We start from the raw sequence: 72,089 nt of genomic DNA, 5'->3' as shown, positions 1-72,089 counted from the left end.
AGGTTTTAGCAATTCTAGGTGTTTGGATTTTATGATTTTTCTTTAATTGCTTTTGTAACACACAGCCTTCTACTATTCATTAGAATAGCTCTACAAATGACTTAAGGTCTGTTGCTTTGACAAATAAAAACCAGGCTTATTATTCAGTCCATAACTGAACAATAGTTACAATGTTGATTATCGTTTGTTGGGCTTGCTTAAGAAAGCCCTAAGTAATTTAGTAGGATTTATAGCTTCCAGGATTTGAACAAGAGGTCACACAGGTCTTTACTTTTGCCAGCTGACCTTTAGTTTGAGTTTAAATTAACCCAATTTGTGCTGCTTTTATATCTACTCTCAAAAGTCAGGATGCATAGTATGTTACATAGATCTCTATAGCTGTCTAATCAAGTTATTTTCATTTTTTCATTAAAATTTAGTAAGGTAGCTAATTAGTTTAAGGAGAAGACTAAAGTTAATCACTTAAAACACAGCTATGTCAAAGAACAGTGAAATCAGTCACAGGCTTTAATGAATATTGGATGGCTTTCTACAAACTCTTCAGAATATTAGTTGGTAATGAATATTGAATTGCTTTCTACAAACATCTAAGAATATTTTTTCTATACACATTTCTGATGCTCTTAAATAAAGCTGTATTTGAGTCTGTTTTTTTACAACAAGAGAAAATTCATAATAATCATTTAATCTGATAATTGCAGTCCAAGATTAAATGTTTGAAAAAAAATCTTGTCCTCCTCAGATGTCCTTACTGCCTAGCCTGTGAAAAAGGAAGAGAACATAGGAAATTTGGTTATTATTTTTTTGTTGTCTTTATAATTAGATACAAGTTTCATCTCCCTACATATTGAGCATCTGTCATATATCTGGTTTCATAGAGATAAAGGAAACTCGGTCAGAGTCAAGACTGGAATACTGTTTATCCTTTCAGCACTATACATTTCCTTCAACATTGATCTTTTATTATGTAGCTCAGTTCTCCTGGCACAGCATGAGACTTTATCAATGTCTATGTCTTTTTTTGTAAAGGGAAAAGCAATGTTTCATTTTGTTGATATTTTAATAACTCCGTGGCTCTTCCAAGACTGAATAGTACCACCTCCCAGAGAGGGGCAATACTTATTTTGTTCTAGTATGTCTGTTCAAAAATTAGCTCCTAACATTGTTATCATCTTCAATAGCTACCTCCTGCTAAGATGGTCAAAACTTTGTATTCATTGTAACAAACACAATGTTAGGATCAATGACATGATGTTTGCTCAAACAGCTTCAAATACAAGTACTTTTAACAGAAGGTGTGAGAGAGGAAGCAGTGTAACATAAAGGGTTCTGGAATTTGAATCAAGTATTTTAGCATCTGTTTTACTAATTGCGGGTACTGAAAATTACCATCTCTACATCTGCATCCTTATCTGTGAAATAAGAATGATACTTATCTCAAAAGGTTTTTTGGGGATTTTTTGTTCATGGTTTTGTTTCTTTCTCTTTTGGTGGGAATTAAATGAGATTAATATAGAGGAAAGTCAAGGTGCAGGGCATGACAGGTAGAAAAAAATCATTAAATGACAATTGGATCAGAAGCAGAAGGAAAACCTCCACCATTCCTTTCAGCAACAAGTGTCATGCACTTAGCTGTTTGCTAGAAAATCAAACCCAGCAAAACACAATTCCTTTTCTTGAAGAGTTCAGTCATATTTACTAGAATCTAGGAACTATATATTTCCTGCATCATTTTATTATTATGAGAATCATCTACCATATCTTCCTCAGTCCAACTGGCTCAGATCAACGTAGAGAACTACCATTGTCAATCAGGATCAAGAATTATCTGCTGACAACTATTTGCATTTGTTCTGTCTCAATCAAGAGATCAGGTCCCAGCATGCTTAGTTCGTTCTCACACTGCTATGAGGAACTTCCTGAGGCTGGGTAATTTATGAAGAAAAGAAGTTTAATTGACTCATATTTCCATAGGCTGTACAGGAAGCATGACTAGGAAGCCTCAGGAAACTTACAGTCATGGTGGAAGGCAAAGGGGAAGCACGCACGTCTTACTGTAGTACAGCAGAAGGAAGCAGGGAAGTGTCATGCATTTTTAAATGATCAGATCTTGTGAGAACACCCTCACTATCACAAGAACAGCAAGGGGGAAATCCACCCCCATGATCCAATCACCTCCCACTAGGTCCTTCCCCCAACATGTGGGGATGACAATTTGAGATGAGATTTGGGAGCTAACAGACTATCAAAAATAAACTGTAGTGATTTCCTAAGAATAAAATGGTTTTATTATTTTATATTATTTTATTATATGGAAAAGCAGTACTGGTTCTAATATTTTTGGGTAGTATGTACTTGAGCAAATCTCGTTCTATGTGTATATCTCTCATTTGATAATGCATAGGTTAGGCCAAGTAATTTTTTAAATCTCTTCTAATTCCAACATTCTTTTTTTATGACTCTGGCAGCTAGGTTTTTGAAAGAATAAATTAATCCTTTCAAGATAGGTAATTGTAGAAGAAGAAGTGTTATATTTAAAAAATTGAGAATAGCTACATCACTGTTGTCGACACTCAGAATAATGAGTCTTTATTAGTATTCACATTTATCTGAGGATGGAGACTTACAACACCTGTATTTAAATCCTCTTCATGATACTATTTGCTGTGCTCTGGATGACTTACCCTCCTTATTAGGAATTATTTTATCTTTTCAGTTATACTTTCCACACAATTATTAATGCCTATTATTGGTGTTTTTAATATTAAAGTCCACACCCACTTTGCAACTTATGTGTGAGTTGGCCAAAAACCTTTTCAAGTCTCAGGATTTTTTTTGCCCCCATAAAATAGAGCCAATAATACCAAACTTGTAAGTTTTTTAAGACTTTATCACAGTGCCTACCAAGAACGCAATAGATAGCTATTATTATAACATTTTAATTAAGAAATTAAGTATATACTGATGTCTTGGTATAGAGTTACTGACTTTAAACATATTCACCCAAATAGTCAAAAACCTACCTTGCACATATATACTTCACAGAAGAAGACTAAGAAAAATGTCTATGTAATCCTTTCACTAAAAAAGTTTGTAATCTAGATTGGGAAACAAGACATAATATTCAAGAAAAGTTGAGCAATAAAAATGTAATAATTATAACAGATGTCATAAAATAGTGTTTTTTAAGTAGCACATTAATGGTATAGAAAATATATGGAAATGAATTTCAGAGCTAGGAGACATCACTGTTATAGAAGTCTGTGTGGAGCAGTTGACAATTAAGCCAAGCTAATAGGAATTGCTCAAATTGATGCAAATGAGAAAGAATCATTACTTAAGCCAAAGGAAAAGTTTTCAAGGATATACATAGTTACATCCTACACACAAGAACACACACAAACACACTGAAAATAACTTTTTCGGGATAAATGCTCTAATGCACTGAGCACACTGTCTAATCTATCATCAAACAGATAATAAATGTCACTTCTTATTACAGAGGGCACATATTTGTGTCCCATTGGGCAAATCAAGGCCACAAACGTTTTCTTTGGCCCATGTCAGAGTTTTACATAACATATAGGACAACTTTTTAAAAGTAGAAGATTTTATATTTGAAAAAGAAATCTAGCATCCTGGTTTCTCTGGAAAAAATCTTAAATATTTGCTATAACTGACCCTGCATTACCTTAACACAAATCTGCTGGAACTGAACAGTTGCTGCTGTTTCCTTTAAACCTGACCTCAATCATGAAGGTCTCCATCAACTCACTCAGTGCTTTCAGATGTACTTATACCCAGCACATGCATTGGCTATGACCTTGCAGAATTTGGCATTAGCAACCTCAAAAACTCTGGAAAAGGCTTCATTTTCTCCCGTGTCCTGGGAGAGGAGAGATGCTATGAAGGCAGACCCATCCAGAGAACACCTGCAACAGGCTGAGAAGTAATCAATGAGAGAAAGATTTGCAGAAAAAAAAAAAATAGTAAAAGGCATCTTGCCTTCCTTTTTCCCTGTCTTCTAATCCCTTTTTAGAATAGATAAATGAGGCTACTTAGGATTTTCTAAGCACTTCATGTTCTAAAGGGTTAAATATGTGAACCAGTGAAAACATTAGTTAGTTCTAATCTATGCTTTGACAGTTCAAAGTTCAAAGTCTGTTGCCTTTGTATGACCATTTAGCCCAGCTCACTGAAAGCAGCTAGGAATTTAAGACTGAAGTCCTAGTGAGGAAGAAAGAATGGACATTTAGTAGGAATATACTTAGGTATACTTTTAAAATCTAACTGGAGCAATGAGTGGCTTAACAGGCTGCAAAGCAAGGACCAAGGCAGCAGTTGCATTTCCCTGTCCTCTGTAGGACATGCCTTAGGGTCACTGTATGGATTCTACAGCCTAAATCATGCTGGGTAACCCCATTTTCCTTGATAATCTTTGTCAATATATTTACATGTTTGTCCAAAATGTCTAGATTTGCTTAAATATAGAGTTGGCAATCTAAAATAAACTCTTCCCCACCCCCAAAAATGCAACAAATTGCTTCTTCCATGACTAAAAAGACCAGAAATGCCCACGGACCCTTTAAAACATGCTATAGCAGTCCAGAGTTGTCCTGCAAAAGGTCCAACAGCAAGAGGAAAACCACAATGAACCAAAAAGAAAGGCATTTGAAGCAGAATGTAAAGTTCAGGTCTACTGTTAAGGCACCATGCAGTTGTTCACATATTCTTGGGAGCTAGAAAGAAAGAAATGCAGCAAATAGTGAATAGGCAAGAGTACAGCTGGACCATTAGGTTATCACAACCTGTTGTAGTTTATCTTCATGGAGAAAAGAAGTTGTATTATTGGTTTTGCCACTTTAGTGGAACAGTAAAACCCTCACTAACCAGACACTTGAAATGTTATGGCCTGTTTTAGCCAAGTCTTCAACTGTGACGGGTGTTATTTGCCATCTTATCCAAAGAGAATGCCTCAGACCCCATCGCATCATATTAAGAACTGTCATCGTGTTGTAATAGGAGGCACTTAGCAAGTTTCTTAATCCTTTTGTGTCCTAACTTTACCCCTCTAAGATGGGGATAACAGTTCCAATCTATGTTGTTGACATTCTGTGTTTAGTAGAGTGTCTAACTCATAGTTAGTGTTGTTCATAAGTCATTCTACTTGAAAAATTATATATTATACAGTAATTTTCAATGTTGCATAGCAATTGAATTTTGTTGGCTTTCAAAAAGCTGAGTAATATTATCTTCATTTTTTTATATGGGAAATCTGAGACAGGACAGTGATTTGTCCAACGAAACCCTACAGGAGAGTGGTAGAGCACATACGAAAGCCCATGGTTCCTCACACAAATCTTTTTTTTTTTTTTTTTTTTTTTTGAGACAGAATCTCGCTCTGTCGACAGGCTGGAGTGCAGTGCCAAGATCTCAGCTCACTGCAACCTCTGCCTCCAGGGTTCAAGTGATTCTCCTACCTCAGCCTCCCGAGTAGCTGGGACTACAGGGACACACCACCACACCCAGCTAGTATTATGTATTTTTAGTAGAGACGAGGCTTCACCATGTTGGCCAGGGTGGTCTCAATCTCTTGACCTTGTGATCCACCCACCTTGGCCTTTTAAAGTGTTGAGATTTACAGGCGTGAGCCACTGCACCCGGCCTCCTCACACGATTCTATGCTACCTCTTTTTTCTCCCTTTAATAAAATAAACATCTTCCAAGAAACCAATACAGAAAAATATAACTCCATGTGGTCATTTGTATGTCACTTTGATTCTCAGAAAGTGAACAGAAAATAGAAGAATTTCCTGTGAACAACTGAAATGCTTATTGATAAAAGTGCTAAAATTTTAATAAAGTGTCATTTACTTGTTTATACATAGGATGCTGTGAAGACTATCTTGCATGTAACCAATTTTAGCCTGTGAAGAATTTAATCCTGTTCCACAAAAGTCATCTTTCCAGGAAACACAGTCATTGAGATATCAATGCACAACTTCCATCTTTGTGATAACTCATAAAGTTTAACTTTATTTGTTCAAATACCTTCTGGAAAGAAAGAGAAAATTATTGTGGACTTTTTGGAATTTTCTGTGAAATGTGATTGAATGAAAGCACTCTCTCTTCTTCATAGACACTGCCCCTATCAAGAGGCCACCTATTAATAGTTGTAATATTCTGTTCCTGTTTCCTCAACTTGTTTGATATGGGGCAAATTCTTTCTAAAACTGGGCAAAGGTAATAAGATGGCTCCATTTAACAAATGCTAAAACTGCTACAATCCATGACATATGTTACTATAAAAATGAATTACACTTACCAATTCTTCTCTTTAGCAAGATAAAAAGCTCTTAGAATGTCCCATAGCTTAATACATTATTTAAACTCATTCTCAAATATTTCCATAAATACATTTAAAAAATCATTGCTTTGTAACAATGCAATGTAAATGAAAATGTTCAGGTCATCTGCATCACTCCCAAAGTATTATTCTCCAACTGAGTCCTCTTTTATTTTCTTTAGAAACATGTGTTTGAAGGCTTCATTGAAATTAATAACAAGATTAGAGAGTAACTGCCATTTTTTACAGTTACTGATTCTTGACTTCCAAATAGAATGATTTGGCTCAAAGCAGGTGCTAGTTCTTTTCTTTTTTAAGAAATTAAATATTCATTATATCAGTGACTGTATTACCAAAAAGAAAACCAGGCTGCTATTCTTAGATACTGTTGTGAGTTACTTTTCAATGGTGACTTGAAAAAAATTTGATTTTTTTTGAAGAAAATATTTGGAGGTTGTGATATTCTGGTCCTATAGCTTTAGATAATATATAACTTTAGTTTACTTAAATTTATTTTATTTTAGTTCTAACAAATTATTTCATAAAGTTTTCATAATTTATATTTTTAAAATAAAGGAAGGCATTTCAGACATTAAAATAAGTAAATTCAATTTTTATTTTTAGCTCAATTTGGTTGCGGTTGCTGCTTTTAAAAACGTTGAGTGCTCTCCTATTATATCTTCTTTAAAATACTTCCAAAGTTAGAAGCAGATCTGTATTTTCTTTTCGCTGCACTTGCTCTCTTTCCTGCCTCCTGTTCTTACTGGAATGTTTTTGTTATCCCCAGTGATAGTCAACAGCTGTGCTGTCTCACAAAACTTATTAGCAGCTGTGAAATGCTACTGTCCTAAGTAGCAGTATTTGTTGATAACTGTTGAGATGTAATTGCTGTGATAATAAAATTACTTCACAGGCTTCAGCCAGTCTTCAGTCAACATTTACTGAAACCTACTGTTTGCAAAGTACTGGATTCCCCACACTCACAAAACTTAATTTAACTAAGGATGCAAAATGTAGGTGCTAAATTACTTTTACTGTATGTCAGTGGGGACAAATTAATACCACATCAGCCAAGTATGTATGTCTGAAGGGTGGCCAAATAAAACATAAAATAATCCAAAGGAGGATAATGATACTCCCATTTGGACCCAAAGGAAGGGAGTGGTGGTGAAAAAAGGCATCTTGTAGTTAATTAGCCTTGGGAAGGTGAGGTATGGAACATTAACAATGAGACTGGGGTATAATTGAAGCAAACACACTGTAATGCCTTTCTAGTCCCATACTTGCTAAACATCTGCAAAAAGGGAGAGGATGCATTCCAGTAAATTGCTTTTTCAATAGAAAAATGACTTAAATGAAATAGACTTACTGTATCATGATTTCAAACTTGAAGGAGATTGAGACATGATGTAATAATACTTAAAAATAGCTAAAATCCACAACTAACATCATCTGTAACTATAAAAGACTGAAAACTTTTCCTCTAATATCAGGGACAAGGCAAGAATTCCTGCTTTCAACACTTCTATTTAACACAGTACTGGAAGTTCTAACTAGAGATACTAGGCAAGAAAAATAAATAAGACATCCAAGTTGAAAAGGAAGAAGCAAATTTATCTCTATTCAGAGGTGATGTAATTTTATATGTAGAAAATCCTAAAGATACTACACACAAAAAACTGTTAGAACTAATAAATTCAGCAAAGTTGCAGAATATAAAATCAACATACAAAATTATCTGCATTTCTGAAAACCTTTTAATATTATCACATAAGCAACGCCTGAATTTTGGAGGGTACATATTGAAACTATATTATTCCATTTCTGACCCTTCAAAATTCATGTCCTCCTCATGTAAAAAACATATTCATTATATCCCAAAGCCTCAAAAATCTTAACCCATTCCAGTATGAAATTTAAAGTCTAAAGTTCTGAGTCTCACCTAGATATCATCCTGAGGCAAATTGCTTTCCAGCTATGAACTTGTGCAATCAAGCAAGTTATGTACTTTCAAAATACAGTGGTGGAATGGGCATTGGATAGGCATTCTCATTCCAAAAAGGAAAAAAAAAAATAAGCAAGATGAAAAACGGTAACAGGTTCCAAGTAAGTCTAAACCCTAAAAGGGCAAAAATCATTAAATATCACAGGTTGAGAGTAATCTTCTTTTACTCCATGTCCCAACTTGCAGGCATACTGGGAGGAGATTGGGTCTCCAAGGATCTGAGGGACCCCACCCCCATGGCTTTGCTGGGCATAGCCCTTGCTGCTGTTCTCATGGTTTAGATTCAGGTGTCTGTGGCTCTCTCAGACTAGCATTGCATGTAAATGGCTCTACAGATCTGGAATCTCAGAAGCAGCCCTGCCTCATGACTTGAGTAAATATTGCCCTAGTGGGAACTGTCTTTGGTGGCCTTCACCCCTCAGTTCTGCTGGGCATTGCCCTAGTGGAGACACTCCATGGCAGCCCCACTCTTGCAGCAAGTCTCTGCCAAGCCCCCGAGGCTGTCTGAAATATCCTGTGAAATCTAGGTGGAAGTAAAGATGCCCCCACAGTTCTTGCACTCTGCGAACCTGCAGAATTAGCACCAACAGGACACTGCCAATGTTTATGGCTTGTGCCTTCTGGAGCAGCAGCCTAAGCCACACATGCACCTGCTTGAACCACAGGTGGGGCAGCTGAGGATTGCTGCACCAGAATTTGGGGAATAGGGACTTAAGACAGCCCTGGGTAGTAACCCCTGACGTCCTATATGTGCCCTGGGACGCCCCCCACCCCCAGCCCAAAACACACACACACTCAAAATCCATTCTGCCCTCAAGGCCCTGGCACTTTGGGCCTTTGATGGGAGTGTCAGCCCTGAAGATCTCTGAAATACCTTTGGGGTCATGCTTCCATTGTTTTAATGAATAGCATCTGGCTTCTTTTTTATTATTTTTAATCCATACCAATCTCCTTAAGTGGTTGCTCGGCCACATCCTGGGTTTTTCTCTCCGACATGCTTTGCCTTTTCATTTCTTACATGACCAGGCTGATAATTTTCCAACTCTTTAAGTTCTGCTTCTCTTTTGGTTATAAATTCCATCTTTAATTTATATCTCCCTTTTCACATTTACTATTATAGGCCATTGGGAGACACACTTCTGAACACCACCACTGGAAAATCACACATGCTGGAATGGGAGAGTTCCCTGACCCTCTTGCAGGATGTGTGACAGGGGTGTGGCTGTTCGGCCGGAGTGTACACTCAAACCCCTTATGAGACAGGGAGTAAGCAGACAGAAGGTGCAGGAACTGGGTTGAGTACCCTTGGGCTTTAGCCACACAGCAGTATCCAGGGGTGGGAGCCTGCGACTCCTGAAGCCCAAGTGGGCATGTGTTACAGTGCGCTCTTTTAGCCTTGCCATCTGCAGATGGGTTAAGTGTTAACCAGCTCAGTGCTCTCTTGGTACCCAGGTCCTTGTCTGGTGTCCAGGAAGAATCAGGTCACACACGGACTTGAAGGATAACTGCAGGTCTTTTATTGAGTGGTGGAAGTGGCTCGCAGTGGTTGGGGAGCTGGAAGGCGGATGGATTGAGAAGATGATCTTTTCCTGGAGTTTGGCCATCCAGCAACCAATCTCCTCTCCAACCTCCCCAGCTGAACTCCTCTAGGCCGTGCCATTCTGCTATTTCTGTTCTTCTGTTCATCTCCTCATGGAGCCAGGGGTTTGGGGTTTTTATGGGTACAGGATAGGGTAGCGTGGCAAGCCAAAAGGCAACTTTTGGTTGTGAAAACAGGAATGCCTGTTCTTATTTAAGACAGTGGGTTTCCAGGCTTGAGGGTGAGGCCTTTGTTAGAGATCGGCCCTCTTCTACGCAGTATTTCCCTGTCTCCTGTCCGCATCAACACCACCTATAGGGACACCACAAGTACATACCAAATTAAAGTAGAGATTTCTATTTCCCTCTTCCTCATCTTCACCTCCCTCAATAGAGAATACAGGCCTTAAAAAAAAAAAAAAAAAAAAAAGAAAGAGAAAAAATATCTCTGAGCCAGGCCATACCTCCTCTCTTCTGAGCCCTCTTAGACATAATCTCTGTCGTACTTGGGAAGGTATAGTCTAATTTTAACAACCAAAAGTCACCAGAGAGTTATAAAATTATTCAACATATCAATACATAGTAAAGGGGATTGGGCTGTAATAGAGTCGAGTCGAAAGTAATGAGAGATGAATTTTTTTAATTGAAAGAGACAGAATGTTGTGTCATAATTAAAAATACTACAATAGATACTGGAGCTAGATTGCCTGGGTTAAATCAGCTTGCAGCTTTTACTAGTTGTGTGATCATGAACAAATTACTTAGCATCTTGACATTTTGATTTATTTATTTAAAAAATGGAACTAATACTACTACCTACCTCATGGAGTTGGAAAGAGTATTAAATATGCTAATATACGTAAAGTGGGGGCATGAAGTCAGTACTTTGTAAGTCTTAGCTGCTATATTGATACCCCATTAACCAGTTGCATTTGACTAAGTTTGAGGTTCACCTTTATACTTGAAAAGAATTAAATTGAATTATTTCATTTGTATTGATATATTATTCTCTGTCCATTGCTATAATTTTTTAAATAGGAAAATATCCCAGAAAAAAAGGAAAAAAAAAAAGAAAATTTATTTTTATGAATACACTAAATATTTTATGAGAGAATAATTAAAAGCTTATTCCTCGGCTGGGCGCGGTGGCTCAAGCCTGTAATCCCAGCACTTTGGGAGGCCGAGACAGGAGGATCACGAGGTCAGGAGATCGAGACCATCCTGGCTAACACGGTGAAACCCCGTCTCTACTAAAAAATACAAAAAACTAGCTGGGCGAGGTGGCGGGCGCCTGTAGTCCCAGTTACTCGGGAGGCTGAGGCAGGAGAATGGCGTGAACCCAAGAGGAGGAGCTTGCAGTGAGCTGAGATCTGGCCACTGCACTCCAGCCTGGGCGACAGAGCCAGACTCTGTCTCAAAAAAAAAAAAAAAAAAAAAAAAAAAAAAAGCTTATTCCTCATATATAATATTTAACACCCTTTACCTTTCACTCTGATTCATTATTTGTTCTTGAAATATCTGTGGAATCAACTAAATCACAAAAGCAGAAGTTTGCTCTAAGTCAGACTGCAAGAGCAAACACAATACAGGAGAAATACATTATAGCACATCTCTTCTAGTGCTTTACAAAACTACATGTTTAAACCTCAAATTTAGAAAAGCAGCTTATGACTGATAGAAGGGGTACTCAAATGACATGCTTTGGCCTCTGTCAGTTTTTGGACATCAACAGCAACACGGTGGTGACACCATTCACTGTTCTTTTAAAGGAAAGAGAGCAATTTCAGCAACCTTCAATTCATTTAGTTACAGAAAGTTTAGCGAACTTCAGTTAATGCTAAGGCCTGTTGACGGAGAAAGAATTCAGATTTCTGCCACTGAGAATTGGGGAAGACTGGTGACATTAATAAGATCCAGATCCCCAGGCTAAACAACTGTGATCTTCCTTATCCACTGTCCCACAGGGTGAGTTTGTTAAAGGTTTTCATCTCCTCTCAGTGGCTTTCCCTCCCTCCGCCCCTGTCTCTGATCTGCAACAGGGGAAGGGAAAAAGGAAAATAGGAGTAGAAGCCACCAGAAATTACCGTTCTAATTTAGCATTAGCAGGAATTTGTAAACCACCACTAAGTAGATAAAGCTAAGAGCTACTAACTACAAACATAACCAAACAATAACCTCTGTGACTGTTTAATGGAGACCTTGATTAGAAACACAGAAACCAGGAGCCTTTACTGGAAACTAGGGAGCAATAATGTATTCAGAGAGAAAGGCTAATGGGGCCTGCACAGAAAATCAGCATTCTGGAAAGAAAAGAGAGGAAAAAGGGAGGTAATCAGGTATAGAAGGAGTTAGAATTAATACAGCAATTTGAATTTGGCTGTAAAATATTGACAGTGAATTATTTTTCTGAAGTTAATGAATTAACACACTGGAATAAAGAACTGTAGTATTTAGAAACACTTGCCTACTTTAATTTTGCAGGATTGTATACAGCTACAGCTTGATTTATGGGTTTTGCTTTAAAATGTAGTTTGTTGTTTAGAACTGCATGGGTCACCGAAAAATCTTTTCAGGGTATTGGATTTCATGTTGCATAGTCAGTTCATAGTAACATATTTTGCATATTTATTGTTTCCAAAGGCTTGAAAGTGGGTTTAAAGAGCAAATTAGAGTGCACCTGGTAATAGCCTTAGAGGAAACTCCACAAGAATTACAGACATCATTTTCCGCATCAATAGTTACAAGTTTTGTCTACTGACAAAAAACGTCCACAATAGTGTGGTTGAAGTGTCTCTTACATTACCTAAGCACAAGTGTTTCCTCATATTTAATTTTTTCGTTTCCAAAAATATATTTAGAAAATACAGTAGCATCTCACTCTTCCTAGTAATAATCAAGGTCAATGCTAAAGAAATTATCAGTTTTATTGAGCCAATATTCTATATTATGTTGTCCAATAGAGTAGTCACTAGCCATATGCTATTCAAATTTAAGTAAATTTTTAAAATAAAATTAAAAATTCAGTTCCTCAGTTGAACTAGCCATATTTTAAGTCAAATTTGACTAGTGGCTAGTGTTTTGGTACTTGTAGACATACAGCATTTTTATCATTGCAAAAAGTTATATAGGACAGTGCTGTACAGTAAGTCAAAACAGTTCAGATGATTATATTTATAAAAATGATACAATTTCAATAAATACAAAAACACATTTCTTGCTATTATTTTCAAAAATTTTTCTAAATGGTAAATCTTTCTAAAATAGTATATTTTCCGTACTAAAATTCTATAGCATGTCTTATCTCTGCAGCTTCTCCGTTTTATGTGCTTATTGCCCAAAAAGTAAAATTTAAAGTATTAATTCATTAAAATAACGAATCCAATAAAACTTTAAAATAACATTTAATTTCAAAGATGCAACAAAAATTAAGGCTTTGTAGCCAGGTTATTCTAAATCATAATGTTTTCAAAATAATCAGATTAAATGAGACTAGTCCTAAATACGCCATGTACATAAAAATAGAAGCAGCTGTTTATTAGTCCAGGATTGATATTATGGAAACATTAAATATTCAGTAAATCATCAGCTTGTGTATTTCAATGGTTTTTTAAAAAAGAAACCAGTGCTAAATTCATATTAAATATTTCAAAATATTAATTCTTACAATGTTTTTTTACACAGAAGCCAAATAGAAACTAGTTAATTTGATCTCCAAGAAGCAAGCAGTTTTAATATTACTGATACTAGTATCAGTAGTGGTGTAGGAACCCCGTGATCTCATGAATGATAGATCTAAGTACAACTTTTATTTGTCAAAACTATTGGATCTTATTTTCCTTTTAAGATACTGACTTATTTTAAAAAGTAAATAAAATTATGTATACATGTATGTGTATATGCATATAAATATAATCAGAGTTTTCACAAACACTCTTGAAAGAAAACATTCTATCTTTAAATGACATTTAAGCAAAGTTTAATTTCAAGCAAAGTTTAACCTAAATATGTGAGGAGTTAATCTGATGCCTGTAACTTAGCACCTTTGTAATGTGGTAGTGGAAAGGAACGGATCACTTAATGGTTTTAGATGTTAGACTCTAGTGAACTAGGATGGGTTTCCTTAGTATGACATCAGTTTGTCTAGTTTATTAGCTTTGTAGTTTAAAAATTTATTATTCTTTTCTGTCTGCAAGCATTTTCATGACTTTTCTTCCTTTTGAAAAATGTTTCATTTGTTGTGTTATATAGGAAATAGTCCATTAAATAACCACTTAATTGCTAGAATTATCTTATTCAATTACAATTCAATTTCTTTTAAATGTATTTCTTTAAGGAAATTAAAGGATCCAATTGTGCAGACTTATGTCAATTTTCATTAGAAGGTCTCAGCAATTGAATTTTATGAATACTAGTACTTTATGGCCTTCAACTGATGAGGGGAAGGGACTATGCATTTCAAGTACCTTTAAATGTGAAATGAGTTTTGCATTTCTTATGTATTCTCATTAACTGTACATTATTTTTTCAAATAGTTATTTCTTAAATTATCAATTATACTTTCGGTAACCAAAATAGTAAAATTTTTAATAACATGAAACAAACATTTATTTCTCTGGATCCAAATGCATGGTCAGGCCACACAAATTATCTGCCAGTTATATAACAGTCTTGTGAGAAATCTCAGACTCACGGGCATTTTTGCATGCTCATAACTTGTCTGATGTGTTTATTATGCCTGAATTGCTTTTTTTTCCCTTAAATTTACCATGTGTGGTCTGCCCATACTACAGCTAATTGGAATAGACATTGGAAATAAGTCAAAGCAACCATCCTGCAGGGAGAGTATAAGGGAGACTCGGACCAATGTGTCTTTGTGATTATGTTCACAGATTAATGTGGACAATGAGCTCATTAACTACTTCATTCGATAAAAATCAGCATCAAGATGAGTTCATCAAAACAGAAGTAAAATCAAATAGAAGACAAAAATTTTCTTTATCTACAATCTTATGTAGTTTGTGAAGGAAAAAAAAAATATTTTTAGAGCCATCCTCAAACAACTTTGATAATTTTATCCAGTCAGTTGTCTCTCTATTATAAATACAGAATGTGGAAGAAACACCAGTAGTCATTAGTGATTAGCTAAAACCATGCAGATTATGATAAGAGAGGAAGTGTAGGTCCACAATTGCTGACCTGACTCCATGTCTGTCCTTGGAGAGCACAAAAAAATCTCCTTGAACTCTCATTAGAATGTGTGTGTGTGTGTTTTTTTTTTTTTAACCTCAATAAAGCTAGTTGAACTCTTCACTTAGGCACACCTTACAAAAGAGCAATGACTTTAGATAAAATCATTCCTCACACTTTCATGATTAGTTTGAGGCCTGGGTGTAGAAAGGGAAAAATGTTCAGTGTTAAATATTATAAGACTTCCGCAGTTTTATATGTAACATCAGAAGGAAGGAACTCCCTAAACAAGGCTATTTTCATGGTTCTCATTATCACATAAAGTTAATCAAAAACAGTTCAACCTCAGGCAAATACCCTGAGATGAACATATTAAAGAGAAATAAAGCATCTTAGTCACATGGATAATAATTAACTTTGAGAAAGCCCAAATCAAAGCAAAATATGGTGTATTTTCTCTGAAATATTTTCCCCTAAATACTAATAAATGCTGGGTTGATAATACATGCATTATACATTATCAACCCTACACTGTAGTGTATCATAACAAACCAGCAAGTGACTGTCCTCACTATGTTCTTTGGGCACATGAGGAGTTGTAAATATATGCCTGCATAATTTAATGCATGACACATTTATTTTGTTATGAAACTACATGTTAAAATGCTACAGTGCTATTGTTTTAAAATGTCAAGAGCTAAAACACTGACTACAGTATGCAATCCAGATGGCAAATTCTCAAGGCATAGGACTGGAAAATGAAAAAAAAAAAATGAAGAGTTGTTTGGGTTTCTCAGTCATGCAGCTTCCTAGCTTGCTTTTACCTTTCAGCACTAGCAAGGATATAAATGCAATAAAAGCAGTTAGTTTAACAGAGAAACAGGATTTGTTACAGGTCTGCTAGTCGTTTAAAAACATCTTTATTCCTCCTAAAATGGCCTGGGCTATTTAAGTTCTTGTGTTGCACTAATTAATAATAAATAGAGTACATTAAAGTTGCTTTATTTATCTAACTTCCTATCACATGCAAGTCAATAAACACATATATTTATGTATAGTATATATATTTCTGCTATTTAAATTTTGCAGGATAAGAAATATCCAGTGAACTAATTTTCAGAATGTGTTTATGTGTCATGCGTAACGGATAAAACAACTAGTTAGAATATCAAAAATATAAATGCAATTTTCTTAATTAAAATGTCAGTCATGCAACTATGCTAAATCACATTTTAATCAAATAAACCCAGACCTTATAATTAAAGACAAGTACTTCAATTGTAGAATTTTAAATAGCTTAACTGTATATGGAAAATGTGGCTTGAAAATATACACACAATTAAGACAACTTCTTTTAGTCTTTTTGGTCAGCCTACTAAGAAGGATAAAAGTCTTGCATGTATTTGAGATTAGATACAGCATTAATTGGCAGCACTTTGTCACAATATCCCATTTAAGTAGTCTTGACTGTTCTTGCACAATAAACAACATTGTGTTTCTTTCAGTTTTTTTGAAAGTTTCATTTATATTGGAGAAAAAGCGTCCAGAAGTTCCCCAAATCTCCAGGAGCCATGAGATATTTAATACAATATCCACCTCAGTAACTCAGTGATCACGTATTTCACCTATTTATTCTAAATTCCCTTTTTATTTTTTTAAAGGCAGTCTTCCAGCAGCTACAAACATCATTAATTGACTTTTCTTGAACCAAGGTTCATATTAATAAAATATAAATTAGATAACGGTTATTAGTGCAGCAACAACACTGAGATGAGTCTAGCCATAACATGTCAGTAACATGAAAAATGCTGGGTTTTTTTGGTTTGGAGTTTATCTGTGTTTTCAATCAGGCTTGGCCAACTTGAGCAAGTAGTTCTTGTGGGCAACAATTATGGGTTTTACTTGCGTATTTGATTTGTATTTGGGTCTTTTCTTCCTTATTTGATGACCAAGGCACACACAAATATTCGTCTCGAGCCTAAAGCCCTGAAAGTATGCCATTCTTTAGCTGATGAAATTCTAATCTCATTTTATTATGTAGTCAATGAGCTGCTGAGAGTTGCCTTGGCTTGTTAACATGATAGCAGACAGATGAGAAGAAATAAAAAGTACTGGCCTGTGAAAGCCAAATCAAAGAGCCAGATTGAGGAGATTCTCGAGTTACCCAGGTGAGGCCCTCAGTGCCTGGCTAATGACCCAGCTAACGGTCAGAATGCTGTAGTTTCCGTTTGGATGATCCAAACGTTAAAACATGGGACTTCGATGTCTGCATAAATGGCTGAGAATTTGCCTTTTCTTTGTAAGCTTACTATACAATAAACAAAAGACTGGTATTTGATACTAACCAAACATGGAGAAGTAACAGACAATAACATTGGATGAATATATTTAAGATACAAATCTTTATGTGGCATTGAAAAAACTTCAGGATCCTATGTTTCTGTATCATAGATTTTTAATTCTCCTTGAGGTTAAACCTACTGCCATTTACCAAAAAAATACTCATTTTCCATAGACATATAACAATATAAATTGCCTGAAAATGGGATAATGCTTTCATGCAGTGAAATATATTGATAAAATAAGAGAAAGTTACAGCTATTTTTTTTTAATGATTATAGGATTTAAGAGAAAGGATATGTGACAATACTCTGAAGAAATATTTTAGGTGTTGTAAAAACACTTGTATCTGGGAGCATTGAAATCTACAGACTGATATTTCCTTTTTGTTTTCTTTTTCAGAGCAACTGCTTACTGGATATTTAAGCTTTATGGTCAGCTGCCGGAAAAATAAATGCACCTTAATTTTTAAATTGAATTATAAAGCCAAAAAATCCTATTGCTCTATTTCTCTTATTTTGTTGTTTACATTTGACTTTATAATTTCCTTCACTTGAAAGATTTTAACCTTAAAGGAAACTTTACTCTCAACGTTTATGACAATTCATAGATCATCAAATTGATTATCATATTTTCAATGTTAAATATTACTTCATATGTCTATTTACAACCTTCAGAATAAGAAAGTCAGCTATGAAATACCAAGCCTTGACTAGTAGTGCCACCTAGCATCACAAAGAAAAAGTTGTTCAACTACTTTGCAAAGCATTGGAAATTTATCAAATCATCTAATATACTATCTCCTTGATCTTTAATCCAGAAGAAAATAAGCAGACATGGTCAATTAGAAGAAATGTACACAAAACCTATATATTTTTAGAGACAATATACTACATATTATGAATGTTCGCGTTTTAGGAAGATGCAGTGATGAGAGGTAGCAGTAAGATATAATTCCTGGTTTGCTGACTGACATGCTACCACTTTTTCCTACAAGTTAAGAAAATATACTGGGATTCAAATGAATAAAAATAATGTTTGTGTACTGAAATATTGGCTATGACCTAATTTATAGAATAAAAGTAAGTCATTCACAAGTATCAGTATTTTGAATACTGTGGCGACTAACAACTGATTGAGACCTGCTAGTGTTTTGAGTAATGAATTTAGAAACTTTGGAATATAATATAATGCTAATAAAGATATCACAGGCTCAAGCCTGAATGGAATTGAGGACAGCAATTCCAACCATCTCAGTTAAGATGCTTCTTATTGGTAATAAGTGAATAATAAGAGAGTAGATGACTCATGTCAGACCCATTTCTCTCACAATTCAGATGGACTTAGCTGTGAGACAGGGCAAGTCCTCAAATAAGACCATTTCATTCAAAGTCATTTTATAATCACTTTGATGAGAAGAAAATCACTAATTCTTGGTCACAGCCACTGTCTGTGTGGAGTCTACATGTTCTCTGCATGTGTACATGGCTTTTCTCTGGGTAGTCTGGTTTCCTTCCACATCCCAAGGAAGTTCACATGAGGTTCACTGGTATGTCTAAATGGTTCCAAAGTGAGTGAGTGTTGGGGTGTGTGTGGGTGCACCCTGCAATATGACAGCTTCCTGTCCAGGGCAGTTCCCACCTTGCGCCCTGAGCTGCTGGGAGAGGATCTGACCACTGGTGACTCTAAACTGGAATCAGTAGGCTGGAAAAATGAATGCTTATTATAAAATAAAAGTTTATAAAATCTATGATAATTATATAAACGCATGACCAAAAAATGCAGTAGGAAAGTGCTCAGGCAGCCCACTGTATTTGTTTCTGAAGGAGATGCTCCTTACAGTTTTTGCTTTGCTAACATTTCTTCCTTGATTTAACACACCATCACTACAACTGCCATCACTCACTGATTCACCAAAAATTCGGTAAATATTTATCTTGTTTTCATTAATATTTCTTAAATGTATGGGTGGATCACAATTATTTCAATGTTTAATATTAAAAGTGTTTTGGGTCTTTATTTAGAAGTTTAATATGTTTTTGTGACCAGAAATATGCCATTGGAACTTAACTCTTGTTTATATCAACTAGCCTATGGTAAAGTGGGTTTCATTCAAGCTTGTCCAACCCACAGCTCATGGGTCACATGTGACTTAGGACTGCTTTGAATGCAGCCCAACACAAATTTGCTAACTTTCTTGAAACATTATGAAATGTTTTCGTGATTTTATTTTTTAGCTCATCAACTATCATTAGTGTTAGTTTTTATGGTTGGCCCAAGATCATTCTTCCTCCAGTGTGACTCAGGGAAGACAGAAGATTGGACACCCTTGATTTCCAACAACTTGCTTAAAGTTGATGTCTCCAAAACCTACTGATGACATTAAATGAGGGCTTACTATAATAAAACTTAAGTGGTTATCTTAGAAAATGGGGAAAACCATTGAACACAGGTCACACTCTGGGGCATACTCCTCTGGGAGTGGTCAGCTACTCAAATTAAAATATGGCAACAGAAAGGCTAACTCGAGCTTCTTTCAAACCAGTGCCCAGGTGTGCAATATCTAGAGAGTGAGACTCCAAAGGCAAATAACCTTGGCAGAAATAGGAGGATTTTCAGGATTTCAATTAGGTTAGGTTTAGAACTAGAATGGAACTGCAATACCTTTCATAAAGCGAAAGGGTGAATCCAGCAATATGCACTAGGCATCAGTATGTCTAAAGACAAGTGACATATAATATCCCAAACATACCAGACTTTAGCAAAAGTATTCTTCAACTCACCTTCTAGGAGGTAAGATGGCATAATGGTGAGGAGTATGATTTTGCAAGCTTCCTGCCTCACCAATTGCTAGCTATGTGATATTGGACAAGTTAGATCAGTTGTCTGCAATCCAGCTTCCTGTGAAATGGACAACAGGGATATGATTGAATGAAATGAAAACATTCAGCATTGCTGTAAACATCTACTAAAAATGTGTTATTATTATTTTATTATTGCTCCTCTCTTCTCAGGTTAGGTTTTGACACAGAATTCTTTCAGTGCCATTTCACCAGTTGGAAACCTCTCTGGCTGGTGGCACCTCTGCCTGGGCTTCACTTGTGTCTGCTGGGCTTCCTCTGCCCACTTGGCCCAGCAGGCTGTGCTCTGTTCACTCCCCAGACCGAATCCCACAATCACCATGGCACCTATGCTCAGCTCACGGCAGGACCAGGCGTGCTGTAAGTGGCTTCTGTGGCTGGGTGTCAGCACTCAGACAAGGGGGTATGGTAGTGCCCTGAAAACTTGGAGATGCCAGCAACCACAGAGCCCCAAGGGGTGTTACAGCTTCTGCTTGGGGAGTCCCAAAGTCTGAGAACCCAGGAAGTGTTACAGCTCTCATTCATTTCCACTGCCTTCAGCTTCAGGGAACAAGGGTGTGTCACAGCTCTTTCTGTCCTGCCACCTGCAGCTGAGCAAATGGGGGCATGGGGCACCCAGCAGCTTTTTCTCCCCTGTTGCTTGGTGAGTGGGAGGGAGGGTTACAGTGTTATAACTCTTCTTGCACCTTTCATTTGGTGGGTTCTGGGTTCTTGTCCCGTGACCAAGAAGAATGAGATTACATGGACACCAGAGAGAGAGCAAGGCAGGGGAGAATTTTATTGAGTGACAGGGAAGCTTCTGAAAATGACAGGAAACCTGAAGTGGGTAGCCCTCTGTGTGAGAGGGGGCCTGAAAGCAGGTAGCCATCTATGTAGCTGAGTCCAGGTTTTTATAGGTTTGGAATGAGGAGGCGCAGGCTGTAGGTAGCCTTTGGAAAAGGTAACATTCCATTGGTTAAAGAGCATTATTCAGAGAGAACCAATCAGGAAACAGTGGGCAAACAAGAATAGAAGTTCACACACTGGACTCTATCCAAAACCAGCAGTTCGGTTTTCAGTCTTCAGGCTGTCTTTGGCTTGAAGGCCAGGTTTCACAAGGGACCCATGCCTGTCTGCCTAGGAATTTGTCTGTCTTCTAATGCTATCAGTTTGTCTCAGGAATGCCATGATTCTGGATCTTTAGGTAGAGAGTCTTAAAAGAGCTTCAGCAAAACATGACTGGGAAGCTAGCCACTCACCACTAATATGCAAACACATAGTTTCCGGCCTAATGGAACTGAGGAAATAGCACTGATATAATAAATATGGGATATTTGTCACCAAAAGATAAAATTATAATATTTTAACATATTTTCTATGCAACAGTCATATATTTTATATATATTAGCAAATATATTCAATATGTTAATTCATATGTATTAACAAATATATTCATGTGTATTAACAAATTTAATATGTGATCAATCTATTTAATCCTTTTTCTAAACTTTAGATTATAGTTTAGCAGAAGATATAATTAGCTGATATCAATAATATTTGTCACTCATTAAGTTTTTCCTCCAGGATACAAGTTTTGGTGTCAGCAAATTGAAATACCTCTCAAATCTGTAATACAAGCATGATCTAGTCTTAAACAAGAACCACTCCTGTTATGACAACTATTACTCTGACTCCTTTTAAAGTTTACTCAGATTCTGAATTATGGATAATTACAAAGAAGCTTGGTGAAGTTACACAGAGGAAGAAGGTTTCATTTTTCAACTTCCCAGTGAAAAATAAGTAACACAGCATCACAGAAGGGAAAAGATTCTGTCCCAGAAGACAGTGCCAGGACTTTAGCTTACTTCTTTTGCTTCTGTGTTTGGTTGTCTTTGGCCATTTCTCAAGATGTGTAAGCATCTGATGTATTAATAAAAGGACTTTATTTGCAACCCATATTAGTTCCGATTTATTACACATATCCCCAATTATGATTTTCAGTGACCAAAATAAGAAATTTTGGGGACTGTAGAAAAAAATTTTTTTTCTGGTCTCCAGATTTAGACTAAAGGAGAGTGACCAATACAAGTCATGGGACCCTGAGAATGGGAAGGAGAGACACTGAATTAAATATCACTAGCAGAGATTCAAGAATATGAGAATCCCTAGTCCCAACCCTACCATTCCATAATCTTAATCACATGAATGGAAATAAACAACGTAAGAACACATTTTACTGGCTGGGCGCAGTGGCTTATGCCTGTAATTCCAGCACTTTGGAGGCCGAGGCGGGCAGATCAGGAGGTCAAGAGATCAAGACCATCCTAGCCAAGATGGTGAAACCCTGTCTCTACTAAAAACACAAAAATTAGTCAGGCTTGGTGGCAGGTGCCTGTAGTCCCAGCTACTCAGGAGGCTTAGGCAGGAGAATGGTGTGAACTCGGGAGGAGGTGGAGCTTGCAGTGAGCTGAGATCATGCCACTGCACTACGGCCTGGGCGACAGAGTGAGACTCCGTCTCAAAAAAAAAAAAAAAAAAAAAAATACATTTTACCTTAATAACAGGGAGTCATTTGAAATATGGGACTTTTTTCTAGGCATTGTAGGGCAGGCATGAGAGCAAGTACTTACATTTAGAAATGAGAGCCTTGAAAACTGATATACTTAACTTCACAAAGTTCCACTTGCTTTCTAATCTTATTCTCCCTTTTCCTACTCCTCTGCTGATAAGATATAAAAGAAAGCTAATAGACCCATTTCCAGGTGAGTGGCCTGCTTGGATAGTATTTTGGAAATTTTAGATATCTTTCATCTAAGAGCAGGAAAGCTTAAGGATGTAAGTCTGTGGTGGAGAGCTACAAAATCAAATATAACTTGGTTATTTTCCCACTATGAAGAGTCACTATGAATAAAGTAAACTCGGATATGAGCTCAAGTTTGAAGGCTCTTTTTATTGTTTTGTTAATGACCTTGCACTTCTGTTGGCAGCAATGGAGGCCTGCAGAGGCTTTAGAAGAGGTTTCTGGGGGCAGTCATGAAACAGAATCACATAGCTTAGGTGAGTATTCAAATAGTTCATAGATGTGACATAATTCTCAGCAAATTTTTCAGAAATTGGTTTTGGATTGAGGAATAGCTGAATTTGAATTTATCCATGGCTCTTTCTTCTCCAAATTTTATCATCAGACTTTCTGTTAACTTTATTTTTATGGTAGATTGAATAACTGACCCCAATATTTCCTCCTTCCCTTATCTGTACACTTTGACATATAATTTTGCAATTCCTACCCCTAGAAGTGCTGTCTTTTCATACTGCATGGCTTGGCTTTGAGCTCAGTCATATGACTTGTGTTAACCAATGGAATGTGGCTGAAATAACAATTTTTAAATTTATGTTAAACTTCTGCTGTCACCATGACAAGAACATACTTAAGGTAGGCCACCAATATGCAAAGAATGAGTAGCACATGGAGAAAACCTAAACACACTCAATGGCTTTAGACCAACTCTCACTAAATCAAGACTAATCAGCTTAACTCCAGCTGACTTACAGATATGAGAGGAAGAAAGGGTTGCTATTTTATGTCATAGAGTTTTGGAGTGGCTTGCATGTATCATTAACTAATTTACCTTTTTTGACAGTTTCCATTTTCTAAACTTTTAGGTCCTCTTTATGTCTCCTTTAATTTCTCTCCACTTCTCTCGTGTTTAAGATTCAACATCATAATCTTTTAAAATAATTTAAGTCAAGTCAATAATCTATTAAGATTTTGTTTTTGTTAGTTTGTTTAAGAGATATATTAACATTATAAAAATGTACTATCGGTATTGCACAGACAAAGTAGGTAATGTTTACAATCATATTATAATTATTATCAGTATAAATATTGCCTAGATGTTTGAAACATGCTTTTTCAGTTAAACATGCGTGTTTTTTCCTAAGAAACTGTCATCAATAGATACTACATGTATATGTGAGATGTTACTAAGAGATTCATTAGTTTTTAACATGAATTAAATCAATCTTCGAATTATAAAATTCGAGTAACAATTTGATGTATGTAATTTGAGTAACAATTTCAGGTATGTAACAATTTGATGATTATAAGAAAGGCAATTAAATATCAGATAAGGAATTTACCCAAATACTTGATTTTTAAGAAAAATTAAGAAACTTAAAGCAAGTAAGAAACCAGTGCAATTCCTAAGAAAAACACAGCAGGTAATCACAGTTTAGTTTATATTTGGTATAAGCCATATGTGATTTACTTTCACCATCTCATACATTTTCAAAAACTTATAATCTTTACACTATTCTAAACTTCATCCATTGAAACTTTTATTATAGACATATTTATACTAGATAACCTTGTATCCTATTTTTAAATGTGCTGAATTTTGCATATTCATCTTTTTATGTGCTTCATTATATGTTTAAATTGTAGACATATATCTTATAGGATATCTTGTGAATAATTAGAAACAATGCAGAAATCTCACTTCCTTTATTCTAATTCTCATATCCTCTTTTCTGAATGACTACCTTAATTTCCCAGATATTCTTTGAACCTGCAGTCTCATAATGCTTTAATATGTGTTCAATGTTCCCAACAGAGTTGTATTTCTAGAATAATAATATGAACAAGTCATTTTCAGGTGTCAATTTTAAAAGAATCTTTCCATTGCCTATGCAATGAAGTTAAAAATATTTGACTGTGTTAACAAAAAAAGATATTATATATTCTATCTAATGTTCCAGCCTCATGTTCTACCTCTTTCTTTTCGATAAAGCATTCTAATGGCAGTTGAAAATATTTCTAAGTGAAACAATATAGATTTGAGAACAGTAGGTGAATATCTTCTTAAATCATATCATTAATGTTAATTAAATGATCTATATCAGAGTAGAGGGAAATTTCTAGTAATATGTCTCAAGACTTCACTGATAACTCTTTCTATTTGAAACAGTTACTTGAAAGATATCATTGCAAACTGCAGATGCTGGAAAACAGAAAAATCTTAGTGACCACAATGAATGATTAAAAGATAAATATTAACTGGAAGGATTTTGAATAATGAATATAAAACACTACTGATAGGTACACAAACAAACAAACACGTACAAAATATAGAGTGTGCCAGAGCTAGTAGTACACAGGTGAATAAAGTTTACTTGTTTAGTTAAGAGCTAATGATCAGCCTGCATTTCTACTAGGTTCTGGGGTAAAAGGCAGAATACATCATCACCCAGTGCTCAAGGAGCTTTTAGTCTTGAAAGCAAACAATTAGAAAAAAAATGATATAATTTCTTAATCAAATTTATTCCTTGCTTACATTAAGAAAAACATGATAAGAACTTGAGTAATGTATTTGTACGCCTCACTTAAAGAATAAAACAGATAAAGTCAATCCAGACAAGTACAATCAGGATTTTGAGGAGAATTTGAATAATATGAAATGAAGAATTGCTGTCTTGTTTACAGAAGTGAAAACTGGATGAGATGCCAAAAAATAATAATGATGGTAATGATAATATAAGGAAATAAAAATAATTAACCCTAATTGAATATTACCTATGTACCAGGCATTCCATTATGTTAAAATTATATAATTCTATATTTGGTGATTGGTTGCTTTTTTAAAAATTTTCATTTTGTGAATGAAGAAATGAGGTTTGTCTTGTATAGTAATTTGTCCAGGCCGGGCGCGGTGGCTCAAGCCTGTAATCCCAGCACTTTGGGAGGCCGAGGCGGGTGGATCACAAGGTCAGGAGATCGAGACTATCCTGGCTAACATGGTGAAACCCCGTCTCTACTAAAAATACAAAAAACTAGCCGGGCGCGGTAGCGGGCGCCTGTAGTCCCAGCTACTTGGGAGGCTGAGGCGGGAGAATGGCGTGAACCCGGGGGGCGGAGCTTGCAGTGAGCCGAGATCGCGCCACTGCACTCCAGCCTGGGAGCACAGCGAGACTCCGTCTCAAAAAAAAAATAATAATAATAATTTGTCCAAGGTCACTGAATTATGAGTTGACTCTTCAAACCTAGGTCTGTATCACTCCAGAACTTGAGTTATTAAACTTGATACTGCTTGATATTGTCATTAGTGGTTGTTACTGAATATCTGAGAAACTAATATGCATAAAAAAATTAGAATTTTTCTATAATAGAGTATCACATATATTATGAAACTCAATTGTTATAGAATATGGAATAAAGAGTATAGAATACCAAATTACATATGATACATATGATACTGTAGAAAATCATGTAGAATAATTTGGTACAGAAAATCTAAGTTTATGATTAGTATCTGTTACTTCCTAGGTACATAACTTTGAACCAACTACTATCTCTCTGAATCTCAATTTCTTTATCTAAAAATAGATATAATAATAACTAAATTATACTATAAGGCTAATGTGCAGATCAATACTATAAAAGGAACATAGATGACAGGATTTTGAAAAAATTTCAAAGGTACTTTTAAAATGCTTATTTGTATTACTATTGTAACCACTAAAACCAAGCAAGAATTAATGGTTAAAAGCCATAAGTAATAATTTATGTATAAACCTTTAAAGATTAGAAGTCTTCTATGCAAATATGAGTTCCTGAACTTACATCAAGGAATGTATTCAAATATCACAAAGATAACTATTTGATTGGGCTATCAGAGAAGAAATGTAGGCATCAGATGAGTGTTCACAAGTTTTGAAAACACATTTTCTTTCATCATACTTTTTTGAAAACGGTTTATATGTATTTATATAACATATGTTTCCTATTATGTAAGTAGACTTTTGTTTGGAGAAAGCCATTTCAGTTATCTTTATCTTCCTTAGAGCAATGAAGTAATATACAAATCATTTCAGGGAAAAAACATCTAAGATAGATTTGTGACTCTCCCTTCCCATTATTGAACGCTTTTACAGAGATAGTCTTAGCATGAAAAATATGTTATTCATACAGCTCAGAATAAAATCATGTTACTTTACTTGCCATTTCAATTATATTTTTAAATGATTGATTTTGAATTTCACTGTAAAGATGACATCAATTTATATTCTCTGATGAATTCTGTCTTATTTTCTTGAAATGTTTGCTAGTTATTTTATTATAGTAGTACACAGTGTAGCATCTAGTTCAACTTTCAAGGTATATATTTTACTTCGGCTCCAAATAGTAGAAATAGTTCATTTATTATACATTATTTTGAAAATTCTGGTTTATCTTTCCAATTTCCCATTTTTAAGCCAATTGAGAGAAATATTAGTCCATTAATGATAGATACAGATGGTGTCCATCTGGTATCCATCTTTAACTCTAAGAATGGAGGCATAAGGACACACTGAAACATTAGACTTTCAAAATTAGATGCAATCTAACAGCTCAAGGAAAATGTTATTTGATCCATTATAATTTTTTTCTAATACTCATATTTCAAATAAGATAGAGGATAATCATTTTTTCCTGAAAATAAAGAGTTGTAATTTTAAGTCCACAATTTTTTCCTACTCTAAACCCAATAACAAATATCAAAATCATTAATACAAACCAATTTTTCACTTATGGCTTATCTCAAAAATGTATTGGTAATCACCAACATGTGGACATCTTCTGGAGTTTTATTTCTGGTGTATTAACTCTTTGCCTATGGAAAATTCAAGTATTTCAGACTGGAATGTAACTAAATTAAAAAAAAATCAGTGCTCCATAAAAACCTTATTTTGCATTGGGTCCTAGAGAAAAAAATTATCTTGTTTCTCAGTCAGTGTCACTAGTCATCATAATTATGACTTAAATTTTATTGGGTTTATTTTCCCAAACTAGAATATGCCATTATAATGCCCTTCAGGGATACTGTAAAGATATAAGGATGATTTCAAAACCAATTTAGGCACTCCTAGAGGAAATGTTAAACACAAAGATACACCATGAATTTAATAAGAAAAACAATAATAAACATTTCAGAAATAAAATTTTAAAACATTAATAAATAATTTAAACAAACACTTTCATGAAGACAATGTATAAAATGCAGAATGACAATAGCAATAAAAGCTTTGGTAAATTTAATGGTGATGTTTTTTAAAAATATCTAAAAGAAATAATATATTCTATTCTGTTGTCAGTGAAAACTTTTTAAATTGTTAGATTTTTATATAGACTTTCTCATGCATATATACTGGCTTCTATTAATAATGTTGCTGCTAAATTTAGATTCTGCTTCTGTGTGTGTGTGGGGGGGGGAGTATGTGTGTGTCCTTCAGTTCTTTATGCTGAAAAAATGTTAAAAGTTATTTTTTCAGCCAATATTACCATATCTCAAAAATATATAATGTTTTCTAGTTTTATGTCATGTACTTGTCACTGTGTATGATGATTACATAATTTTTTTTTAAAATGTTGTACTTTTAATTTTTGTGGGTACATAGTAGGTATGCATATTTATGGGGTACAGGAGATATTTTGGTACAGGGATGCAATGTGTAATAATCACATCATGGAAAATTGGGTATCCAACCCTCAAGCATGTATCCTTTGTGTTACAAACAGTACAATTGTACTTTTAGTTATGTTGAAATGTACAATTAAATTATTATTGACTATAGTACCCCTGCTGTGCTGTCAAATACTAGGCTTTATTCATTTTTTCTAACATAGTTTATTTCTCAATATTCTCTCCCCCTTTTGAAAACCTAAGAGGTATTTATAAGAAATTAAAGCATTTTTAAAAATGAAGTTATAAAGGCTTATTCTTGAGAGCTTTTAAAATTAGGTTAATTACATCAAATTTCTTTACCCTCCACAGATTTCACTTCCCTTACAACCTCTCTCTCTCTCTCTCTCCCTCTCTCTCTCTCTCCCTTTTGTTTTTGTAGAGACAGGGCCTCACTGTGTCAGCCAGGCTGGTGTCAAACACCTGACCTCAAGCAATCCTCTTACCTTGGCCTTCCAATACAGGCATGAGCCACCACACCCAACCTTATACTTTGTCTACCGGAAGTTGCTTCCATTTTTCCTAATGTGTCATTTTTTAACAAATTATTTTTTGTTGATAATAAAACAGAATCTACCAGATGACACAAGTATCAATGTATAAATACATATACAGAACCATAGATTTTGGAATACTACATAACGAAAGAGACCATAGAAACCACCTAGATTTTTTCCAGTAAATATCTGAATGGCATCTAAAATTTTTATTGCATACATCAGAAATACAGGAGAGAAGGAGAGACAGAAATAAATGAGCTGAGTCCCAGATCCTTGCTAATGAATGGGAAGAAATAAAGTCAAAACCCTGGATATTGCTCCCTCCTGGGTCTGGACTGTCGTTGGGAGATGTTGATTAGGTCCAACACCTACCTACCCTTTATAGATAAAGAAATTAAGTTCCAAAGAAGTCATGTGACTTTCACAAAGCCATACAGAAGGTGAGCAGCACATTCTTTCACTCATGTACTACATATAGCTGCGAAAAGAACAGAAAAATTAAAATATTCTGATGAAACACTTAAAAAAATCCACACAAAAGCTTTTCTATTAGTTTGTTGTTCCTTACATCTGTTGTATTTAGGATAGTGTATGCCATATACCAAGTAGTTAGCAAATATTTGCTGAAAAGATAAAGAAAATAAATACAAACATACAGAAACATTGCTTCCTTTAGGTAACACTTACCTCTGAATCCTTAGAGCAACACTGTATGTTTATTCTTAATTATAATAAACGTGAATCACCAGAAAAACACCCAGTTTCAGTCAGTATCTCTTTCTCTTTTTTTAATGAAGAAGACGTCACAGTATATTGAAAACAATTTTTTTGAAAATGATTAAAAACTCTTAAACTTATTTAAATGTGAGAATTATCTCAAAAGTCTATTATGCTGTAAATCTTCTATAATAAAGGTAGAACAATGAAATATGATAAACATGTTAAGTAATATAAATTATAATTTATAATTATTATAACTCTTTTAAGTTTTAGATACAAATATTAAAAACTGCTGTCAACACTTGGCATTCTACATAAAACACTATCATTAGGAAAACTATTTTGCTATTATGCTTTGTATGTTTTTGTTTGTTCTTTTGTTTTCTAGTTTAACACTTTATTCAATGGTAGGAATTTCTACCTACTCATAAATACTTAAGATATGAAATGATTTATTACTTTAAAAAATAATAAAAAGAAATAGCTCATTAGTGAGATGCTTAACTTCCAAAAATTTTAATTTAATGGAAATTGTGCTAAAGGGATGAAAATGTGATTTCATTTTGACATATAGTTTTATGAAAAAAATCAAGGCACAAAAGTAGAATATGAAAAAAAATATTATGGAAGATGAAGAAGAAGAGGAGGAAAGAAAGAAAGCAGAAAAGTAGGGCAAACAGGAAGAGAGAAAATTATGAAGAAAAACTTTCTGACCTCATAATTTTATAAATCAATATTGTAATTAGATGAACATCTGAAAGAGCATCATTTATTAAAAATTAAAATCATGAAAGAAAAAAAGATTGTTTTTTTTTTTTTTTTTTAAATATGACCATAAGAACAAAATAAGCTACTCCCCCAAAAAAGTGCGGATGATTCCTGAAGCTTTTGAAAATGTAAATCCAGGAGGAAAGACCTAAGCAACTAGGTGACCTAATTCCATGTCCTGAATCTGACTTTTCCTGGCTCTATGATATTGGCAAGTGAGAGGACTTCTCTTCACTTGACTTTTTTTTTTTTTTTATCTCTACAAAGGGAAAATTATAATAGCCAACTGATAAGAAAACTGTAAGTTTAAATAAAGTGGTTATAATATTTTAAAGTTTAAGAGGTGAAACAAACAGCTTAAAACAATCTGAAACATAATAAGCAGTAAATGTTGTTGATATTATTATTATTTAATCTTTAACCTCAAATTGAAATTTTGAGACGAAGATTGAAGATTGAGACGAAGATTGAAGATTGAGACGAAGTCAGAAGATTGTCACAAAGCTAACAAAAGCAGTGATTCTGGATTCTTTGCTCGTAACCATTATGTAATTCAGCCTCCCTGAAACTAGCGATAACAGGAAAATTGTTACCAGGGTCCTTTCTTCCAGGGCTTCCATGATGGTGGTGGGTCACTTCCAAGATGGCTGCAAGCCTCTTGTTCTCTGACTGGGGGTTCTTGGCCTCACAGATTCCAAGGAATGGAATCTTGGGCCATGCGGTGAGTGTTATGGGTCTATTAGAAGCCCTGGGTCAAGGAAGAGAACCGTGGAATCCAGTGACTAGTGTTCAGCTCAATTAGGACGAACCCAGGCACTTAGCCATGCAGGAACAATGGCAAGTCTTTAGCCGGATAGGGAGAGGCAATGGGTGCCTCCCTGGATCAGGAGCACAGCAGACACCTTACTAGATCCAGAGGGATGGAAGTCAGTGGCAGGTCTACAAGGGCGGCAAACAGCAGCAGTGGACTGTGAGCGAAAGCTCAGCTTGAGAGGTGACAAACACGGACCAGAAGAGTGTGCAGTTGCAAGATTTAATAGAGTGAAAACAGAGCTCCCATACAAAGGGAGGGGACCCAAAGTGGGTAGCCTTTGCAGCTGCAATGTCTGGGTTTATATTCTGATCATTGTCCCTCCCCTTGTGCTCTCAGGTGATAGATGATTGGCTATTTCTTTACCTCCCGTTTTTTGCCTAATTAGCTTTTTAGTGAGCTCTCTTTACTACCTGATTGGTAGGGTGTGAGCTAAGTTGCAAGCCCCATGTTTAAAGGTGGATGTGGTCACCTTCTCAACTAGGCTTAGGGATTCTTAGTGGGCCTAGGAAATCCAGCTAGTCCTGTCTCTCCAAATCAACCTGAGCTTTATGTAGGTAAAACACACAAACCACCTGAATAGGTATTTGACAGGTGTGACTGGGGATACAACAGGGCAGTTCCTCCATATTTGATACAATTTATCCTAATTATTTATAGAATGCCAATGACATACCACCAACTGTACAGTGGTGTTAAGAGTGGAACTGATGGCCTCTACGTATGGTGAACCTCCTTTTTCACAGGAAACTTGATGTGTTGCCTGTGTCAGAGACATTTGAACCAGAGTGACTCCATCTTGAGTGAGAGCTAGGAAAAGTGAGGCTGGGACTTGCTGGGCTACATTCCCAGAAAGTGGACCACCATCTGACAGAAATCGCATAGAAAAGGAGATAGGGCCACATGTCCTGAAAGATTCCTGGCAACTCTAAAATGTTCTGAAAAGCCATTCAACCCAGGTTACATATGGCCTCTTATTTTTTGTGATGAAAATTAAGTTAACATCATATACAGCATTACAAAGACTCTCCAAATATCTATAAAGAACCAGTTAGTTTAGAAACCATAAACACACTAATTATAAGCAAATATACAATTTTATCTATTCCCTGAAGCAGGTATAATCTATGATTGGTAATAGTTAGCTAATAGGCTCTACACTATGAATGTGAAAATAAAATCAAAAAAAAAAAATCTGGAGGGTTTTATGAAGACTCCTCAGACTTCATTAATCCAGATGTTGCTTTCCTAAAGTTAGTAATATTTTATTGAAGAACAAATTTTTCTGATGGTGCAACTACCCAACAGACATTCCTCTTTCATCAGAAAGTCACTTAAAGATATTTGGGGTGTTTCTACCTGCTCACCCTTCCCTAGGTGAAAACCAGCGATTTCTTCTTCTCACAGATGAAAACTGCCAATAGATAAGACCTATCAGTCTGAAGTGACTAGATTTATACCATCTGTTAGCTCACTCCTTTCCCTCCTTACTGTGTGCTTACAGAAAGTAAAAAAAAAAATGTGGGTATATGTGTTTTCTTTTTTCTTCTGTCCTCCTCCCCACCACCTCCCACACACACTCCCATGGCCAGTAAATATGTGTGTGTTTTCAAATGCAAAATACAATGAAATTTCAAATTAAATGCCCTTTAGAGACAAATTTACCCGTTTGAGTTCTGCCCACCGCCTGGGGCTACTAAAAACCAAAACAGGATGTTTTTCTCAAAGGAGTGACTGGCTTACCTTATTTTCTCATCGTAAAGATCAACCACCCACCTGGGTGTCACTATTTTTCTCCAGAGGAAGAACAATTAAGATTCAATTTAGGTCACTTAAATCTCCAAGTTTAAAAGTCCTTCAAAAAACCTGATGGTTCTCAGGAATCTCTGACAACCATTACATGCAATTTCTGATGTTTGCCATTCCTTCACAAGTGTCTCCAATGCCCCAAATTAGTTGTACTCTTTTGTCATCATTTTAAGAATAATTTAGGGCTACTGATTTATTTAAGACTAAATCCCAGCACTGTTTATTCAGAACTCTAACAAAAAATAATGAACTCGTATAGTGTTCTCTAAGAGTGGATGTTATTGTTTTCCCTTTGCAGAAGAAAAAAAAAAGATACAGCAACAATAGTTGGCTATTCCAAAGTCACAGAGCAAATCAGGAAACAATACACCATTTCTGGCATTTTTTTAAAAATTGCTTTTTTAGACAGTCTTGCTCTGTCGCCAGGCTGGAGTGTAGTGGCGCAATCTTGGCTCACTGCAACCTCCATTTCCCGGGTTCAAGCAATTCCCCTGCCTCAGCCTGCCAAGTTAGCTGAGACTACAGGTGCATGCTACCACACCTGGCTAATTTAATTTTTTTTGTATTTTAGTGGAGATGGGGTTTTACCATGTTGGCCAGGATGGTGTTAATCTCCTGACCTTGTGATCTGCCCACCTGAACCTCCCAAAGTGCTGGGATTACAGGCGTGGGCCACCGCGCCCAGCCAATATTTTTTTAAAATACTGAAAAACTTTGAAGAAAAAGTTCTTAAGGTTTAAGATATAGTTATAAGGCAGGATTCAGGATCTACTCTAGTGTAGAAAAATAGATAACTTTCTCAGCCTTTCTGATTTTTATTTTTAACATTTTTGTTATTATTAAAGTATTCCAGCTTTTGTAAAGTTTTAGGAAAGTCTTCCTGAAGAGATCAGCAAATTCTGTCTGCAAAGTCTTCTGAATCTTTGGTTAATAAGAGCAGAAGTCTGAATCCTTGCCTCTGTTGCTGCCACTTCCCAGCCACGTTCAGTCTTGCAAAACTGGAAATTTTACCATAGTGGGTCTGACCATGAACATAGAAAGCTACCAGATAGACAGACTCAGGGGTTAGGTGGAAGCTGAGAAAAGAAAATAAGTTTTATCTGAAGAATGCCAAGTCCTTTTCAATTATCAGGCTCAGAGAGACATTAAAATGAGAAAGCAATCATGTCCTGCTTTCCATCTTTTCAGCTATGTATTCATCTCTTGAAACTGCTTTCTATTGCCAGAAGTAGCCATAAATTAACCAATAATGCCACACCTGATACTACAACCCACACCCTATGGCTTAACAATGTATAGCCAATCAATAGTGTATGTAATTTTAATGTAAATTCTTAATAAACAACTCAGGAACTACCTCTTCTTTCTCTTTAAGAAACCACGTGTAACTGCTGCTAATCAGAGTCTATATTCAGAGAAACTTGAATCTGTTTTCCTGGGTTGCAATCCTCAAGACTGGCACAAAAACTTTCTACTCATATTGATTCTGCCTCAGCTTCTTTTTTTCAGGTCAACACATCTGGCATACGTTGACAGGACTCCCTTTAGCCCCCTGGTGTTTGCCTCTGAAAGTATTACTCTGTAAACTCATAAACTGTCTTCAAAAGTCCCATTGGGTGTTAGGGGTGAGTTCTCCTGAATTTGGAACTCTGACTCTAGACTTTTTATTTGGGCTGTTTTCAAACCCTGCCTTTCCTTTAAGAGTGAAGACTTTGATTTCTTTCTCTGGATATGATATTCAGGGAAAGAGCTCTGCAGAGAAATGCCTTTTTTTTTTTTCCTGCCTTTCTTTCACAGTAGAGGTTCTAGTCAAGTCTGCTCAAGGTTTTTCCACCTCTATCTCATAGCAGAAGTTTGGATCAAAGGCTTGGCAGTTATGGACTACCATAGCAGTTGCACAGCATACTTTTAAGATTGCAACTGTTTTCTATTACTTGACAATTCAGACTTAGACTTTATTTGTGACCAATCTTTATTAGTTTCTAACTGAAGTGTACCCCCTTTTGCTCTTCCAGACAGGTATAATATGAGAGTCTGGGTCCCCCATATCTTGAGCACTCTGCTATCAGCTAGTGGTTAGGGATAGTCAAAGATACATTAAACTTCAACCTTAAAATGTTACAGTCACACCAATGTACCATAATGTAGCAGCCTCTCATTATGAGGTATCACCCAGAGTTCTTTGTCTTATGACCAAGAGAATTAAGGAGCATGGACACAAAGGGTGAGTGAGGTTGGAGTAGAAGTATAATAAGCAAAAGAAGAAAGCTCTCCACCACAGCCAGGGGGCCTGGAAGAGGGTTGCCATTTTTATAGTGAATGCAAAGGCTTTTATAAGTAACTGATGAGGACTGGATATCTTATTTGCATAAGGTATGAATTTCTGGTAGCTCCACCCCAACCTCATAGTGCACATGTGGGCCCTTAACTTGAGTTACTACATATTGCTTTGTTCTCCTTACTGCATATGTGTCAGGGGACAGAGTTTTCCATTACAGGCATGTCTGGGCAAGTCATCTGTGTAGCCTTTCTTATATTTGCAGCTGTGGGCATGTCTTAGGTAGTAAACCCCCCTGTGCAAGTTCCCTTATCTGTTCCTGCAGGCTATTCTTTTATTTGAAATAATTTAACTGAGGACCCACCCTAACTGCTTGCCTGACCAGTTTCTTCCTTTCTCCTCTCTCAACAACACATCCTCAGCTTTTGTCACTTCTGAAAAGTTCCCAAATTATGGGAAAAAATCCATCTTCAAAATCTGAACACTTTTTTTTAGAAACACCAGTTGGATTTATGTATAATACATATGAAGCACCCTCTTATAGTTATCTAGGAAATTAGATATGCCAAGATGGTCATAGGCAACAATGATGAAAAATGGGGATTTTTTAAATACCTAAAATAATTTGTTTGTGTACACCATTGTAAATAGCTGATTTTAGAACCAGACAAACTGGAGACTTCCAATTTCACCTAAAAACGTCTTTTTAAAGAAATACTCTTTTTTTTCTTTATTTGGGAAGCAGAGGCACTGACCAGCACTTGGCTTTAAAAAATTCTAAAAGAAATCATGAAAAAAATTGCCTCCATTCAAGAGGTAAACAAAAGGATATTTGAAATATTAAAAAAGACTTCAGAGGATTTCTCCCTTTCTCCTACAACTGCTCCTTCTCCTTCTACCCGTGTGAGCTCAGCTCATCCCTCTCTACTTGTTCCATTGGCTCCCATGCATTTCTTAGGCATGGGAAAGTTTTAGGAAATTCACAATGCACATATTTCTTCTTTTCAGAAAAGGGAAATAAATTTAAATCTAGAACAGAAGAAAAGTGGAACAATGTCAGAATAGGAATAATATTCCTGTTATGAACACCAAATATCTGAGAAAGGTCTCAGTTAATTTAGAAAGTTTATTTTGCGAAGGTTGAGGATGCATGCCCATGACACAGCCTCAGGAAGTCCTGGCGACATGTGCCGAAGGTGTCAGAGCACAGTTTGGTTTTATACATTTTAGGGGGAAAAGAGACATCAATCAACATATGTAACATGAACATTTATTTGATCTGGAAAGGTGGGACAACTCGAAGCAAAGGCTAATACAACTTGAAGTGGGGAGGGGGCTTCCAGGTAATAGGTAGATAAGAGGCAAATGGCTCTGTTCTTTGGAGTTTCTGATTAGCCTCTCCAAAGGAAGCAATCAGATATGCATTTATTTCAGTGAACAGAGGGGTGGCTTTGAATAGAAGAGGCAGGTTTGCCCTAAGCAGTTCCCAGTTTGACTTTTCTCTTTAGCTTAGTGATTTGGGGGACCCAAGATTTATTTTCCTTTCACACTGTGATTATATAAATGCCAATTCAATAACTTTTTTTCTAAAGCAGAACAAATGAATGACACTGACTTATTGACCCGATATCAGACAATATTACGTAAATCATATAATGTCATTGAAATGCTAATGTCCAGGAAATTAGCTAAGCAGCATTTCAGCTGAGATCAGGTCTGAAACAAGTTAAAATCCTTAAAATGCTGAAACTGCCTACTTTGGTTCCCCTATATAATTTATTTTGAAAAAACAAAATAAAACAACAACAACAACAACAACCCTTTCCCTTGTGATCTAGTGATTGGGATTCAGCACTTTTACTGCTGCAGCCTGGGTTCAATTACTGCTAAGGGAATAAATACTATTTGTTTGAAATTGTTTGAATAATTATTCACTTTTAGAGATACCTATTTGTTATTGATCCTCTTCCCTTCCATGAACAGCTTGATTTCCTGTCTTTTTTCCATTTATGAGGCATATGGGGCTTTTGAGCCTTCATGCATAGGTGCTCAGATGAGAAGCTGAGATTATAGAAAACATGGCTGGACATTAATGTGGGTTGGACTCCATTTGCAGCTAGTGAAGCTTCCTTTCCTTGAGCTATTTTGTGAGTAGTTTTGGATGTTGTGAGAACTGTTTTTTGCTTATTTGAAGATGCCTCATGTATCCTGGATTAAGTTATAACCTTGGTTAAGTCTTATTGGTTTTGATGAGTTGCTAGAAAGGGGATCTTTGATTAAAAAAAAAAAAAAAAAGTTCAAGAGCCAGGAATATCAACTGTTTGTCCTGGCTAAAATGTGATAAGAGTTTTGAAACAAAAACTTTTTTTTTTTTCAAAGAGTGTTGTGGTCAAAAGTTACCTTAATCAAAAGCTGATATTCAAGCTCTTCTTTTGTCTTTGCTATCTTTGCTACCACATGAAAAGAGTTACAGGAGAATTCTAATGACTCAGACTCCTCACAGGACACAGAAAAGGAACTACAGACCACTTTTTTAAGGTCTTTTTTCTTCCTTGGAGTCTCAAGAATCATGGACAGTTTCCTTTCAGCTCCAAAATCCTGCTATTTTTTGTATTCCATTGCCTGATCTCTTTGGCTTTTGAGGCAGCAGAGATTACGTTGTACCGTGAGAGAATACTTGACCTTTGTGGTATGTGATGGCTGGTGAGCTATAGGTGAGAGCTGCAGTCTTGGAGGTGGCTAATAGTAGTTGTTTACGATGAATGATTATTACTGTAGGGGGTTACTCTGTGGGTTTTGTTTTGTTTGTTTGTTTGTTTGTTTGCATGTTTAGATAAAGGCACAGTTAAACACTTAGATAAATGTCTTTGTAGTGAAGCATATTGTGACAGCATTGCACGGCCCAGTCCCATGGCATTTCACTCTTTGTGGGGACTCTCTTTTCAGAGTAAAAGTGGAATCCTTGATTTTTAAAGATCTAGATGCTTTGCCTTCTAATGGTGCCTCTTTTCACATTTTTAAATTACTAGGCCCTAAAGACTGCACATATATAAATTATTAGGCTGCACATATATAAATTATTAGGCTCTAAAAGGTGCAAATGCTTTGCTGGCCTTCCTTAATGGGCTCCACCCTGAGCTCAGTGGTCCAGTTGCAAAATAGACTAAACTAAAAGCTACTAACCTCAATAAAATTGGTCTTCTTATGAAACCCTTTTGTAAATTCCTATGATTTTGTACTACCTTGTTTTTTGTTTTTGTTTTTGTTTTTTCTTTTTTGAGATGGTTTAGCTCCTGTCACCCAGGCTAGAGTCCAATGGTGAGATCTTGGCTCACTGCAACCTCTGCCTCCTGGGTTCAAGCGATTCTCTTGCCTCAGCCTCTTGTACAGCTGGGATTACAGGTGTGTGCCACCTTGCCAGGCTAATTTTTGTATTTTTCATAGAGATGGGGTTTCACCATGTTGGCCAGGCTGGTCTTGAACTCCTGACCTCAGGTGATCTTCCTGTATTGGCCTCCTAAAGTGTTGGGATTACAGATATCAGCCACTGCACTGGGCCTGGCATTTTTTTAATCTTCTTCGACCTATCACATATAAACTTCTTGAAAAAGCTTAAATTCTGTCAGTGCTTTGAGGTGTAAATTTGCTACCCCATTTTCCCTAAACATCTATAAGGACTTTGCCCATGTGTGACAGGTAAATTTTAAACATTTCTACTTAGAAAGGCACAGTGTGAATACAATTATCCTTTTAAATTAGTGAGTTGCTGGTCTCATGGCTAAAATTTTAAAATCAAAGCTATAAAGTCATTATGTGTTTTTGTCTGTATTATGAGTGCATGTGTAAATATCTGTTTATATATTGCTATATGGCACCATTGATTTATAATACATAAGCACTCATAAATTTAAAAACCTATTCAAATGCTTTTCAAATCTCTTAAGTCAAATTTATGACTTTAATAACTTTTGGTAAATATAGTTTTAAAATTGTTAGTAAAGTGAAATAGAAATGGCTTCAGAATTTCATTTAGACATTTTTGCCTGGGTCTATTGGTAAGTAAAGTTTATACAGTCTCTGTTAAAAGTTTTAAGGTTGTAAAGTTGTTGCTTTTTTGACATTTGTAGATACTTGCTTCATTTGTCTGTGAGCTTATGTCTTTTTATTTGAGCTTTTAAATTCTGAGGCCTAGACAAGTGGCCATGGTGAGGCCCGAGGCACTGCCTGAGCTCCATTCTCCCTGGACAAACTTTGCCACTTGGGCAGGCTGGGATGGGTCAGATATTCCATGCATTGTCTCCAAAGCTTTGACCTTTGTCCTAGGCTCTGCATCTCATGCATAATTAAAATTTCTAACTTTCTAGGGTTTCCACTGGAAATTAGGATAACTAAGAGTTAACATTGAAATATATATATGTAATTAAAACTACTAGATATAGGAGATACAATTTTATATAATGAATATATACAGAAAGTAAGATGGAGAGCTAGGCATGGTGACTCATGCTTATAATCCCTATGCTTTGGAAGGCCAAGGCAGGAGGATCACTTGAGTCGAGGAACTTGAGACAAGCCTGGGCAACATAGTGTGACCACGTCTTCAGAAAAATTGTAAAAATGAGTTGGATATGATGGTGCATATCTACAGTCCTGAATACTTGGTAGACTGAGGCAGGAGGATCACTTGAACCCAGGAGTTCAGGTTACAGTGAGTTATAACACTATTGCACTCCAGACTTTGCCTCTGAAAAAAAAAAAAAAAAAAGGAAAGAAAAAAGAAAATGTGAAAGTTGAGAGAGGAATTTTTTTCTTTTTAAATGAAAGAGAATGTTGTGTGGTGGTCAAAATGATAAGGGAGAAGAAACATAAATTTTTTCTTAACTAGAATGCCAATATGAAAAAGAAAGTACAGGACAAAACTCAATTATTAAGCAACTTGTATAAAAATTGTGAGAAATTAATCTACTAAAAATTTTGTGAGTGGTCAACTTGGCTAAAATTAGAAGGAGATTATTTAGTTTTTCTAAAAGTTGAACATTAATATCAAAATTACACTGAGGCAGGGCCAGAGTGAGTGCTCCTATGTCAAAATAACAGGGTGTTCTTGATTTGCTCTTTAATAGAAAATTATCAAAGGTTATAAAAGGTTTATAAAAATATTATTTTGTGTACTTAAAACTGAGATTGGACATATGTGTTTACAAAGTTTTATTAAAATTAGCTTTAGCATTAATAATATATGGATGAAAATGTAAAATTTGGTTTTCTCTTTAGAACAAAACTTTTTGAAGTATTAATAGGGATAATAAAAAACAATTATTCACCTTTTGAGTAAAAACAAAAAAGAAAATATTCTGTCAGTCTCATACTATCTTTATTAGATCTTCTGACTATTTGGAAAACAGTATATTCTCTATCAAAAAGTAAACATTTTTTGCTTTCTGAAATCTTTGAATTATCACAGTGGCTAAATAAATGACTATTTTTTGTTTGTTTGTTTGTTTTTACAGTGGCCTGTGATCCTACTTTGATCAACTGTTTTAAACCTTTAATATTTAACACATTTCCCAAAATCAAATTCTAATTATAAAATTTTCTTTTCAAAAACAAACCAAAAAAACCCTGCAAGTCCAACACAGCTGTTTTGGCTTATTTAGGATGTTAAAATCATATGGAAAGCATTATTAAATAAGAAATGGTGTTTAACTTTATTTGATTTATACTTCTATGGATATTTTATTAATATGTGTTCCAAAATTGTATGAGATTCCTAAAATTCTGATATGTTTTTGTTTATTTTGTGAGTTATAATGAAACCGTTGTATGCAACAGGAATAATCAAATTTTTCTTGTGAATTACATCTTTAAACATGGCTATTCTAAGTATTTTGTCATCTGCAGAAAATAATTGTTTTACTTTGGATTCTTCTCAAAATCAGTTTACAATCAGCTACAGTCCAAAATTGGCCTTTTCTTCAAGGAAATATAAGGAAAAGAATCCTGATAAATACTCTTAAATATAGGTTTCAGATAACTTTGGAGATTATATTATCTGACTAAGTAAAAACCTTCAGAGATCTAATAAATAGGTTTGTTCATAACGAGTATGATCCCACCATCAAGCAGAACAAGAGTTAATTATATGGGATACAACTGATAGAGTACTAAATTGATTTTCATGACTTTTTATTTGCAACATTGCTGATTATTTTTATATTTTGTTTTCCAGAGCCGAGAAAACATTTTTCTTTTGAGTTATAACAATCATAGCTTATAACAATTGGGAAATGTATACATTAGTGAGTGAAATTGAAACATCTATCATTCTTTCTACCTGATCTCTCCAAAATTTGCAAACTATTCTCAAGTATTCTTATGTTATCACAATCTTGAAGTTATTTGCATAAGCTCAAAAAGAAGCTACTTTCTGTAACAAGGCACAATTGAAGACTTTGGCTATTTTACCAAGGCTTTACTGGAATGGCATATTTTCAGATATGACCAGACAGTTTTGAGGAATTGAGGCTGACTTCATGGAGCTGATAAAAAGCATATTGGAGAGAATGGCCTTGTACCTTGTCTACATGATTGCCTTTCGAAGGTTCTGCCTATGCAGAAAGTAAAAAAAAAAAAAAAAAAAAAAAAAAAAATCACTTTCCAACAGGTGTGGGAGCCCCAGGATATTTGAGGAACTGATACGGTTTAGCTGGGTACCCACCCAAATCTCATCTTGAATTGTGGTTGCCATAATCCCCATATGTTGCGGGAAGGACCAGGTGAAGGTAATCGAATCATGGGGGCAATTTCCCCCATACTGTTCTTATGATAGTGTGTTAGTTCTCATTATACCTGATGATTTTATAAGGGAATTCCCCTTTCGCTGGACGCTCATTCTCTCTCCTGATACCCTGTGAAGAGGTGCTTTCTGCCATTATTTAAGTTTCCTGAGGCCTCCGCAGCCATGTGGAACTGTGACTCAATCAAATTTCTTTTCTTTATAAATTATCCAGTCTCAGGTATGTCTTTATTAGTAGTGTGAAAACAGATTGATACAGGGCCCTTGAGAAGAAAGGAATTCACCAAATTCATCCAGGTATTACAGGTACAATCTAATGGTGAATCTTCATTTTGGATTCCTATCCTTGAGACTTTTAAAAGTCAAATCTGCAATTTCTTTCTTTTCTTTCTTCTTTTATTTATTTATTTTTTTGAAACGGAGTCTCGCTCTGTAGCCCAGACGGGAGTGCAATGACGTGATCTCCCCTCACTGCAAGCTCCGCCTCCCAGGTTCACGCCATTCGCTTGCCTCAGCCTCCCGAGTAGCTGGGACTACAGGCGCCGGCCACCACGCCTAGCTAATTTTTTGTATTTTTTGTAGAGACGGGGTTTCACCATGTCAGCCAGGATGGTCTCGATCTCCTGACCTCGTGATCTGCCTGCCTCAGCTTCCCAAAGTGCTGGGATTATAGGCGAGAGCCACCACGCCCGGCCACCAAGTCTGCAATTTCTTATAAGAGTTACAGCAAAGACAAATAAAAACAGCCGATATGATCAATCATTATCTTGTTCCACTTAATTATGTAAATAATCAGGCTTAGTATAATAATAAGATGTATTATGCAAGTAAATCGATCCTACTGAAATTAATCTTTGGTAAAAATGGGGGCTGGAGAGAGAAAAAATTATTTTTCAGAAGAAAGCTATAGTAGATCAATTATTGGATTCTAACATTGTACATGCTTTTTAGTTTTTATTATTTTCCAGCAATTGGGGTTAAAACCTGAATTGTATGCTGGCTACAACAAATCTCTAAAAAAGGACCAGTTTTTTAACTTTATTCATGATTTTAGTTGACTGCCCCAAGGGAATTTTTTTTTTAAATTCTGAAATACAATTTGCTTTTTATCAAAATTCTTATGTATAGAATATTTCTACTATGCATCTGTTTGGCTTCTAAGAAAAATAAATTCATGCTACTACAACATGTAGAGATGACTCCAACAGTGACAGCAGCTATAGATCAACCACTTTTACAGGACTATCCAGGATCGAGCCTTCCCAGTGATGAGGGATACTTTGACACTCAGATTTTGTTCATCAATGCTTTCAAGAAGAAAGATTTTTGATCAAAAGAGGAGAAATGAGAAAAGAACTTTTATCTTAGTAATGAGAGTCCTTCTAAATTACCAGGTTCAGAGAGTGTTAAAATGAGAGAACAATTCTGTCCTGGTTTCCCCTCTTTGAGCTGTGTATTCATCTCTTGTAAACTGCTTGCAATTGCCAGAAGTAGCTATAAATTAACCAATAATGCCACACTTGATATTACAATCTACACCTTATAACTTAACAATGTATAACCAATGAATAGCTTATATAATTTTTTTTCTTTATTTATTTACTTATTTATTTATTTATTAGACCTCAGGAACTGCCACTTCTTTCTCTTTAAAAATTCACTTGTAACAGCTTTTAATAAGAATGTATATTGAGAGTAATTTGAATCTATGCTGCTGGGTAGCAGTCCTCAAGCTTAGCTCCTAAAATCTCAACTTATATTAATTTTGCCTCAATTTCTTACTTTTAGGATGACAGGGTAATGGGGCAATCTTCATATAACAAACAAGGAAGTCCAATACTCTGCTAGTCAGAAGTTGCAGTCTAGTTAGTGGTCAGTAGTATACCAGCAAGAAATGTAACAAGTGATCATGTAAATGAGAAAGCCATAGAAAGACGAAGTAAGCCTTGGCAGAGCAGAAAGGTATACACATATGCAGGAAGATGCATAGTAGTCTTGCAGAAGTAAAAGACAAATCAAACTTCAGAATTTGCTGAACATTGAATGTGCTCTTCAAACTCACTGATCTATCACAGGGGAGAGAAGTCTTATGGAGTTGGAGTGTTTGAGCACAGTCTTGAACAAAAACATTGGAATATGCAGACCCAAGGGTAACCCCTTGGAAGGTAAGTTAAAAATAATAATAAAACTGAGAAGACACTTTCACAGCCACATACTACAGGGTAAACAGATGCTGCACTTTAAAAAATCCAGAAAAGTTCATGAAACAACAAATACTCAGAAACAAAATCAGAAGTCATAGTTACTATAACACATTGTCTAAAATGTCCAGTATTCAACCAAAATATTAAAAACCATGTATCGGAGCAGAAAAGCATGAATTAGGGAAATAAAACAGTAATTAGACATTAACTCTTAGTAGGCCCAAATACTGAATATAGCAGAAAAAGAATTCAATGAATTTATTATAAATATGTTTAAATAATTTTAAAAACTATATTTGAAGAATTTAAGAAAAATGAGATGACAATGATTCAACAGATAGGGTATCAAAGTACAACAAAAGAAGTTATAAATATGAAATTTTTAGAAGTGAAAGGTATAATAATAAAAATAACAAATTCACTATATGGGATCGAGAACATATTTGAGATAGCAGAAGAAAGAATAAATGAACCTTAAGATAGATCACTGGAATTACCCAATCTATAGACTAGAGAGAACAAAAATAACTGAAAAAAAATAAACAGAGCCTCAGAAACTGCAAAATACTACCAAATGTACCAACATACGTTTAATGTGAGTCTTATAAATAAAGGAGGAGAAAAAGAAGCTACAAATACAGCTTTTGGGAAGACAAAATCTTTCCAAATTTATTGAAAAATATTAACCTATATATTTAAGAAGTTCAAGTAGCACCAGTTAGAATTAACACAAAGATATACACCTAGACACATAATCAAATACTTAAAAGCCAAACAGGAATATGAAATACTGAAAATGGAAAGAGAAGAAAGAGTTCATAAAGAAGTAATCAATAGCACAATTAACAGCTGATTTTACATCAAAAACAATAGATGTAAGGGATAGTGGAATGAAATATTGAAAGGAATTGATAGAAGAAAACTGGAAACCAAAAATTATATATCCAGCAAAAAGCTATTTTTCAAAAATAAATGAAAATTAATGAAATTCTGAAAGTACAGACAGCAACACTCAAATGCAGAAGTAAGGATAAATAACCCTGGAAGTTATAAATATGTTTGTCAATATAAAGGAATGTGCCACACACACTTATTTTCTTTTAAAAACAAAATTATTCTATTTAATGTAATAGTTACAGCACTACATTGCTGGGTTTTATGCAAAAATATATGTAACAATATATGTAACATATGATAATAACAGCACAAATAAGGAGGAGTAAATGAAGCTACATTGAAGCAAAGTTACTACAGTTTAACAAATTAAATTGACATTACTAAGAAGGTAATTCTGATAAGTAAAAATGTATATTGAAACACCTAGAACAGCCAATGACAAAATAATTTTAAAATATAGCTGAAAATCAATAGGAATAATTAAAGGAATATGCTAAAAAGTATTTTTTTTAACACACAAAAAAAGGCAGTATGGGAAAAACAGAATAATTAACACAAATGAAACATACAGAAACAAAGTAGCAAAACAGATGTAACACTAATCATGTAATATGTTACACTAGTCAGCAAAAAGGCAGGTATTGCTCTACTAAATAAAAAGCAAGATGCAGGAATTAAGGAGCCAAGATTGCTGCCTATATACAGCCATTAAGAAAGTCTCCCACAAACAGACTAGGACGTTGGGAAGACTGGCATACTCCAAGCAGATCTTTAGAGGGTAAGCATTAAGAGTAAACAGAAGGAAGATACAGACCCTGGGCTGAAGGAAGAGGAAACTGGAGACCCTGCACAAGGCTGCCAAGCGCCAGGACTCATACCTTGCCCCCAGAAGCTCCTGTGGGAGAGATGAGTTGAACAGGTGAGGAGTGGCCTGCTCGTGCAAGAGACTGCTAGAGTCCTAGATGCAGGAAAACCCCTTGACCATCCCACGAACATCTGAGCTGGCAAGGATTGCTGCATGGAGAGGTGGCAGGGTCAGGGCTCCAACCTGAGTGTAGTCCAGAGGGTTTGGTGTGGGAATGGCTGCAGTGGAGCATGCCAAAAGGCACTCATACCCAACGCTCACTGTGCTCCTCTAGGTGACTTTCAACTTTGTTGACTGTTAGACCTGGACGGAGTAGGGCAGTATTGCCTGTTGGGCTGGCCAATTTGGTCTGAGGACTCCCTTCTTTGACAGCCTCTCCTGGGGACCCAAGTGACTGTGTCCACCTGCAGCACATTCTCAGATACCCAACAAGGTGCCTCCTAGGGCCAACATCATGGATTCTTTTCTGGCAGACTGCACCTAGTCATCTGACAATTCTAGCAGATGGCCTCAGCTGATGTGTACCCACCCACCCACAGCCTCCCCCAGGGCAATTCCCCCTAGCACTTTGCCAAGGCACACTTGCCCATAACTCACCCCAACTGCTTTGTTGACATGCACCTGCGGGTGGACCTTGACTCCCCTCCCATGCAGCTGTGAAACTGCCACTGGTGTGAGCATACATGCAGACACAGACCATTCTGTACCATGCCTGAGGGCATGTGTGCACCCCTCCACACTGCCACTGCTGTTACAAATGTGTGCATGGACTCTGTCACCCTGCCCCCATCAGTGCCCTGTCCCCACCAACATGTGGGCACTCCACTTTGGCACTGCCACCAGCACAAGCACACACATAGATACTGCTGCCCCAGCCCAGCCAGCACCCCTTCCCAGCTGATGTGCATGCACTCTGCTGTGATGCTGCTGCTGCTGGCACATGTGAGTGAGTATGGATCCTTTTGCTACTGAGGAGAGAAAGCACTTTGGCCTGCACTCCCCATAGCAGTATTATTGCCAGCAGACTGAGAACATCTCAGCCCCTCCAATGCAGCAGATTCCTAACCTTGAGAGGCCAGAGAAGAAAGATGAAGGCCTGGTACCAGCCCTCAGGGATAGAGCACACAGCCCAGGATTTTGGAGCTGACTCTTGGCTCCTTAAAAATTTTCATAAGCGAATCCAGTTAAGTGAACTCAACTATACCACAGTAAAACCATCAGGGCATAAAAGAATATCAAAGCAAAAAATCCCATCCAAAGGACAACAACTTCAATGGTTCACACTTATGAGAAAGAGTCAGTGCAAGAACTCTGGCAACTCAAAAAGCCAGAGTGTCTACTTACCTCCAAACGACCACACTACTTTCCCAGAAGTGGTATTTAAGCTGAAATGACTGAAATGACAGGCATAGAATTTAAAATCTCGATAGGAACAAAAATCATCAAGATTCAGGAGTAAGTCAAAAGCCAATCCAAGAACTCTAAGAAATCCAACAAAATGATACAGGAGCTGAAAGACGAAACAATTATTTAAAGAAAGAATCAAACCAATCTAATAGAGCTGAAAAACTCACTACAAGAATTTCACAATACATTTCCAAGTGTGTGTGTGTGTGTGTGTGTGTGTGTTTATTGGAGTTTTGCTCATGTTGCCCAGGCTGCAGTGCAATGGCATCATCTCAGCTCACTGCAATCTCTGCCTCCCAGGTTCAAGTGATTCTCCTGCCTCAGCCTCCCAACTAACTGGGATTATAGGCATGTGCCACCACACCCGGCTCATTTTTTATTTTTAGTAGAGATGGGGTTTCTCCATGTTGGTCAGGATGGTCTCAAACTCCTGACTTCAGGTGATCCGCCTGCCTCAGCCTCCCAAAGTGCTGGGAATACAGGCATGAGCCACCTCACTCAGCCCATTTCCAAGTTTTAACAGCAGAATAGACCAAGCTAAGAAATAAATCTCAGAGCTTGAAGACTGTTTTTCTTAATTAACTTAGTCAAATAAAAATGAAGAGAAAATAATAAAAAAGAATCAACGAAACCTCTGGGAAATGTCAGATAATGCAAGGAGACCAAATCTATAACTCATTGACATCCCTGAAAGAGAGGGAGAGAAAACAAGTAACTTGGAAAACATATTTCAGGACACTATCCATGAAAATTTTCCCAACCTCCCTAGAGAGGCCAACATTCAAATTCAGGAAATGCAGTGAACCCTTGTGAGATACTGTATAAGATGACCATCCCCAAGATACATAGTCATCAGATTCTGCAGAGTTAACATGAAAGAAAAAAACATGAAAGGCAGCTAAAGAGTAGGGGCAGGTTATCTACAAATGGTACCCCATCAGGCTAACAGCAGATGTTTCTTGCAGAAACTCTGCAAGCCAGAAGAGATTGGGTGCCTATATGCAGTATTCTTAAAGAAAAGAAATTCCAACCAAGAATTTTATATCTACCCAAAGTAAGCTGTATAAGTGAAGGAGAAATGAGATTATCCTCAGATAAGCAAGTATCAAGGAAATTTGTTAACACCATACCTGCCTTACCAGAGGTCCTTAAGGGAGTGCTAAATATGGAGACCAAACATTGTCACTGATCACCATAAAAATACACTTGAATATGTAAATCATTGACACTATAAAGTTACTACACAATCAACTCTGCGTAATAACCAGTTAACAACATGATGACAGGATCGAATCTTCACATATCAATACTAATCTTGAATGTAAACAGTCTAAATCCCTCAATTTAAAGGCACAGAGTGGTAAGTAGGATAAAGAATCATGACCCAACTATGCACTGTCTTCAAGAAACCCATCTCACATGCAATGACACCCATAGGCTCAAAGTAAAGGAATGGAAAAAAATCTCCCAAGCAAATAGAAAACAGAAAAAAAGCAGTGTTATGATCCTAATTTCAGATAAAACAGACTTTAAACCAACAATTATTAAAAAAAACAAAAAAAAAAAGAGGAAGGGCATTACATTATGGCAAAGACTTCATTTCCACATGAAGACTTAATTATCCTCAATATGCACACAACATAGAAGCATCCATATTCATAAAACAAGTTCTTAGAGACCTACAAAGAGACTTAGATAATCCACACAATAATAGTGGGAGAATTCACTACTTCACTGACAGTACTAGATCCTCAAGGCAGATAACTAACAAAGATATTTGGGACCTGAACTGGACACTTGATCAAATGGACCTAACATATTTATAAATGCTGCACCCCAAACCAACAGAATATAAATTCTTTTCATCTGCATATGGCACATACTCTAAAATCAACCACATAATTGGCCATAAAACAATTTTAGCAAATTCAAAATATCTGAAATCATACCAGCCACACTCTTGGACCACAGGGCAGTAAAAATAGAAATCAATACTAAGCAGATTACCCCAAACCATATAATTACATAAAACTTAACCTGCTTCTGAATGACTTTGGGGTAAACAATACAATTAAGACAGAAATTAATAAGTTTTTTGAAACTAATGAGTACAAAGATACAATATATTGGAATCTCTGGGGCACAGATAAAACAATGTTAAAAGGCACGGTTAAAACACTAAACACCCACATCAAATAGAAAGATCTTAAATTAACAACCTGACATCACACGGAACTAGTAAAACAAAAGCAAATCGACCCCAAAGCTAGCAGAAGACAAGATATAACCCAAATCAGAGCTGAACTGAATGAAATTGAGAGGTGAAAAAACATACAAAGGATAAATGAAACCAGATGTTTATTCTTTGAAAGAATAAGTAAGATTGATAGACTACTATCTAGACTAATAAAAAAAGAGAGGAGATCCAAATAAATACAATCAGAACTGACAAAGGGGACAATACCTCTGACCTCACAGAAATAAAAATGATTCTCACAGACTGCTACAAACAACTCTATGCACACAACTAGAAAACCTACAAGAAATAGGTAAATCTCTAGAAATATACAACCTCCTAAGATTGAACCAGGAAGAAATTGAAACCCTAAACAGATCAATAACAAGTTCCAAAATTGATTCAGCAGCAAAAAGTCTACCAATCAGAAAAAGCCCTGGATAAGACAGATTCAAAGCCAAATCCTACCACAATGATAATTAAGAACTGGTATCATTGCTACTGAATCTATTTCCCAAAAATGAAGAGGCAGGATGCTTTCCTAACTCATTCTATGAGGCTAGCATCGTTATGATACCAAAACCTGGCATAGATACAACAACAAAAAGAAAACTATTGGCTAGTATCCTTGATGAATGTAGATACGAAAATTCTCAACATAATACTAGCAAACCACATCCAGCAGCACATCAGAAATGTAATCCACCATGATCAAGTAGGCTTTATCCCTGTGATGCAAGGTTGGTTCAACATATGCAAATCAGTTAAAGTGATTCATCACATAAACAGAACTGAAAACAAAAACCACATGATCATCTTAATAGATGTAGAAAAGGCTTCTGCTAAATTTCAACATCCCTTCATGTTAACATTTCTCAACAAAGTACGCATTGAGGGAACATACCTCAAAATAACAGAAGCCATTTGTGACAAACATACATTCAACAACATAATGAATGGGCAAAGGATGAAATCATTCACCTTGAGAACCAGAACAAAACAAGGATACTCACTGTCATCACTCTATTAAACATAGAATTGAAAGTCCCAGTCAGAGCAATCAGGTAAGAGAAAGAAATAAAAGGTATCCGGATAAAAAGACAGGAAGTCAAACTATCTCTGTCTGCAGACATAATGATTTTATTTATTTATTTACTTATTTATTTATTTTTGAGATTGAGTCTTGCTCTGTTGCCTAGGTTGGAGTGCAGTAGCACAATCTCAGCTCGCTGCAACCTCCGCCTCCTGGGTTCAAGTGATTCTCCTTCCTCAGCCTCCCAAGTAGCTGGGATTACAAGCATCTGCCACCACACCTGGCTAATTTTGTATATTTTTAGTAGCGATAGGGTTTCACCATGTTGGCCAGGCTGCTCTTGAACTCCTGACCTCAGGTGATCCACCTGCCTCGGCCTCCCAAAGTGCTGGGATTACAGGCGTGACCCCCATGCCAAGCCAATATAATTTTATACCTAGAAAACTACATAGTCTCTTCCCCAAAACTCCTAGATCTAATATACAACTTCAGCAAAGTTTCAGGATACAAAATCAATATACAAAAATAAATAATGTTTCTATTCACCAACAACATATTCAGGTTGAGTGTGAACTCAGGAACACAAACCCATTCACAATAGCCAGAAAAATAAAATACAATTTTAGGCATTGAACTAACCAAGGAGGTAAAATTTCTCTACAATGAAAATTATAAAACATTGCTGAAAGAAATAAAATCACAGAAATAAATGGAAAAACACTCCATGCTCATGGATAGAAAGCATCAGTGTTGTTACAATGACCACAGTACTCAAAGCAATGTATAAATTCAATCCTATTCTTATCAAACTACCCATGACATTTATCACAAAATTAGAAAAAGGAAAGCTATTCTAAAATTCATATAGAACCAAAAAAAATGCCCGAATAGCCAAATGAATTCTAAGCATAAAGAATGCTGGAGGCATCATGTTACTGGACTTCAAACTATGCTACAAAGCCACAGTAAACAAAATAGCATGGTATTGGTACAAAAACAGACACATAGAACAACTAAACAGGTTATAGAGCCCAGAAATAAAGATGCACACCTACAACCATCTGATCTTTGACAAAACAAGCAGTAAGGAAGAGACTCCTTATTCCCTGTTTCTCCTAGGACATAACATTCTGCACATAGGCCTTAGCAAAGATTTTATGACAAAGACTCCAAAAGCAATTTCAACAAATATAAAAATTGACAAATTGGACCTAATTAAACTAAAGAGCTTCTGCATAGCAATAGAAACTATCAACAAAGTAAACAGACAACCTACAGAATAGGAGACAACCTACAGAATAGTCATGAGCTATGCATTTAACAAAGATCTAATACCCAGAATCTATAAGGAATTTAAACAATTCTACAAGCAAAAAACAACCCCATTTAAAAGTAGGCAAAGAATACGAACAGACACTTCTCAAAAGAAGATTAGAAGCAGCCAACAAACATATGAAAAAATGCGCAATATCACTAATAACCAGAGAAATGCAAATAAAAACCACAATGAGATACCGTCTATCTCACACCAGTCAGAATGGCTATTATCAAAAATTTTAAAAAAAGCAACAGATGCTGATGAGGCTGTGGAGAAAAGAGAATACTTATAAATTGTTGATGGGGATGTACATTAGTTCTGCTACTGTGGAAAGCAGTTTGAAGGTTTCTCAAATAATTTAAAACAGAACTACCATTCGACCCAGTAATCCCATCGCTGGGTATATACCCAAAGAAAAATAAATTGTTCTATCAAAAAGACACATACATGCATATGTTCATTGCAGCACTACTCATAATAGCAAAGACATAAAATCAACCTAAATCCTCAGCAAGACTGGATAAAGAAAATGTGGTTCATATACACCACAGAACACTAGGCAGCCATAAAAAGGAAGTACATCGTGTCCTTTACAGCAACATAGATGGAGCTAGAGGACACTATCCTAAGTAAACTAATGAAGGGATAGAAAACCAAATACTGCATATTCTCTTATAAGTGGGTACCAAACACTGAATACATGTGGACACAAACAAGGGAAGAATAGACACCAGGGACTATTCGAGGGTAAAGGTTGGGATCAAAAAAACTACCTATCAGGTACTATGCTTATTACCTGTGTGACAAAGTGATCTATGCACCAAACCCTGCAACATGCAATTTACCTATGTAACCAACCTGCACATGTACCCCTAAAGCTAAAATAAAAGTTAAAAAATAAAAATAAAAAACAACATGTAGCTGTATGTGTTGTCTATAAGAAACATACTTAGAGACACAATAAACAAAGTAAAAAAACAGAGAAAAGCTCTCCCATATGACCAGTAGCCATAAGAAAGCTGCAGTGGCTATATTAAAATCAAACACAGATTAGACAAGAAATATTACTAGCAACATGTCATAATGATAAAAGGTTCAATGCCACAGAAAGATATAATAAATGTAAACAAGCTGCATGTAAATGTGAATAAGCAAATATAATGTACCAAATTGTATTTGCATAGGGTTGAGAGTGGGAGCAGAAATTAACTGCAAATAGACAAAGGGAATTTTAGGGGGCGAAGGTAGTATTCTAAGACTGAGGTGGGGTGCTAGGATGCAATTGTATAAATTTATTAAAAATTACCTAATAATACATTTAGAATGGTTGGATGTTTGGGTATGTAGACTCTGATACCGCAGTCAATTTCAGAAAAGTTTTCTTTAAAAAGTGTAGATAATTTCTTTCAAACAACAAAATAACCTCTTAAGACTACATTTGCAAAATATTTAAAGTCGTTTTTAGCAATGGAGTTCGGTGAAGGGCAAAAACAAAGATTTAAGTATAATGTGTACCTGGGAAACAAAAAGAAGCCCAAGTTGATTAGTAAATCAATCCGGTTGATTGATTAATAGTGGAAAGCCTTTATGGATAAGATTGAAAAGCTAAGTTTTAAAAAGATCATGAGGGAGAATGATGGATGCTTCGGCAAGAATCTTGGATTTTATAAGGATCTCAAATTTACAATAAGCAATATTTTAATTTTAATGTGAACAAAATATAGTATTAAGGTTTTTTCATGCATTTTAAAATTTAATTCTCAAAATGATTAACTACAGCGAAAACTATTATAATCATCCCCATTTTACAGGTTAGATTGTTGAGTCTTTCACAAGTGAAGAAACAAGGTCAAGGATACATAGCTGGCAAGTAGGACAGTATATGTGGGATTTAAATTTAGGTTTCAAGTCTGTCTGTCTTCAAAGTACAGCCTTAACATTCTGCAAGTCAGCCTCATGATTATGGTATCATTAACTGTTTCCTACATAATACATAGTATCTCTAACACTGTGATTAAAGAAAGAAAATCAAATAGTTGCTAAATGTATATCACTTCTGTGATGAATAATTTGACAACCGATCTGGAGTTAAAAACAGAGAGGTGAAACAGAGGTCAGATTATGTTTGTTTTTTTCCAATTCAGCAGCTTGGGAAGAGAGAAAGTAATCTGAAGCAAAGTAAGTTGGAAACTTGGGCTCTGTTTACTGGGCCTATCTGTGAGGGAAAAAATGAGCTAGGACTTGTGTAAGCAGAATCAAGACACTTAAGTTAGCTTAACCATGTGCTTTAGCATAAAGCTCTCATGGAATAATTAAAGTGGCGTGAGGAAATACATGCATAAAGACTTAGTACCTAAAGAATGACAAATATAAATACAATGGAATATTATTTCACCTTAAAAAATAAGGCACTCCTGCCATATATGACTAAATGGATTAATCTGGAGGATATTGTGCTAAGTGAAATACGCTCGTCATAGAAGAATAAATACTGCATGATTCCACTCATAGGAAGAATCTGAAATAGTCAAACTTACAGAAGCAGAGAGTAGAATGGTAGTTGCCAGGTGCTTAGAGGGGAAAATGAGGAGTTGTTGGTCATTAGGTATTAAGTTTCGGTTCCGCAAGATGAATCAATTCTAGAGATTTGTACAACATAGTGCCTATAGTAAACAATAGGGTATTTTCCACTTTAAAATTTTTAAAAGAGTAGAAATCATATTAAGTTTGTTACCACAAACAAACAAAGTGGCACAAGAATCTTTTGGAGAAGATAAATGTGTTTATTACCTTGATAGTGGTGATGGTTTTACAGGTGTATGCATAACTCATCAAAATGTATACCTTAAATATGTATAGTTTAGGTGTATCAATTATACTTCAATAAAACTGTGTTTAAAAAGAACAAAACTTCTATTTTAAAATTTTAAGCATTCAAATTACTTTACTCCTGGGACAGTCATGGGAGTCATAAAATTCAAAGGCATTGAACATTTAGAGGGAATTCCAGATAAAACTTTATGCATGTTACGTGTGACAAATTGAAGACCAATCATTTTTATTAAAAGATGAGGGAGAAATATTTTGAACGAGGCTGCCTTGTCGACTATTAATCTTGTGCATCATGGATTATGTTGTGAATGGCATCCACTGGCATTGTTTGATATACAGCCTGCTCAGCCATACACAAAGCTCTGATTATGGATCGTTTCCAGTCAGCAAGAGATGGTAAATTGGAACTACCGGTTCAACACCAATTATTGTTATTTTAGGATTTGAAATGCCAATGACAGTTTATTTTCTTTGTTTTACTGCTTATTTAATTTTTGTGTAAAGAAAATTGTACTTATAAAGGTCTGTTAAAACCCATTTTTCTAATAATTGGTTTATGTATTTCAACTACAAATTATTTTGCCATGATGACTTTCAGGATCATATAATCCATATGGTTGAGGTGGGAAGGCGAGGTTCCAAAATTTCATTTGGAATTTTAAGCTATTTTCCAAGGAAGCAATGTGCAAATTATCAGGCTAACAAAGGCCCCCTTATTTACAATGTCACTCATGTAGTATTAATAATGTATGCTGTCCACAGTACAAATGCCTTTTGAACACCAACTCAGGAAACTAAGGACACATCTAATACATCTCCTAAATGGAAGTGTATGCCCACAACTTCACTGTATACATGACCCTAAGGTCCTGAAAGTGTAAATGACTTGTTGAAATTCACATAAACGATAACGAATAAAAAAATCAAAACTAAAAGTTAGATTTCCTGATTTTGAATCCAGTGCTTCTAATGTTACTCTTGAAGCTCTGGATTTAGAATCTTTGAGTTGTGACAAACACTTTCAAGTGATTTTCATTGTGGTAATATATTACCATGAACCTAATTATATGGTGATTAATGTTGTAAGTGTATAGACCTTAATGTTTACTTTTTAGATTAACATTTATTGAGCCAGCAACCTATTCTATAACATTTCATATATAGTATCTCATTTAATAGTTTCATGAAGTAAAAATTATTTATCTAATTTACAAATGAGAAAACTAAAGCTCAGAGATATTAAGCAAATTGGTACTTCCCCCACTTTATTGTTCTATTTAGGCCCTCAGTGGGTTTGATGATGCCTGCCTGCATGGGTCAGTGTGGTCTTCTTTAATCAGTTCACCAATTCAGATGTTAACCTCTTCTGAAGACACCATCACAGACATACCTAGAAATCATATTTTATTAGCTCTTTAGGCACTCTTTAGCCCAGTCACAGAGACACATCAAATCAACCATCACAGTCTATAAAACCCAATTACTCATCTAGTAGTTGTTTGCTCTCTCACAGACCCTAAAAAGCAGTCTATGAATTAAGTGGTTTAAAGTAAAATTTAATACACTTTAAAAATGGATGCAAGAATAAGCAACCTCCTTGCTCTGAATTTCTCTAGCACCATTGCCTATCATACTGTTTTGAAATGTAGTCAGTTGTCACTGACTTATTTGTATAGAGAAGTCTGGTACTCCATTTTACCTCTAGTGTGTCATGGCTCAAGGTTCAACCAATATTAGTTATCTAAATTACTGAGGCACCAATTTGCAGAAGAAAAACATAAAAGAGAAAAAATATTTTCAGGGACTATTTAATTATTTACAAATATATATTAAATACAAGAAAAAATCATGTGAGAAAAAAACTTTGTATTTTCTATGAACGTAATAGTAATACTTAACTGTATTTGAATATTATTTTTGAAGTTAAATCATGATAGGAAATGTGAATCAGGACACCTTTAGGGATTTTATTTATGATGGTTCTAGTTATGGTTATATAACACCCTTATCTTCAAAATTATGTTGAAGAATTAAAGAAAAACAAAATAAAACAAATACTGAATTTTTCTTTATATAATCCATTTTTCTACTATAATCCTTTCATTCTAGTCTGTTATTTTGTCCTAACAATCAATATTTTCTTCTTCTCTACAGTTTTTAAACCCATCACTTTTCTCTTTTTTAATTTTAATTTTTGCCTTCCTTTCCTTTGTATCTTTTCTCCCTTCAACCCTTCCACCAGTATTACCCAAAGAACCACATCCCTCTAAGATATTTATCACCTCATAGTTTTGTTTTTTATTTATTTATTTATTATTTTAATTATTATTATACTTTAAGTTCTGGGGTACATGTGCATAACGTGCAGGTTTGTTACATATGTATACTTGTGCCATGTTGGTATGCTGCACCCATCAACTCGTCATTTACATCAGGTATAACTCCCAATGCAATCCCTCCCCCCTCCCCCCGCCCCCCTCCCCATGATAGGTCCTGGTGTGTGATGTTCTCCTTCTCTAGTCCAAGTGATCTCATTGTTCAGTTCCCACCTATGAGTGAGAACATGCAGTGTTTGCTTTTCTGTTCTTGTGATAGTTTGCTAAGAATGATGGTTTCCAGCTGCATCCATGTCCCTACAAAGGACACAAACTCATCCTTTTTTATGGCTGCATAGTATTCCATGGTGTATATGTGCCACATTTTCTTAATCCAGTCTGTCACTGATGGACATTTGGGTTGATTCCAAGTCTTTGCTATTGTGAATAATGCTGCAATAAACATACATGTGCATGTGTTTTTATAGCAGCATGATTTATAATCCTTTGGGTATATACCCAGTAATGGGATGGCTGGGTCATATGGTACATCTAGTTCTAGATCCTTGAGGAATCGCCATACTGTTTTCCATTATGGTTGAACTAGTTTACAATCCCACCAACAGTGTAAAAGTGTTCCTATTTCTCCACATCCTCTCCAGCACCTGTTGTTTCCTGACTTTTTAATGATTGCCATTCTAACTGGTGTGAGATGGTATCTCATTGTGGTTTTGATTTGCATTTCCCTGATGACCAGTGATGATGAGCATTTTTTCATGTGTCTGTTGGCTGTATGAATGTCTTCTTTTGAGAAATGTCTGTTCATATCCTTTGCCCACTTTTTGATGGGGTTGTTTGTTTTTTTCTTGTAAATTTGTTTGAGTTCTTTGTAGGTTCTGGATATTAGCCCTTTGTCAGATGAGTAGATTGCAAAAATGTTCTCCCATTCTGTAGGTTGCCTGTTCACTCTGATGGTAGTTTCTTTTGCTGTGCAGAAGCTCTTTAGTTTAATAAGACCCCATTTGTCAATTTTGGCTTTTGCTGCCGTTGCTTTTGGTGTTTTAGACATGAAGTCTTTGTCCGTGCCTATGTCCTCAATGGTACTACCTAGGTTTTCCTCTAGGGTTTTTATGGTATTAAGTCTAATCTTTAAGTCTCTAATCCATCTTGAATTAATTTTCGTATAAGGAGTAAGGAAAGGATCCAGTTTCAGCTTTCTACTTATGGCTATCCAGTTTTCCCAGCACCATTTATTAAATAGGCAATCCTTTCCCCATTTCTTGTTTTTCTCAGGTTTGTCAAAGATCAGATGGCTGTAGATGTGTGGTATTATTTCTGAGGACTCTGTTCTGTTCCATTGATCTATATCTCTGTTTTGGTACCAGTACCATGCTGTTTTGGTTACTGTAGCCTTGTAGTATGGTTTGAAGTCAGGTAGCGTGATGCCTCCAGCTTTGTTCTTTTGACTTAGGATTGTCTTGGCAATGCGGGCTCTTTTTTGGTTCCATATGAACTTTAAAGCAGTTTTTTCCAATTCTGTGAAGAAACTCATTGGTAGCTTGACAGGGATGGCATTGAATCTATAAATTACCTTGGGCAGTATGGCCATTTTCACCATATTGATTATTCCTATCCATGAGCATGGTATATTCTTCCATTTGATTGTGTCCTCTTTTATTTCACTGAGCAGTGGTTTGTAGTTCTCCTTGAAGAGGTCCTTTACATCCCTTGTAAGTTGGATTCCTAGGTATTTTATTCTCTTTGAAGCAATTGTGAATGGAAGTTCATTCCTGATTTGGCTCTCTGTTTGTCTGTTACTGGTGTATACGAATGCTTGTGATTTTTGCACATTAAGTTTGTATCCTGAGACTTTGCTGAAGTTGCTTATCAGCTTAAGGAGATTTTGGGCTGAGACAATGGGGTTTTCTAAATATACAATCATGTCATCTGCAAAGAGGGACAATTTGACTTCTTCTTTTCCTAACTGAATACCCTTGATTTCTTTCTCTTGCCTGATTGTGCTAGCCAGAACTTCCAACACTATGTTGAATAGGAGTGGTGAGAGAGGGCATCCCTGTCTTGTGTCAGTTTTCAAAGGGATTTTTTCCAGTTTTTGCCCATTCAGTATGATATTGGCTGTGGGTTTGTCATAAATAGCTCTTATTATTTTGAGATATGTTCCATCAATACCGAATTTATTGAGCATTTTTAGCATGAAGGCCTGTTGAATTTTGTCAAAAGCCTTTTCTGCATCTATTGAGATAATCATGTGGTTCTTGTCTTTGGTTCTGTTTATATGCTGGATTATGTTTATTGATTTGCGAATGTTGAACCAGCCTTGCATCCCAGGGATGAAGCCCACTTGATCATGGTGGATAAGCTTTTTGATGTGCTGCTGAATCCGGTTTGCCAGTATTTTATTGAGGATTTTTGCATCGATGTTCATCAGGGATATTGGTCTAAAATTCTCTTTTTTTGTTGTGTCTCTGCCAGGCTTGGTATCAGGATGATATTGGCCTCATAAAATGAGTTAGGGAGGATTCCCTCTTTTTCTGTTTATTGGAATAGTTTCAGAAGGAATGGTACCAGCTCCTCCTTGTACCTCTGGTAGAATTCAGCTGTGAATCCATCTGGTCCTGGACTTTCTTTGGTTGGTAGGCTATTAATTATTGCCTCAATTTCAGAGCCTGCTATTGGTCTATTGACGGATTCAACTTCTTCCTGGTTTAGTGTAAGTATCCAGGAAATTATCCATTTCTTCTAGATTTTCTAGTTTATTTGCATAGAGGTGTTTATAGTATTCTCTGATGGTAGTTTGTATTTCTGTGGGGTTGGTGGTTCTATCCCCTTTATCATTTTTTATTGCGTCTATTTGAATCTTCTCTCTTTTCTTCTTTATTAGTCTTGCTAGTGGTCTGTCAATTTTGTTGATCTTTTCAAAAACCAACTCCTGGTTCATTGATTTTTTGGAGGGTTTTTTGTGTCTCTATCTCCTTCAGTTCTGCTCTGATCTTAGTTATTTCTTGCCTTCTGCTAGCTTTTGAATGTGTTTGCTCTTGCTTCTCTAGTTCTCTTAATTGTGATGTTAGAGTGTCAATTTTAGATCTTTCCTGCTTTCTCTTGTGGGCATTTAGTGCTATAAATTTCCCTCTACACACTGCTTTAAATGTGTCCCAGAGATTCTGGTATGTTATATCTTTGTTTTCATTGGTTTCAAAGAACATCTTTATTTCTGCCTTCATTTCGTTATGTACCCAGTAGTCATTCAGGAGCAGGTTGTTCATTTTCCATGTAGTTGAGCGGTTTTGATTGAGTTTCTTAGTCCTGAGTTCTAGTTTGATTGCACTGTGGTCTGAGAGACAGTTTGTTATACTTTCTGTTCTTGTACATTTGCTGAGGAGTGCTTTACTTCCAATTATGTGGTCAATTTTGGAGGAAGTGCGATGTGGTGCTGAGAAGAATGTATATTCTGTTGATTTGGGGTGGAGAGTTCTGTAGATGTCTATTAGGTCTGCTTGCTGCAGAGATGAGTTCAATTCCTGGATATCATTGTTAACTTTCTGTCTCGTTGATCTGTCTAATGTTGACAGTGTGGTGCTGAAGTCTCCCATTATTATTGTATGGGAGTCTAAGTCTCTTTGTAAGTCTCTAAGGACTTGCTTTATGAATCTGGGTGCTCCTGTATTGGGTGCATATATATTTAGGATACTTAGCTCTTCCTGTTGAATTGATCCCTTTATCATTATGTAATGGCTTTCCTTGTCTCTTTTGATCTTTGATGGTTTAAAGTCCGTTTTATCAGAGACTAGGATTGCAACCCCTGCTTTTTCTTTGTTCTCCATTTGCTTGGTAAATCTTCCTCCATCCCTTTATTTTGAGCCTATGTATGTCTCTGCATGTGAGATGGGTCTCCGGAATACAGCAGACTGATGGGTCTTGACTCTTTATCCAGTTTGCCAGTCTGTGTCTTTTAATTGGAGCATTTAGTCCATTTACATTCAAGATTAAGATTGTTATGTGTGAACTTGATCCTGCCATTATGATATTAATTGGTTATTTTGCTCGTTAGTTGATGCAGTTTCTTCCTAGCCTCGATGGTCTTTACATTTTGGCATGTTTTTGCAATGGCTGGTACCGGTTGTTCATTTCCATGTTGAGTGCTTCCTTCAGGGTCTCTTGTAAGGCAGGCCTAGTGGTGACAAAATCTCTAAGCATTTGCTTATCTGTAAAGGATTTTATTTCTCCTTTACTTATGAAACTTTGTTTGACTGGATATGAAATTCTGGGTTGAAAATTCTTTTCTTTAAGAATGTTGAATATTGGCCCCCACTCTCTTCTGGCTTGTAGAGTTTCTGCCGAGAGATCTGCTGTGAGTCTGATGGGCTTCCCTTTGTGGGTAACCCGACCTTTCTCTCTGGCTGCCCTTGAGATTTTTTCCTTCATTTCAACTTTGGTGAATCTGGCGATTATATGTCTTGGAGTTGCTCTTATCAAGGAGTATCTTTGTGGAGTTCTCTGTATTCCCTGGATTTGAATGTTGGCCTGCCCTACTAGGTTGGGGAAGTTCTCCTGGATGATATCCTGAAGAGTGTTTTCCAACTTCGTTCCATTTTCCCCCTCACTTTCAGGCACCCCAATTAGACGTAGATTTGGTCTTCTTACATAATCCCATACTTCTTGCAGGCTTGTTCATTTCTTTTTCTTCTTTTTTCTTTTGGTTTCTCTTCTCGCTTCATTTCATTCATTTGATCCTCAGTCACTGATACTCTTTCTTCCAGTTGATCGAGTCGGTTACTGAAGCTTGTGCATTTGTCACATATTTCTGGTGTCATGGTTTTCATCTCTGTCCATTCGTTTATGACTTTCTCTGCATTAATTACTCTAGCTATCAATTCTTCCACTTTTTTTTCAAGATTTTTAGTTTCTTTGCACTGGGTACGAAATCCTTCCTTTAGCTCTGAGAAGTTTGATGGACTGAAGCCTTCTTCTCTCATCTCGTCAAAGTCATTCTCCGTCCAGCTTTGATCCATTGCTGGCGATGAGCTGCGCTCCTTTGCCGGGGGAGATGCGCTCTTATTTTTGGAATTTCCAGCTTTTCTGCCCTGCTTTTTCCCCATCTCTGTGGTTTTATCTGCCTCTGGTCTTTGATGATGGTGACGTACTGATGGGGTTTTGGTGTAGGTGTCCTTCCTGTTTGATAGTTTTCCTTCTGACAGTCAGGACCCTCAGCTGTAGGTCTGTTGGAGATTGCTTGAGGTCCACTCCAGACCCTGTTTGCCTGGGTATCAGCAGCAGAGGCTGCAGAAAATAGAATATTGCTGAATAGCGAGTGTACCTGTCTGATTCTTGCTTTGGAGGCTTCCTCTCAGGGGTGTACTCCACCGTGTGAGGTGTGGGGTGTCACACTGCCCCTACTGGGGGATGTCTCCCAGTTAGGCTACTCAGGGGTTTGGGACCCACTTGAGCAGGCAGTCTGTCCCCTCTCAGATCTCAACCTCTGTGTTGGGAGATCCACTGCTCTCTTCAAAGCTGTCAGACAGAGTCGTTTGCGTCTGCAGAGGTTTCTGCTGCTTTTGTTGTTGTTTAGCTGTGTCCTGTCCCCAGAGATGGTGTCTACAGAGACAGGCAGGTTTCCTTGAGCTGCTGTGAGCTCCACTCAGTTCGACCTCATAGTTTTTTAAGCATTCATTACAACTCACATTGTCTGTTGTGTGACTAAAGAGTGTTTGGATAATCTCATTTGTTCTTATAACAATGACATGAGATACGAGAACAATGACAAACAATACGTGATATTGTTTACATTTAATAATGAGGAAATGCACTCTTTAAAGTTAAATGTTCTGCCCTGAATCACGAAGCTGTAGGTAACTGAAGTAAGTTTTTAACCCAGATGTTTAACTCCAAGGCATACTCTTTCTACAGCCCCAAAATGGTAGAAAGGATATTTTGCCTACTTACCTGATTACATTTTAAATGTTTAATGACAAGCTACTAAATGGTGTGGACTTTAAACGCAGTAAGAGATCCAATTAATCAATTTAATATTTTAAAAAACTTACTACATAAAACTGTATGTTCATGGAACTTGAGGCTAAAAGTTAAAATCTATATTGCTTACTCTAAAATACTGCAGCGGAGAAAAAGTAGTATGTTTTTCTCACTCATTTCAAGGTTCATGGCTGAGGTTCCATAACAAAAGATACATTAGCAAGAGAAAAAAACAAATTTATTTAATAAAAGTTTTGTATAACATGGGAACCTTCAGAAATTAAGATTCAAAGCTTAAGTTTGGAAAAAGAGAGGACAGTCATGTAGACATATGATTAGGCAAAATTGGGTATGATATAGTGTTAATAATCTGGGGAAAATTTAGGAGGGCATGTTTGCTGAGATTTTTCTTGGCATCTCTGTGTCTTCATTCTTTTCCTCCAGTTACAGGGAAAAGCACCTAGGTTTTATGGGAGAAGTTTTTCCTAGCCAGCTCTCACGTAGAATGTAGAAAAAGATCAGATTGACATTTTTGCTGATAGAGACAGAAGACAGTCAAGGGTCCCCAGTGAAACCCTGCCTTCAAGCCTAAAACAGCCTGAAGGCTGAAAAACCGGACCTTTCCCAGCTGATTCTCTCTGAATAATGCCCACCTGCACATTGGGGGAAGTGGGTCAAGCCAGGGGAAGTTTGCCCCATTTGCAGTGAGAAGGAGCCAGGCCTCTTCAGTTCTTGTGTGGCGGCCTGGGATTCAATCCGTGAGATGGAAAACCTGCTATTAGGACTCTCTGGCGCTTTTCTGAGATTTCCTCTTTTCTTTTTACCAAATAAACCTTCCCTACTCACCCTACAATGTGTCCCTGTGTCTAAATTTTCCTGGTCGTGTGACAAAAACTCGTTTCTTTTCTACAACATTTTTGGACTCCAGAACATGGGACCTGAGAAAGGGTGAGCAAAATGTGGACCCCAAATCTCTCACTTTTGTTTCTGGGCTTTTTGGTCCTCTGGCATTTTTATTCTTTCCTTGGGACAGTAATGGCATCCATCTTTTTTTCTTTTTTTCTTTCTTTCTTTCTTTCTTTCTTTTTTTTTTTTTTTTTTGCAGTATAGGAGGTGGTCCACACCCACCCCAACCAACCGCTGAAGGCAAGCGCACGGGACTGTTGTGCAAGTGGTGGCTCCCTACTCTCCTTCCATCCTGGCGGGGGTGCAGTGTCTGCCCCATGTGTGTGCTGTGTCCAACAGCCACACAGGATGGTGATGAGCCAATGCCACTGCCTAGGCCCCAAGATGGCCTCTGGGGCCTGGGCCCTGTGTAGCTGACTGGCCAGGCTCCTGCTTAGTCTGAACCAGGGGAAAGGAATCTATTTGCATATGAATAAGAGTTTCTTCCACAAGACATCTTTCCAATCCTGCATTTTAACTTCTTTTCCTTTTCTTTACCCGTTTTCCTTTCAGAAGACATTTTACTAAGCCAGGATCACTGTTTCTATTCTCTGTAAATTTTTAATTATGAAAAAGCATTTGTGAGGTTGGTCTTAAGCTGTAGCCAGTGAGGTGTACTTTGCATGACTTTCTGTATGGTCAGCAGGAAATTTTGCTGGAGACCTCCATCTTGTTTTACATCCTTGGGAGCATGACCTGTAACCGTGTGGCAATGTTTTGTTTTAGCATCCACCGTTTTACAGTGGTGCCCAAGTTCAACCCTGGCTTAGGAAATGAGTACTTTCGGATTGATATCTGTGTAGTTTTGCCATTTGCTGATTCTCTTCCCCTCCATGAACAAATTCTAGCCTTTGTTTTAAATCTTCCTTTCTCTGAGTTACCTTTAAAGTTCCTAAATTTTGTAAGAACTGCTTTCCCCCTTTAAAAATACCTCCTTTAAAAATGTGAGTATTTCACTCACAGTGAAATCATAACCTTAATTGAGGCTTGTTGGTTTCACCTATGAGGTTAAAAGCCAGAAATATAGGCCACATTGTGCAGCTTAAGTTAATATGGAATTTCTTAAAGAGTGCTTGGCTTAATTAAAAGTGGATAGCCAAGTTATAGTTATAAGTATATTTAAAAGGTCTTAATGTTTTTCTTTTCTGGGATCATGTTTTGCCGATAAAAGGTTTTTTTTTTGGTTTTTGTTTTTTTTTTTTTTCTCAGTGGACTGAATTATTTTTCTTCATTTTGTTTTGCCACTCCTAATACATGCATGAGAGGCCAATAATCTAATTAGGGATTGACAAATGAAAAATCATATGGCTGATGAATTTTCTTCTGCTTGTCTGTATAGTTTATATGTGTTGCATGTGATGTCTATTAAAAAGAGCTCTAATTAATTGGTCTAAAGGAAAATAAGCAGTTGGATCAGATAGTTTTTAAAGGGAAGATAAAAGCTGTGGTACCATTCAGTTCATTGGACTTTAATCTTTAAGACATAAAAGCAGACTTAAAGATTATTGGTAGAATGCAGGTGTAATCAAAATGTAAATTTTTGCCCAGGATTAAAGAATCGTTTTGAATTAGATAAATCTGAAGATTTAAATAAACAGTGGAAGGTTTATAGTAATTAATCTTGCAAGAATTCCATGTGCAAACATATTAACTAAATTCAAAAGAGTATTATATGTATTTTCCGTTAATTGAGCATTGAAATAAAAGTACAACAAGATACTCTTAAGGCACTAATCTTCTCTTTAGGAAAATTTGCAAAGAGTTATGAAAGGGTTTTCTTTTTTTAAATTTCTGAGTCATCATTTCAGCAAACTAAATAAATTATGATAATCTGGAATTCTATTTCATAACATCAAGTGTTTTAAACCTCTAACATTTGATAGGCTTTTCAAAATCAAACTTCAGTTTCAAAATTGTCTTTCCTGATGCCTGGCTTTTGGATGCTACAGAGGGCTACTGTAGTATCCAAAAGAGAGGTAAACAGGAATATTAGACATGTAAGTACATGGGATGGCCAAAATGGTGTTCAATCTTCTTTAGGTTACATTTTGCTGAATGATACTAGTATATGTTCCAAAAGTGTAAGATATTTCAAAAATTCTAATGTCTAAAGTATAAGCTATGAATCATAATTAAGGTTGTTATATTATTATAAACCACAGATTTAACCAAACTTCTTTGTCAATTGCATTTCTAACTGTAACTACTCTGGACATTTTGTTTTTCACAGATAATTATTATCTTGTTTTTCATCATTTTCAAAAGATGATTTATACTCAGTTACAGAACTCTTGACAGGTGCTCTCAAACACAGGTTTCTGAAAACTATGGAGACTGTGATATTGGAATAAAGGAAAGAAGATACAGAACTCATGAAGAGCTGAAAGGTTCACGAATATCAGGCAAAACGGTTAACTAAATGGACTGAACTCATAGAAAACTGAAGCAATCTTTTTGACTGTTGCTTGGAATATTGCTGATCCTTGTTTTGTTTTTCAGAATCGAGGAGACTTATTTTGAACTATTTATGGCCTTTAATAATTGAGCAAGTTATACTCCTATGAAAAAAATTTTTTTTGTTCTCTCTGTAAGCATATTTGTTTCTCTCTTTCTGCCTGGCCTCTCCAGAATTTGGAAACTAGTTGTGAGTATTCTTAACTTATGGCAATATAGCTGTTCACATCAGTGCCATAAGAATCCATTTTCTTTTGCAACAGGATGCAACTGGAGAAACTGGTTGTTTTACCAAGGCTTTGACTAGAAGGGTATGGTTCCCTTTAAGTAGTCAAGCCTGACTTGAAGAGCTGATTAAAAAAAAAACCCTTTGGGAAACTGGCCTCATACCCTTGCCTATGCAGTACCTATACAGAGTTCCTGACCTATGATAGGTAAAGTATGTCACTTTCTGACAGGCCCAGGAGCTCCAAGTTTATCTTGGGACTTTAAGAGGAAAGGATTACCCAACTCACAGACACTTGAGGATACATGGCCAGGTTTGGCTTTAAAATGTCTTCTCTGAGATTCCTTGTGGAATAGTGTTCCAACAAAGCTAATATAAAAGGCCTACATAGAGATAATTATTCTTGCTGCACTTTATGCAAATAATCAGGCCAAGTATAAGACTCAAGTCTACTTTGCAAACAACTCAGTCTTATCATTATTTGTTTTTTTAACAAAAATGAGGACGAGAGAGAGAAAAAAATGTTTCAAAACTTATCATACATTTGTCATTTAATTCTAGACTCATTAGTTGTTTTCAAGTTTTTGCCTACATTTTAGACTAACCCTGCTTGCTCCTGTGAACCAACCAGCCGCCTCCACCTGCAGCTCAGAAAGAACAAAAAGGACAGGTGATGTAAAAATCTGGATTAATATTCTAGTTTTGAGCATTTATCCTGCAAATCCTGCCAGGTGCTGGGAATAAAGAGGGTACCCATCACCCAGAGGTTTCCTTTTTGCAAAAGTAAGTCCAAGGAAGCTACCCAAAGCCAAGCTTCATGCACCCAAATCTCAGCAAGCATAACTGTAGCTACCACTTATCTGGGCATGTCACAAGACATCCTTTTCTTTCCCTTGTTGGTGGAGGACTCAATTCCACAGCTTCACCTTAGCATTCAGCTTATGATAAAAAGTACATGCAATGCCCCCACAAGACACATTTTTGTCCCACACTCAATTCCAAGCTTCAAGTAAAAGCCCTAGGCAAGAAAATTGGATCTGAGGGATCAAGAGACAGAAAATAACAGAGGTTAAAATGCACAGTATAGGTGAGCATGACTGATTCTTGCTGATTAAGCCAAGTTTCCCATTTCATGGATAAAGTTTATGCTAGTATCCATTGCATAAATGAGGTCTAGGGAACTCAAAGGCTACCGACAGCAGGGGAGGTAGGGCATACATGGGTAAGAGCAGATACCCCCACCCCAGAGGCCCCCTGTTAACATGGGTGGAAAGCCACTTTGACACCCATGGGCAGTAACCTGTTGGAGTCACTGATACTCAGGGATACAAGGATTGAGGAAAAAAAGAGGAATGCCTCACTTTCCTTCCCTCATGTACCCTGGGTATTTGCTAGGAAGAGAAAGGACCCAGAAATGTCTTTCCCCCTCTTTTTAGAGAAGTAGCCATTCGTCTTCAGTCTGTATCCCTTTCAAATGCATCCTGAATCCTTTGAATGCCTTTGAAAAAAAAAGCCTTCATTTTCCCTTTCTCCTCCTGTGTCCTCTCTTCACTGATAGGTAATTGTTTCTTTGTATTATGGGTCATTTCCCTCAGATGCATCCTCCAATTGGTTGGTTTAGGATTGAACTCAAGGCAGGGGAACTCAGAAGCCTGACATGCTGGCTATAGGGAAACAGTGTTTTTTGCTGGCTGGACTTTTGGCCTCCCTCTGCCTGTGCAAATGGGTATAAGGCCTTGAGATTTTTGAGCTGTCCTTAACCACCCCTTGTTTTATTTTAATATATGTTTTCTAATAATCCAATTTGTCTCTTCAGGCCATCAAACTTCCAGTGGTCACACAACTGGAGCTCAGATAATGGCCCCTTTTGCTGGGAACCCTTACATAGGCCTCTGAGGGAGCTCTGACTGCCTTTTTCCTAAAACAGCACCCCATGTCAGCAGGGTGCAGCTAAGATCAGTCTTCATCCTTATCCTTATCCTTATTCTAATGGCAGTTAGATGTACTTCTTTACAGCGGGAAATGATAGAGACAGGAGACAGCCAAGGGTCCTTAGTGAAACCACAGCTTCAAGCCTAAAACAGTGTGAAGGCTGAAAAAATGAACTGCTGGTCCTGGATGAAGCCTGCCCTTTCCCAACTGATTCTCCCCGAATAATGCCCACCTGTGCATTGGGGGAAGAGGGTGGAGCCAGGGGAAGGTTGCACCATTTGCAAAAGGGAGGAGCCTCATCTCTTCAGTTAGTGTGTGGGGGCCTGGGATTCAATCTGTGAAATGGGAGACCTGATAGTAGAACTCTTTGTCACTTTGCTGAGAGCTCCTCTTTTTTTGTTCTTTTCACCCGATACACCCTGCCCTACTCATCCTACATGGCCCTGTGCCTAAATTTTCCTCGTCATGTGACAAAAGCTGCTTTTGTTTTTGTTTTTGTTTTTTTCCTACAACACTGCTACTGCTGCTTTCTCAATTTCCAAGGTACCATGTTTGGAGGTAGAATGTCATGCATCTCATCTTCATCATGAAGTAAATGGTGAGCTCAAATATGCATGCATGTAAAGAAAAGAGATGTTTGATACTAAAGGAAAACAAAGATATTTCACCCCAAAATACACTTTGACATATTTTGGGATGGCTACTCAGAGGGCATGCAGACTGGAATATCCCTGCAAAGATGTTTTTTTATGAAGGACATTTTCATTTGTAGAGAAAAATTTACATTAGCAAAATAAGAAGATAGGCTTTCTCTGAGGCCTTTCTTGTCCAGATTTGGGAAAGATTAACTCACAGGAGACAGAGATTGAGTCTGACAACTTTGAAGATCTGACAAACCGTTGTCACATCACGGGCTACTATCTATTGTTTCTGAGAGCTGCTGTCTATGATGTTTTATCTCCATAACAAGAGAGCCTTTGCTAGCCATGCCTTTTCTCTTCTCTCCCTCACACAACTATTTTGCCATGCTCCAAGACCTTATGCTTTCTGTAACCTCAAGATGGCATAAAGCATCAACCATTTGCCCTTTCTTTCAGTTTTGATATTTTGTATGACTCTCTTGCACACATATTCACATTAATACATTTGTATGCCTTCTTTTCCTGTTAATCTATTATCAGATTTGTTTTATAGACTCAAGTTATGGTAACCTCAGTGGAAAAATTTTAACTTCTATATAGCTTTGGTGTTGTGTTCAGGATAAAATCACTGCTTTGGAGACAATGAATGGGATCCTGGGACAACTGACAAAAAGCCAGCCAAGAATAGTAATTTTTTTTTTTTTTTAAACAAAGCCAGATTTTCCAGGTCCCTCCCTATAGTGCCCAGTCAAATGACGGTGGTAAGAATCTCTCTTTGTCCTTTTCTCATTCTGAATTTGAACTAGCAAGGGGAAAAGGGGCTTTGAATCACATTTGAAAAAATAAATTGGTTACATTTAAAAAAAAAAAAAAAAGCTTTTTAGAGAGCTCCTTCTTGTTAGGCAAGAATCTAGACCCAACATGGCGGTGTTACCCGGCGTAGCAGGCCTTTTGTTAAAGACTCCCTTCACCCTTGTACACACTCACAGACTTACACACGTCAGAGGTTCTGGCTGGGCAACCACACTCCCCCATGACCTGCAGCTCACCTGCATTCCACAAGTTTGTAAACGGCAGTTTTGGTTGACAGTTTCCAAAGACCCCTTCCTCATGACCCTTACTTGACTCTTGCCCTAGTAGTTTCAAGACCCCCCAGGCCCTGTTTGTACAACCAGCTTCCCTACCTCTCGGGCTATAAAAAAACCCTACCCTCCTCTCTCAGTGCGACTTCCTCGGCCCGCACCTTTGGACCGAGGAACCTCGCCCACAAGTCCTAGTAAAGGCTATTCGCACTGCCATTTGCCTTGTGTCTTCGTTCCCGGTTTGGCTCCAGCCTCAGTTTACCTTTACACTTATCTTAAACTGCTTTATTGTTGGTATCTATAAAAGATGCAAAAGGAATATAACCTTAGAAAACTCTCTGGGCAAGATTAAGAAAGCAGAAATCCAATTTAAACATTGAAATTCTTCATATATTCAGACTGCCTGGTTTGAATCTCCTGAGAGATTTTCCCAGAAAAGACACTCCACCTTGTAGCCTAAGGAATACGATTTCATACTTTTATCTCTGCAGCTCATGTTTGATTCCAGGTCAAGGAACAAGTCTCTTGGAAATGTCAACCTTTTAACTAAGGGGGAGAAAAATTATAAAAATTAGTTTGAATTATTTGTTTTAAATATATATGTGTAAAACTTAACCTTTGGGGTGCCCATTTGTTTTGTAATTCTTTCTTCTCCTATAAACAGCTTTTGTTTTCCTTTGTCTTAAGCACTGCAGAATATGACCAGACAGAAATATGCATTGTATGCCATTTGCAGCTAGCAAAACTTTCTTTAAGTTGTCAGTGAGAATGGTCTGAATTTTGTAAGGCTTATAGCTTTTGTTCCCCCTTTGGAGACTTTGTTTAAATAGGTTCTTGGTTTTAGTCGCATGTGTGTTTATTTGTTTTGGTATTGAATCATTTGCTTAGGTATAGCTTTGATTTAAAACTTTAGTTTATTTTTAGAATGTAATAGTAACTATTAGCTTTTTAAAATTGTATCTTCCTTCTTTTAGTGGGCTAGAGAGACAGCTCAGAACCAAACCAATAAGTAGATGAGGCAAGCTCCTCCCAGGCAGCAGAGTCAGTGGGGAAAGGCCACTGCTGCTGCTACCACTGTCCTCTCTGCTCCATGAAAGTCCAGCTGCTCAAGGGACAAAAAGTTTGCTGCTTGTATAGTTAAAATATTTTTTTTTTAAAGAACTATATGGTCAAAAGTCAGCTTAATTAAAAACTGATATTCTTCTCTGTTCTCTTTTAAATCCTATATCTTTCAT

This window comes from Theropithecus gelada, chromosome 6, assembly GCF_003255815.1.
Source record: "Theropithecus gelada isolate Dixy chromosome 6, Tgel_1.0, whole genome shotgun sequence".
Taxonomy (NCBI): Eukaryota; Metazoa; Chordata; class Mammalia; order Primates; family Cercopithecidae; genus Theropithecus; species Theropithecus gelada.
The sequence above is the reverse complement of the archived record's forward strand: the minus strand, read 5'-3'. Positions refer to the sequence as shown.